Below are 72089 nucleotides of genomic sequence, written 5' to 3'. Positions count from 1 at the left end.
TTTATTTTATTTATTGCACTTTTCGCGAGTGATAATTTTAATAATTTTTAAAAAAGAAATTAAAATAATTAACAATTTATTGTTTTCTTTTGTTATTTATTTTCTTCTTCTTTCACTAAAAAAAAAAAATTCTTATTGTTGCCACATCTTGTTGTTTCATTCCGTTCGTTCCGTGTTGCCACTACGAACTAATAATTTAGAGTGGCCACTAATATAATTCAATTAGAGCTACCAGATCAACCACACATAGATTGTTCGCAATACACATAGAGAAATTATTTCCATACATATTTGTGAACAATCATTTTTTTGTGAGTTAAAATAAAAAATCAAATTTCTAAATTCTATTAGAATAGATTTTTATAAAGTCTTGGTAATAAATTATAATAAAGCAAATATAAAGAAAAAGGTAAAAAAAAAAAAATATATATATATATATATATATATATATATATATATATATATATATATATATATATATATATATATATATTTATTTATTACCAAAGTCTGGTTGCTACAAACGGATAGACATTTATGAACGAGGTTTTCTGTAATAATATCAATTGAAACAAAGTGACAACCTTTAAGTAATTTTATTCTGCTAAAATAAATTAACAAAAGAATCCGCGAATTTAGTGCGCAATCAATTTAAATTTATGCGAATTTTACTGACGAGATAATAATTTTATTGTGAATATTTGAGTCGTATTAATAATTAAATTTAACGGTGCTTAAGAATTTCTATAATCCGAACAATTTTATATTTCAATTTTAGTCCAAACGATTTCCATATTGTAGCATTTTAGACATTTAGTTTTTAAAATTATATAAAATTATATCAATTGAAACAAAGTGACAACCTTTAAGTAATTTTATTCTGCTAAAATAAATTAACAAAAGAATCCGCGAATTTAGTGCGCAATCAATTTAAATTTATGCGAATTTTACTGACGAGATAATAATTTTATTGTGAATATTTGAGTCGTATTAATAATTAAATTTAACGGTGCTTAAGAATTTCTATAATCCGAACAATTTTATATTTCAATTTTAGTCCAAACGATTTCCATATTGTAGCATTTTAGACATTTAGTTTTTAAAATTATATAAAAGAGTATTTCGAGGAAATCATTTGAGCGTATTATAATTTATTTAATCACGTTGAGAATTTTCTAAGTTTTATCCTTATTAAAGAGAAATTGTTTGAGAAAAATTTTGATTTTTTTAATTTTGTTGGGACAATTTAAGTTTTTCGATATGGCACCAAAAAAGAAACATCAAGAAGATCCTGTATCAGATGATTTAGATAAACTGATGCAGCGAAAAGCCAAAGTAGTTGAAAATATTGAAAGAATAAAGAAATCAATTTTGGAAAAAACTATTTCTTTCAATCCCTTTGAGATCGAATGTCGATTGGAAATTTTAAAAGATCATATCGATCAAGCTATGGAATTTCAGTCTCAACTGGATATTTTAGATCCAACAAATGACGACAGATCCGAGCTTGAAAATTTATGTGTAACCACGAAGTCTTTATTATTGAGTCTTCAGGCCAAGAATAGAAGACTAAGTTTTCAGGAAACTTCGTTTATGCAACCGCATAATTCTAGGCTTCCAAATATGAGACTTCCTAAATTCAGCGGAAAATATTCCGACTATAAGAATTTCATGAGCTTATTTGAGAATTTGGTACATAATGACCCAACCTTAACAGATATAGAGAAATTCAATCACCTGATATCTGATGAAGCTTTAGGGACAGTTAAGGCTTTTCAAGTAACTGAAGATAATTACCCCAAGGCATTAGCGAGTTTGAAGAAAGTTTACGACAATGACTGTCTAATCTTTCTGAAAAATATTTCAAAATTATTTGATCTTCCTGAGGTTAGTAAACCTTCAGCTCCAGCTTTGAGAAGCATGATAGACACAGTTTCCGCTATTTATGATTCATTGTTGTCAATTGGTGATGATAAAAAGATATCTAATGCAATATTGATTCATTTAGTGATGTCGAAAGTTGATCCAGTCACTAAATCCAAATGGGAAGAACAGCTTGATTTCGAAAGGCTCCCATTGTGGTCTGACTGCGAGGCTATGCTAAATAAAAGGTACCAGCATATTTCTGCTGATGAATCTTCGGGTGCAAAGCCCAAAATATACAAAAATAAAAATGAATTTCTGCCTAAGAAAACTTCAAAGACATCATTAGCTGTTACAAAACCTAAGCAATCTGTAGAAAAATGCCTATTTTGCAAATCTGCTGACCTCAATATATACAATTGCTCCTATTTCGTAACGATTCCAGTTGTTCAAAGATTTGACTTTGTAAAAGCTATACCTGCCTGCATAAATTGCCTTAAAAAAGGTCATACAGTAGCAAGGTGTAATGCTCAGAAATGCAGAGTTTGTGGTGGAGCACATAATAAACTATTGCATCGTTATAGTTCTGAATCGCAAAGTGCTAATACCGTTTCTCATGTAGATTCTGTGCCAAATGCACCAACTACTTTAAACAATGCAGTTAATCACTCATCATCCGATGATAATGTAATTCTTGCCACAGCAGTGGTAAAGGTGAAGTGCAGTTCTGGCGATTATGTACTGGCAAGAGCACTATTAGATTCCGGTTCTCAAACAAATCTGATTACCGAGGAACTTGCTCAAAAGCTAAGGATGAAACGAAAAATAGGCAGATTGAATTTAACAGGCATAGGTGAAGTAAATTCTATAGCTAAATCGAATGTAGAGATCTCCGTTATGTCGAGGGTTAATTCTACCCAATTCTTTTCAAAGTTTTGGGTACTAAGTTCAATTACGAACATCCAACCTGATCGCAGGATTTGCACAACAAACTCGAATATTCCAAAAAATATTTCCTTAGCAGATCCTGAATTTTATAAACCACAAAAAGTTGATTTGTTAATCAGTGGTGAAATGTTCTTTGAACTTTTATGTGTTGGACAAATTAAGTCTAATCCGAGTCTTCCAGTACTACAGAAAACATCTCTTGGTTGGATTGTGGCTGAAAGATATAATCAGCCAAAGGGCTCATGTTCAAAGGTATGTAATATTAGCAACATAATAGAAAATGAGGAAGCTATTGATTCAATTGTTAAAAAGTTTTGGGAACTTGAAGAAGTTTCCCACGAAAAACAACTAGTGTACAATGAGGAACAACAGAAATGTGAGGAAAATTTTAAGAATTCAGTTCGACGTTTACCGTCAGAGCGATTTCAAGTCTCACTTCCTTTCAAATCGGATACAAATCTCTTAGGTTCTTCTTACGATACGGCTAAACGTCGATTTTTAGCGCTAGAGCGCAAACTATCAAATTATCAAAACATGAGAGAAATGTATCACGATTTTATGAAAGAGTATGTTGATTTAGGACATATGTCTATTGCAAGCAATCAAATACCAATTTTCCCTCTTTATTTTATACCGCACCAATGTGTTTTAAGACCTCAAAGTACATCTACTAAACTTAGAGTAGTTTTCGATGCTTCGAGTCGTACTTCTTCACGAACTTCGCTCAATGATTTGTTGATGGTTGGGCCAACTGTGCAAGAAGAATTATATGCGATTCTAATTCGTTTTCGATTTCATAAATTTGTAATCACTGCAGATATAGAGAAAATGTATCGTCAAGTTTTGGTTGACGAAAATGACAGAAATTTTCAAATGATCCTTTGGAGACAAAGTGCTTCTGATCCACTACAAGCCTTTCGGTTGAACACCATAACATATGGAACGTCTAGCGCTCCATTTTTAGCGATCAGATGTCTCATTTATCTAAGCGATCTTTACAAAGAGACTTTGCCTATCGGGGCAAATGTTATTCGCAGTGATTTTTATGTTGATGACTTGCTAACCGGTGCCGATAGTTTTGATAAACTTATAACTATTCGAGATCAAGTGACTCAAATATTGAGTTCAGCTGGATTTAATTTAACAAAATGGTTTTCTAATCACCCCGATTTTAATATTTCTGATAGAACAGAAAAATTGTTACAAAATGATTCCGATTCAGCTAAAGCTTTAGGCATACATTGGGTTCCGAAGAATGATGCATTTAAGTTTAATTTGGAGAATGATTTTAAGAATCTTAAGGCGACAAAAAGAAACATTTTGTCGGTTTCTTCAAGATTGTTTGATCCTCTCGGACTTTTATGCCCCTTAATAACTAAATCCAAAATGTTACTTCAGGAACTTTGGATTCAAAAATTAGACTGGGATGAATCAATACCCTTGCGTCTCAATACTACGTGGGACAATTTTAAGGAAAATTTGTTGAAAATTGATTCAATCGAAATCCCAAGATTCGTCCACACCACTTCTTCAGCATCAGTTCAAATTCATGGCTTTTCAGATGCTTCAATTCGAGCTTATGGATGCTGTATTTACATAAGAAGTTCTATTTCAGATAATGTTTCTTGTCGATTACTAACAGCAAAATCGAAAATCGCACCACTCAAGACAAAATCTCTTCCGAGACTTGAGTTGTGTGCAGCACACTTATTAGCAAAATTGTGGATTCGAGTTAAAAGAATGATCAGCTTTGAAATCGAGAGTGTATATTTCTGGAAAGATTCAGAAATCACTTTACATTGGATAAAAACTCATCCATCTACTCTCGCAACATTTGTTTCGAATAGAGTTGCCGAGATACAAGAATGGTCAGAAAATGTTTCATGGCGCCATGTGCCTACACGGCACAACCCAGCTGACCTTGTATCAAGAGGATGTGATGTAGACGATTTGAAACAATCGATTTGGTTTGATGGTCCTTCATTCCTTTTAAATGATAACTCAATGTGGCCTGTTAATAATCACTTTGAGTTAACAGAGGATCAAGTGTCTTTAGAAAAGAGAAAGACTAATGTTCTTGCAGCAGTAGAGAAATCTATGAATTTGGAGAATGTTTTCTTGAAGTTGATCGAAGATCATTCATTATATAAAAAAATTTTAAGAATCACATGCTATGTGCTAAGATTCATTGATTGTTGCAGGAAATTTCCAAATCAAAACACCCTACTGCTAAGGAAATGAATTGGGCCTTTTATAGATTAGTAGAAGTTATCCAGAGGGAAAGTTTTTCTGAGGAGATTCATAAATTACAGAAATCTCTGGTGTTGCCATCAAATATTCAAAGGCTTACACCATTCATTCACAATTTTACTGAGAAAAAGAGAACATTTTCACTAATAAGGGTAGGTGGGAGGTTGCTAAACGCACCGTTGCCTTATAATACTAAATTCCCACTATTATTGCCAAAGAGAACAACTTTTGTTACTCGATATTTGAATAATCTGCACCTCGAGAATTGCCATGCTGCACAGTGGGGCAGAATGGAAAATTTTTGGAAATAAATCTGGCATTTCTAAACGGCTGATCCGATCGGGATAAAATTTGGCGTGAGCGTAGCCAAGGAGTATTCGAGTTTAAGTTTTGAAGATGAACCCTGCAGATGCCCCAGGGACGGCGCTGTGGCGGCTCAAAGTAGGGTACCTACGACATGTAAAATTTTTAAACTCGTGCCATTTTTTTGTTTTTCACCCAAATACAAAGATTTATATTTTGTGAATGCGCTCGACGAGATCTTGAAAAAACATGCTTGGACATACTACTTATCTCTTATAATATCCGAGTTATAGGCATTTAAAAATTTAGTGATACAAAATTTACCATACCTTGGTCCGCCTTTTTTTGAATACCGGGCGTAATTTTGGACCAAATGGACTCAATTTTTTCTTGTTAGTTAGACAACAAAATTTCCAATAATATACAAAAAATTTCAGATCAATATTGTTTACAGATCCAAAAATATACGTTTTTTAATTTAAAAATTCAAAAAATTTTAGATTTTTGGCGTTTTTTTGCCAAAAATGTATCTTAACTCTTTTATTAATAAAATAAAATTTTTATTAAGAACATATAACAATTTTATAGTTTTCTAAAAGGTATCTTTACGCAGAACGCTTTGGCGTAAAAAACTTGTCCTATTTTTTGAAAATGTTGCTACTGCGTCCTTCCGAATATGACCTATTTTTTATCAAAACTTCAACTTTGGGCGACATGTTCTAAAATCCCAAAGCTGGGATCAGAAAACTGAAAGCAGTTTTGGAAACCTCAATATGTTTTCTATTTACTCCAAAAGTATTTTCCCAGCCCTGAAAGAAATGTGGACCCTATGGGCAAAAAAGTAAAAAATCCCATTTTTGGGATTTTCATTCCTATTTTTGGGAATTGCGGGATGCCCTTTGACCTTTTCAATTGTTTTTTTTGCATATTCTTATTTGAAATGACAAATTTAACAAGCGTTGAAAATTTCATTGAGTTTTGTTCATAAATAAAGATTTTGTCATATATTACATATTTGTTTAATTTCTAAAACTATGATTTATATCAAAATTTTAATAGGATCGCAGATAGCTACAACAATTTAGTCCATATTTATCCCTTAATATCATTTTTTAGTTAGATATGGAAATTCTCGACCCTTTACAAAAAATTTCAAGCCAATATCTCAATTACATTCAAAAATATGTTCATTTAAACCTGTGTCCTTTAATTTCATCTTTTTCATATTTTAGTATTAAGTATGACAGAACATACATTTGGTGTTGAATAAAATATTTGGACAATTTTTAAAAATTATTTAGTTAATTATTTTATTATAATATTGTATATAAAATAAAAAAATTATAATTTTATTATGAGCCACGCACAACAACACCTAAATCACCCCACACAAATTACCTTTCCCGCCCACCGAAATATAAAACACAATTTAATACAATATCATCAGTTAGTATAATAGCTTTTTTTATTTGAACTGTTTATCTTAAACATAATACAATTAATTCTTACAACCTACTTATATAGTTAATTCCTAACACTACTTATTTTCTATAAAATAATCTGTCATATCGGTATACATATCCAGAAGGTAATATAAGTCCTTTAAATCTTCCTTGTTTTGAGATGATAGAGTTTCATAACAAATCCATCTTTTTCGCATAGTTGAAAGAACAGGATCAGAAGATAGAAGTAAACTATTAAAAATATCTTCATTCTGTGATTGCCTGGAGCATTTTCTTGAGCTGAATAGTTGAACATGCTTAAAATCTCGATTCCTCGCTTCCTGGGCTTCTTCTGTTAACTCTCCAAGTGGAAGAATATTCGATTCAATTATTATTTGACCATGACACAATACTTTGTGTACTGTTGGTGTTAGTTCCCTCCATGGATACAGAGATACAAGTAATTTAGAAATTTCAGATGTGTATTCCCCAAATCGATTTTCATTAATTTTATGTTTACTATTCAGTGCCATTAAAATAGTTGTAACTCTTCGAAGCAACTCCTTGTCGATTCCAGTTATTTTTGAAGTAATTTCAAAATCACGAAAAAACCTTCTCGACGTATTACCGTCATTTGTACTACCGCAACTTGAAAGTGGTTTGTCGATGTTTAATCCCATCTGAACTTTAAATTCTTCTTGGATTATGCTTTTTTCCGCAGCTCTCAGTTCTTTCAATTCTTCATTATTTTTTGTTGATTTAGTAGGATAGTTTGTTTTTTTTCCTGGATCGCCTTGTATGATGGTAATATATTGTGTCCTTTTTTATGCAGAGCTTTCCTTAATATTTGGTACTTATTTCGACTGAGACCCAGTTCCAACATAAGCGCTATTGCTTCCTCTTCAGTAAAATTTGATTATGATGTTGGAGTTGGTATACTTTCCACAATTCGCTTAAGTCGTTTTGGTGATGCATTAGGAAGAATAGTTGCAATATGTACGACATCCATATGTTGGTTTTCCTTTTTCAGCATTTCGTTAAATGTATCAGCAATTTCCTCATTTGAGATTGAAAAAAGTTTTTGTGTGACCCTCTTTTTTTTTACCTTGAACATAAGTCTTCGTATGACTTGCAAGGCGCTCCTGTTGATGTGTTGTAAGTTGAGATTTCCGTAGTAGTTTCCATCCAACTACAAAATTTTAATCGAAATTTCTTTTGATTTCCATCCACAGACTTACTTTTTACATCAAAAAGTTTTAAAAAGTTTTCAATTTTTGATATGCCTGTTTTGTCTACTTTTCTACTATATGTAGTTTTTATATAATTTGAAATGTCTTCAATTCTTTCTGGCCCTTTTGAAGATATACTCCATAAAACGGAACACAACTCTTCGTACTTTAATGTAATCTTCATTGTAGATTTATTAAATATGGTACTTAAAATCTGAGAAGTTTACTTATATACCAATTCTTGTCATTTCCGATACAGGTATTCCAAAGTAAAAAATTACGAATTGTCTACCTATTAACATTTAGGACTATATTACTATAACCTGTAATTCAGTCATTGATATTTCTTATTAGTGAATGAATCGAAATTATCATTACCTGTATATTTTTACCTACATGATCATAAACGAAACAGAACGAAATGATCTGTCGAAAAAATTTAGGTAAAAAATAGTTATAAATTTTTGAAAATTTAAGCATAATAGGACCTTTCAATTATAAAGATAAGCAAACAAATAGAAAATAGGTAAATATAAGATTTAAATATGTGCTGTCATACTTAATACTAAAATATGAAAAAGATGAAATTAAAGGACACAGGTTTAAATGAACATATTTTTGAATGTAATTGAGATATTGGCTTGAAATTTTTTGTAAAGGGTCGAGAATTTCCATATCTAAAATGATATTAAGGGATAAATATGGACTAAATTGTTGTAGCTATCTGCGATCCTATTAAAATTTTGATATAAATCATAGTTTTAGAAATTAAACAAATATGTAATATATGACAAAATCTTTATTTATGAACAAAACTCAATGAAATTTTCAACGCTTGTTAAATTTGTCATTTCAAATAAGAATATGCAAAAAAAACAATTGAAAAGGTCAAAGGGCATCCCGCAATTCCCAAAAATAGGAATGAAAATCCCAAAAATGGGATTTTTTACTTTTTTGCCCATAGGGTCCACATTTCTTTCAGGGCTGGGAAAATACTTTTGGAGTAAATAGAAAACATATTGAGGTTTCCAAAACTGCTTTCAGTTTTCTGATCCCAGCTTTGGGATTTTAGAACATGTCGCCCAAAGTTGAAGTTTTGATAAAAAATAGGTCATATTCGGAAGGACGCAGTAGCAACATTTTCAAAAAATAGGACAAGTTTTTTACGCCAAAGCGTTCTGCGTAAAGATACCTTTTAGAAAACTATAAAATTGTTATATGTTCTTAATAAAAATTTTATTTTATTAATAAAAGAGTTAAGATACATTTTTGGCAAAAAAACGCCAAAAATCTAAAATTTTTTGAATTTTTAAATTAAAAAACGTATATTTTTGGATCTGTAAACAATATTGATCTGAAATTTTTTGTATATTATTGGAAATTTTGTTGTCTAACTAACAAAAAATTGAGTCCATTTGGTCCAAAATTACGCCCGGTATTCAAAAAAAGGCGGACCAAGGTATGGTAAATTTTGTATCACTAAATTTTTAAATGCCTATAACTCGGATATTATAAGAGATAAGTAGTATGTCCAAGCATGTCGAGCGCTTTCACAAAATATAAAAATCTTTGTATTTGGGTGAAAAACAAAAAAATGGCACGAGTTTAAAAATTTTACATGTCGTAGGTACCCTACTTTGAGCCGCCACAGCGCCGTCCCTGGGGCATCTGCAGGGTTCATCTTCAAAACTTAAACTCGAATACTCCTTGGCTACGCTCCCGATCGGATCAGCCGTTTAGAAATGCCAGATTTATTTCCAAAAAATTTCCATTCTGCCCCACTGTGTGCTGGCACAAAAGCCTTAATAGCGCTTTCCAGGGAAAATATCTGGCTAATAAATGCCAAAGAAGAGTGTAGCAGAATAGTTCGCAAATGTGTTCATTGTTACCGCTATAAACCAAAGCTTATGACTCAGATAATGGGGAATTTACCCACCGATAGGGTGAGAGCTCTGCGTCCTTTTTTAATAGTCGGCGTAGATTTTTGTGGACCCGTGAATATTTCGTTGCGTATTCGCGGTCGACCACCAATAAAAATGTATATAGCGGTTTATGTTTGTTTCACATCAAAGGCTGTTCAAAATTAGAGGTCTTCCCAGCAAGGTGTATTGCGACAACGCCACCAACTTCGTAGGAGCCAGCCGAATCCTCAAAGATCTGGTAGAAGCGTTCGAGAGAGCCAAAGGGGACGTCGTGTCGTTCGCAGCGTCGTACAAGGTCGACTTCACCTTCAGCTTGGTCCAGAGACTACGTCCTGGGGTTGCAGGACAAAGGCAAGTGGTGTCAAGAACAACCCAGTCTACAAACGGGACAGTTAGTGGTGGTCCACGAGGACAATCTCCCGCCTCAGGAGTGGCTGACCGGGATAGTCGTCCGCGTAATCGAAGGGCAAGACGACAAGGTCAGAGTGGCGGAGGTAAAAACCAAAGCAGGCGTATATAAACGCCCAATTACTAAACTGGCACCGCTACCAATTTCTTAAGCACCTACGGTCCCTCAATGGGGCCGGAATGTTGGAGCATTTGGAGTTTTTTGGCCCAAGATGGTTTTCTCCAAATTGGTTTTTTTTAATATTTGAATTCTTTTTTTTGCCTTTTTTATTAAATACTTTTTTATTATTAAATTCATTTTTTTTAATAATAACCCAGTTATTATTTGTTTTTTTTTATGAATTTTATTGGAAACTATTATTATTATTAAAACTAAAACTTAACCCTAAAACATAAATCTAAAAAGTAAAAATTAAATTTAATGGCAACCCTGAACTCTAAATCTAAAAATGTTAAAAATAACTGTTCTTGCTGAAAACAAAAAGAAATGAGAATTAAATGAAAATAACTAATAAATAATTACAGTTTGCATTTATATATCAAACAAAACAGTAGTTTTTACTTACAAAGTTTTTCCGCATAAAAAATTTTTTAATTAGCCATTTTTTTTTTAATTCATAATTTATTTGAATTTTTTATTAAAAACCTTAAAAATTATTAAGGTTATTCAAATTGTTTATAATATTTAATAAAAAATGTATGATTAACATAAAAGAGAAATAGTGAAATTAATTGTAAAGAATTGTATAACCAAAGCAAAAACAGTATTCAAACAAGTTAGAGTGCTATATTCGACTGAGCCGAAGATTAGCTGCTGAGTGAAGTAAGTCTTACACCGTTTCAAAAAACCGAGACACTTGAATAGCAGAAGGGATGGGATGCTCAGGTCACTAGACATAGGGACATTAGGACGTAATGAAATTAAAAGATCGCAGGTATAGTAATTCATAATTTTTTACTATATTTTTTTTTTTTTTTGACACGGAGAATTTTGTTTGTGGATGTGTATGTTTTGATAGTGATAAGAATTCACGAAATTACGAGTAGCCGGAAAAAGAAAAAAAAAAAACAATGTGTCACATTTCAACTTTTCAAAATAAACCTAGTTTTGTCATAAAAAAGCAACCATGTCATATGGCGCCCAACGAACTTTTAGTTTAATGTACGTGAGATCTCTTTATTTTATTTAGTACTTGAAAAGGGGCTGGTGAAATCCTATAAGTGTGGCTTACAATGTCCTTTTTACAGTGATCATTAGCAATTAGATTTGTTTTTTTGGGACTTCTTTTGTTGTAGACTAGGATGTCCCCTACGTAATAGAGTGAATCTTGCTATAAGCTATAAAAGGGGGGGGGGGGGGTTTAAAACTAGTAGCCTTGACGATCTCTTGTATTTAAGGATCGCATGAAGTATAGGTTTTGTATATTACTTAGACAGGGGGTTTATACGTTTTCTGAACTACGCTTTAGCGAATTTAACTTACGATACAACACCTTAAAGCATCAACAACATATATACATATATATTTTTTTTAAATATATCATTTTTTTAACGATTTTTAGGGAATAGTTATATTTAGTGTATTGTATTACATGTATAGTTAATGGATAAAGACACAGGTATTCCCAGTAAGTCGTTATTTCCTGATAATAGGCGAATTACTCATAGTGTGACTCGGGCAATAGAAAGCCAAGTTGTCGGTTCTATTTTAACACATATAGATACAGGTATTGAGCGTCCAGTAGATTTTGTACCAACGGATTATTTCAATAGGTGTGCTAATCTTATTTTCGGAAGGTCTAGGGAGCTTGAAACTGTGCCGCAAGATAAGGGTAATAGTGATATTTAGCAGAAGATGCTGGCCAAAAGCCAGATCAACCTCGAAGTACTCCATCTAACGAACCACTTAGTCAACTCATGGCAATGTTATTTCAACAAATGATGAATAATTGTATGAATTAAATTAAACAAATGAGAGGAGAAGTCGCCTCCCTTAGTCATCGTGTGTCAGATTAGAGTGATCTACAAATGCGAGCTCTATAGCTGGACCAGGACTAAGTTCAACTCCGGATAAAGAAGTAGTAAATGACAAGAATCAAACAATAGAAAACAACGTGGCGGACAGACAAGGATTGGAACTTCCACAACCACCTAGTTATAGCATTCGAACTCACATTCAACACACTCAAAATCATGAAAGTGGTGGATGTAAAAGAAATGATTCCGACAATATAGATCGCAATCCACGTCCAAGTGTCTCTTACAAAAAAAAGGAAATAGAATCAAGAAAAGCAATTGACCTTGATTAGTGGCATGTAAAATTCGATGGTAGTGAACGAGATATGACAGTGGAAAGCTTTATATTTCGTATTGAAAAGATGCGAGAACAATATAATATTCCGTTCTATCAATTGTTTAGCGATTTTCATTGTTTGGTTACAGGCATTGTTGTTGGTACTGGCAAGTTTTGGAAGATAACGCAGAGGATGTTGATTTTGGATATTTTGAACTTAAAAGAGAGATTTTGAATCACTTTAAATCGGCAGACACAGATTACGAAATAATACGTGAGATAATGGACTACAAACAACAACCAGGACAGGGATTCGAGTTTTATGCTGAAATTCATAACTTAACATTCGTAAGAAAATACCCGAGCATGAACTAGTGCAAATAATTAGGGGAAATTTACGTAGTAATATTGCGAGTTTAATATTTTCTGCGTCTATAGATACCATAGCTGATCTCAAGAGAGAGTGTAAGCGAGCCGAAAAATTGATTAGGGAAGTTAGGCAAAGGCCAAGAAACATTAATGAATTAGTTAGGGTAGATAGTGACAGTTCAGTTGATTTGGAAGCATTTGGGCCAAACAGTAGGAATATGTTTCAAAAGGATATTAGCGGTAATGACCGTAGAAAAACACAAGCGATGTTGCTCCGAATGGATCACATTCAGGAAATCAAATGCATAATGATACTGTTGCTAGAAATTTTCGCATGTCTCCTTTTCATTTAAATTTATGTTTCACTTGCGGATTGCCCGTAGATTTTTATAGAAAGAACAATGAAACAATTAAATCTGAGAACATCTGTAAATCAACATTTCATCATATGAAATGTTTTGCTTATGGTAAGGATGATTCTTTATGCGTTTACAAAGAAGACTCTTTAAATGTAAAAGTGGCAGAGCTAACCGGGAGCTCTCGCTAGAACTCAGGAAACCCGGAAATGAACCAATAACAATTTTGAAAAGAGTGAAAGCTGAGTGTAATCATAGCACTCAATTACAGTTGCCATTAAAGTCGTTACACCAGAGAAAAGTTGAATATGAGATAGCAAGAGCTAGAATTTTTAGAAAGGAAATTAGATCAATAAATGTAAAGTATAAGAAGATTGTAAAGTTGACGAATAGAATTTTAAAAATAAAAAGGGCAAAGAAATTGGCAATAGAGACAGTGGTAAAGGTTCAGGAGGATAATCGTTATTTTGCTAAAACTTTAGTTGCTAGAAAGGAGGTCACGGCGTTATTGGATTTGGGAGCATTGGTAAAAATGCACATAAATTTTTGAAGGAATGTGAATATCCAGTTGTAAATTTGAAGTATGAAAGTTTGAAAGCTGCTAGTGGCGGTAAAGTCCCAGTTATGGGGATAGCAACGTTACCAGTAGTGTGGAATGGAATTACCAAGGATATAGATTTTCTTGTGGTACCAGATTTACAACAAGAGTTTTACTTTGGGATAGATTTCAGGAAAGTGTTTGGGTTGCAAGTTGCTAGAGAAGTAAGGCCTTGTATATCTGAAATGGTCACAGAAACTATAAAAAATGATGATACACAACATAAACTTAATTGTCTTCAGGAAGAACAACTTGCGAGAGTTAAGTCCATGTTTCCATCTTTTAGTGTGTTAGGACTAGGTAGAACTTCTTTAGAAGAACATGTGATCGAAGTGACCAACGAAGATATTCCGATTAAACAGAGACATTATCCGGTATCACCTGGTATTCAAGAGCTATTATATAAGGAACTGGATTGGATGCTAAGTCTCGGTGTTATTGAGGAAAGCAACAGCAGTTGGAGTTCACCGGTTACCTTGGTGAGAAAGGAGGCGAAAGTCAGGCTTTGTCTAGATGCCCGCAAGGTGAATATGTGAACAATTAAGGATGCATATCCGCTTCCTCATATTGAGGGTATTATAAGCAGATTACAGGACACCAAATATATATCTGCCATTGACTTGAAGGATGCATTCTGGCAGATTCCACTAGAAAGGAAGTCGAGGGAGAAGACAGCTTTCACAGTCCCTGGGCGGCCGTGATATCAGTTTACGGTCATGTCCTTCGGGCTGTGTAACGCCCAGAGAATGTGTCGCTTAATGGATAAGGCAATCCCAGCTGCGTTGTGAAGTGGTGTCTGTCAGTTTTGACGAACACATGGACCTTCTAGTTAATAAAGTGGCTCAAAATTTACGTAGCGCTGGACGATCAATGTTGAAAAAAGTAAGTTTTGTTATAAAGAGGTCAGGTATTTAGGCTTTGTCGTCGGTAATGGGTGTATTAGAACTGATGACTCCAAAGGAGAAGCAGTTAGAAATTTCCCTGTTCCAAAAACACTGAAGCAATTGAGACGTTTTCTAGGTATGTGTGGGTGGTACCGCAGCACAGTGGTATAGGAAAAAAAAAGAGGGAAATAATTCGGTAACTTCTAAACGGTTAATGAATTTTAATGAAATTTGGTATGTACAAAGAGGAGGTGTTGTCGAGTTTAGGTTTTGAATTTGGACCTTATAGGCCAACCAGGGGTCCGGCGGGGGGTCCTCAAATTAGGACACCTCGGCTATGTTAAATTTTTAAAACGATCCTATTTCTTCATTTGAGTTCCGATCTAAAAAAAAATTATCTCTTATAGTTTAGGAGATATTCGCATTTGAAAATTAAAATTTTAAAATTTTTACCGCCCTTACTTTAGTTTTTTGATAATAGCGGGTCCAATATTCCCGATTTTCGCCATTTTTTTTATTCGCTTAACAACAAGTTTATATATCAAGCAGTGAAAGAATTATGTAAAAATCATGACTGAGTCCAAAGTTATAGGCATTTTAATTTGAAAAATTAAAAAAAGGCGATTTTTTGCCATTTTTTTGGGAAAAACGTATATTTTTCTTTTTAAGTTATCTAAAAAGTTTCTAAGAAGATGTATATAGAATTTATACTTTTTGGAAAGCCGACTTTACATAAAATACGATAAATAAAACAAAACCTAAACCTACCGAGGGGACCAGGTCCATCCAAAAAACCCTATTTTTTATGGAAAATTCAATTTTGAGCAAAAATTCTCAAATCGCATAGTCGATATCAAATTATAGTGACCTGTTTTATATGACCCAATATGTTCTTAATCATTTTGTAACGGGTTTCGATAACCCCGCCCCTGGTATTTATATAATAGGCAAAAAATCCCATTTTTGCGTAAAAAAATCTACCTAACTGTAAAATTTCATCAAAAAATATTCATAAATAACATTTTTATTGCAATTTGAAAAATTTGTATATTCGCAAAAACTGAATAAAAAACATTTTTTAATTTTTTTTAAAAAAAGTATTCCGCGAATTTTTTAATTTTCAAAAATTATATACAGTTTTGAAAAATAGACAAATTACCTTTCCATTGATATATAACATGCCTACCTAATGTTTTTTAAGTGACAAATTAATTAGGGAAAACTCAACATCCTTTAGAAAATTTACCTAACACTATTATTTTCATCCATAAGGTTAACTCTTAAATTTGTAAATTTTAAAACATGTTCAGGTATTATTTTTTAAACTGTAATGATTTTTACCCCTATAAGTGAGGAAAAATTCATTACATAAGGAAACGTTAGAATATCATAACCCTTTAAAAAATAATTTAATTTAAGTACCTGTAATTAATATATAAGACAGGTTTATATCTGTTTGTAATTATTTGTAATTTTCTAACCATGGCGATCGTACTAAAAAAAATGATTTGTGCTCCATTTTATTTGAACCCTTCAGCTCCTTTTCAAGTGAAATATATTGAAACTGCACATAAAAAAAGAGTGGATAAAACTGATATATGTAAAATTGAAAATTTTATAAAATCAGTTGATATAAAACTGAAGAGGAAAAGGTTATCAACTTCACTAGAAACCTTATCTAACGAAGAAGTTTCGGACACTTTTAAAGCAATGTTAAGAAAAGAAAAACAGCCTTTGGATGCCATAAAAATTGCAAATATTCTTCCAACCGCATCACCAAGACGACTGAAAAGAATTGTAAAGAGTATACCCACACCATCATCTGATACAACGTTCACTGAGGAAGAAGCTATTGCGTTGCAGCTGGGATTAAGTCGTGATAACTACATAACGTTAAGAAAGGCGCTATCTGAAAAAGGAGTGGATGTTTTACCATCATATGACAAAATAAATGAAAAGAAGAAAAGCATTATACCATCTCCTATTGAAATAACTGATCGGAAGGCGCTCTACTCGAAAATACTGCTTTAAGGATTGCTTCTGACTTTTCTTCAGACCAACTAAAAAAAATAAATTCTTGTGATCTTCAACTCATTTGTAAGTGGGGATGTGATGGATTATCAGCACTCTCGGAATATACCTAAATCAACACAAGTGAATCATCTTCCGAGTATAAAAGTGTATTTATGGCATCGCTAGTTCCATTAAGAATTCGAAAGTATGCTGACAGCGATTCTCCATCAACCAGTTTCGATGATATTTGGAAGAATTCGACTCCAGGATCCAAAGCTTTTTGTAGGCCAATAAGCTTTGAGTATATAAAGGAATCCAAAACAACAACGCAAGATTTGATAAATCGTATTGAAGCAGAAATTAAAAACTTGGAACCTATAACAATCGAAATAGAAAATTATTCGTTTAACATGTCCTATGATTTAAAACTTACAATGATTGATGGGAAAGTTGGAAATGCCATTACAGGAACATCATCTACTTGGTACTGCTACATATGTGGTGATAAAAAATCAGAATTTTCGAATATTTCCAAGCAAAGGTCAATAAATGAGGAAACATTACAATTTGGAATATCCCCCCTACATGCTCGCATACGATTTCTGGAACATTTTCTACATTTAGCATATGATTAAAGTAGCATATGATTTAAAGTACAATAAGGAGTTAATGGAAATGAGAGCCAGTGAGAAAAGAAGAATTCAAGAGGAATTTAAAAAGCGGATGGGATTAAATATTGATAAACCACTCACAGGATATGGAAGCACAAACGATGGTAATACCGCTAGACGTTTTTTCAAACATTTTGAAACTACTTCCGAAATAACCGGAATTAATATGGATTTACTGCAAAAGGTCAATATTATTCTAATGGCGATAAATAGCAAGCATAAAGTGAACGCAACAAAATTTGGAGAGTATTCTACAAAAGTTTCTAAATTACTTTTGGAATTATATCCCTGGAAAGAAATGACACCTACAGTTCACAAGATATTATGTCATGGAAAGGTCGTCATAAAACGTAATATTCTCCCTTTAGGAGAGCTTACAGAAGAACCACAAGAATCGAGGAATAGAGACTTTAAGCATATTCATCAGTTTAGCGGAAGTGTTCTAGGCAGTCTCAAAAAGAAGATATTTTTAATAATCTGATTCTATCTTCTGATCCTGTTTTATCTACTATAAGGAAACGTTGGACTTGCTACAAAACGTTAGCATTTGAAAATATTCATGAATTTAAAGATTTACTTTATCTTTTAGATATGGACTACCGATTATTTTACAAAATTATATTAATTTATAAAAAAAAATAAAGACTATTTTTATATAAAATAAATACTTGTTAATTTTTTTAGGGATAAAGAATAAAAGATTAATCGTAAAAAGTGGCTGTAAAAATTCATAAAAATTTAGGTAGCAAAACATGCCTAACAAATGTATGGATGAAAATAATAGTACTAGGTAAATTCTCTAAAAGGTGTTGAGTTTTCCCTAATTAATTTGTCACTTAAAAAACAATAGGTAGGCATGTTATATATCAATGGAAAGGTAATTTTGTCTATTTTTCAAAACTGTATAAATTAGGTAGATTTTTTTTACTCAAAATCCAAAATTAAATAAAAATTTCGAGTTATATTTAGTGTATTGTATTACATGTATAGTTAATGGATAAAGACACAGGTATTCCCAGTAAGTCGTTATTTCCTGATAATAGGCGAATTACTCATAGTGTGACTCGGGCAATAGAAAGCCAAGTTGTCGGTTCTATTTTAACACATATAGATACAGGTATTGAGCGTCCAGTAGATTTTGTACCAACGGATTATTTCAATAGGTGTGCTAATCTTATTTTCGGAAGGTCTAGGGAGCTTGAAACTGTGCCGCAAGATAAGGGTAATAGTGATATTTAGCAGAAGATGCTGGCCAAAAGCCAGATCAACCTCGAAGTACTCCATCTAACGAACCACTTAGTCAACTCATGGCAATGTTATTTCAACAAATGATGAATAATTGTATGAATTAAATTAAACAAATGAGAGGAGAAGTCGCCTCCCTTAGTCATCGTGTGTCAGATTAGAGTGATCTACAAATGCGAGCTCTATAGCTGGACCAGGACTAAGTTCAACTCCGGATAAAGAAGTAGTAAATGACAAGAATCAAACAATAGAAAACAACGTGGCGGACAGACAAGGATTGGAACTTCCACAACCACCTAGTTATAGCATTCGAACTCACATTCAACACACTCAAAATCATGAAAGTGGTGGATGTAAAAGAAATGATTCCGACAATATAGATCGCAATCCACGTCCAAGTGTCTCTTACAAAAAAAAGGAAATAGAATCAAGAAAAGCAATTGACCTTGATTAGTGGCATGTAAAATTCGATGGTAGTGAACGAGATATGACAGTGGAAAGCTTTATATTTCGTATTGAAAAGATGCGAGAACAATATAATATTCCGTTCTATCAATTGTTTAGCGATTTTCATTGTTTGGTTACAGGCATTGTTGTTGGTACTGGCAAGTTTTGGAAGATAACGCAGAGGATGTTGATTTTGGATATTTTGAACTTAAAAGAGAGATTTTGAATCACTTTAAATCGGCAGACACAGATTACGAAATAATACGTGAGATAATGGACTACAAACAACAACCAGGACAGGGATTCGAGTTTTATGCTGAAATTCATAACTTAACATTCGTAAGAAAATACCCGAGCATGAACTAGTGCAAATAATTAGGGGAAATTTACGTAGTAATATTGCGAGTTTAATATTTTCTGCGTCTATAGATACCATAGCTGATCTCAAGAGAGAGTGTAAGCGAGCCGAAAAATTGATTAGGGAAGTTAGGCAAAGGCCAAGAAACATTAATGAATTAGTTAGGGTAGATAGTGACAGTTCAGTTGATTTGGAAGCATTTGGGCCAAACAGTAGGAATATGTTTCAAAAGGATATTAGCGGTAATGACCGTAGAAAAACACAAGCGATGTTGCTCCGAATGGATCACATTCAGGAAATCAAATGCATAATGATACTGTTGCTAGAAATTTTCGCATGTCTCCTTTTCATTTAAATTTATGTTTCACTTGCGGATTGCCCGTAGATTTTTATAGAAAGAACAATGAAACAATTAAATCTGAGAACATCTGTAAATCAACATTTCATCATATGAAATGTTTTGCTTATGGTAAGGATGATTCTTTATGCGTTTACAAAGAAGACTCTTTAAATGTAAAAGTGGCAGAGCTAACCGGGAGCTCTCGCTAGAACTCAGGAAACCCGGAAATGAACCAATAACAATTTTGAAAAGAGTGAAAGCTGAGTGTAATCATAGCACTCAATTACAGTTGCCATTAAAGTCGTTACACCAGAGAAAAGTTGAATATGAGATAGCAAGAGCTAGAATTTTTAGAAAGGAAATTAGATCAATAAATGTAAAGTATAAGAAGATTGTAAAGTTGAGGAATAGAATTTTAAAAATAAAAAGGGCAAAGAAATTGGCAATAGAGACAGTGGTAAAGGTTCAGGAGGATAATCGTTATTTTGCTAAAACTTTAGTTGCTAGAAAGGAGGTCACGGCGTTATTGGATTTGGGAGCATTGGTAAAAATGCACATAAATTTTTGAAGGAATGTGAATATCCAGTTGTAAATTTGAAGTATGAAAGTTTGAAAGCTGCTAGTGGCGGTAAAGTCCCAGTTATGGGGATAGCAACGTTACCAGTAGTGTGGAATGGAATTACCAAGGATATAGATTTTCTTGTGGTACCAGATTTACAACAAGAGTTTTACTTTGGGATAGATTTCAGGAAAGTGTTTGGGTTGCAAGTTGCTAGAGAAGTAAGGCCTTGTATATCTGAAATGGTCACAGAAACTATAAAAAATGATGATACACAACATAAACTTAATTGTCTTCAGGAAGAACAACTTGCGAGAGTTAAGTCCATGTTTCCATCTTTTAGTGTGTTAGGACTAGGTAGAACTTCTTTAGAAGAACATGTGATCGAAGTGACCAACGAAGATATTCCGATTAAACAGAGACATTATCCGGTATCACCTGGTATTAGGGATGCCAATCGGGACTGATTTTTAGAAATCCCGGGATTCGGGATTTTTAAATAAATCCCGGAATCCCGATATCGGGATCCCGGGATTTTCGGGATTTCTAAATCCCGAAAAATATAAAAAAAATTCAAAAAATCTTAATAATTTACCGACAAAAATAAAATGTTTTATTTCATATTGCAATATGAATACTCTTAGTAGGTGTTTACTTTCCAATAAGCATTTTGTGAAAAGAAAAACAAATTAATTCAAAGTACATACTTAGAATAAAAATCTTTCCATCCCAGGCACTGAATAGTAGAATAAAAACCTGAAATAATACCCATGATATCCAAATTTACAATGGTTTCCAAATAATATTTAAATAGTATGTGTAATGGGGATCCATACGAGGCTACATAGAGCACCTGTACTGTACCTATATCTCCTCCACCTTATATCCTGTGTTCACTAACCAAGGGAATTATCTTCTCGCCATCTTATTGACAGGTTGACTTCCATTATAGATATCCGATAGTATCAATGCCTATTTATTGCCCTTTTTATACCCTTAGTAGGGATGGTATATTGGGTTTTTCCGGAGTAGTGCTTTTGTTTTATACTCTCCTAAAATACGCTGATGAAATTTGAAATGATCGGGCTTTTGATCCGAGCCCCCATACAAAACACAGCTTTAAAAAAGAATTAGTGTCCACAATTCGCTTAAAAAGAGAACAGTCGCAATGAAATTCAGCATAAAACATTTTATGTAACCGTAAGTTCGCCCTCCAAATTTTATGAGGATCGACTCATGGCGTCCTTCCTCCAAGCATATTTCAGAAAAATAGTTTTTTAACAATAAAGTGCTAGAATATATCGGAGGCGAGGTATACTTTTATTATGAAAACTAAATTACATTTTACTCTCATAACTGGTGTATGGGGTTATATGGTCGGCCTCGCCCGCCTATAATTTCGTACTTGTTATTTTTATATATCCGATAGTATCTATGCCTATTTAGTTTAGCAATGAAATTGGTATTCGTAAATCCCTGACGAGCCAAAACCTCTCTACCAAATTTTATGTGGGTCGGTTCATAATTGACCCTACCCCCATATAAGGTCCCGTTAAAAAAATGACTTTAACGCTCATTACTGGCTTAAAAATACGAGTATAGCGATGAAATTCGATACACACATGTTTCATGCGAGTCAAAATCTCTCTACCAAGTTTTATGTGTTTCGGTCCATAATTGACCCTACCCCTACATAAGGTCCCATCCAGATAAATACTTTAACGCTCATTACTGGCTTACAAGTACGAGTGTAGAGATGAAATTTGAGATAAGTAAGTTTCTTACTCGCCAAAAGCTAAGAAACTTTGATAGGAACGTAAATCTTCCTACCGGAAAGTGTATGAACCAAAAATGGTCTAAAAAAATTATGAAAAATTTTTTAAAAACGGTCAATGATTCACCCTACCTCTCATATAAGGTCCTATCAGTAAATTTGATGAGTAATATCACCCTGATGTTTATAGAAAAGCATATTCGGCATAGCCGAATATAGCACTCTTACTTTTTTTTTGATATTTCAGCTTGTAAGTTAGTAGAGTCATCTTAAGTCCAAAAACTTTTTAAATTCTCTTATTTAGTACTTTATAATGTATAAAATAGCGGAAAAATACTTAAAAATTCGGGATTTTAAAATCCCGAAATTTCCCGGGATTTCATTTTTTAAAATCCCGAAAATCCCGGGATTTTCGGGAATCGGGAATTCCCGTTTGGCATCCCTACCTGGTATTCAAGAGCTATTATATAAGGAACTGGATTGGATGCTAAGTCTCGGTGTTATTGAGGAAAGCAACAGCAGTTGGAGTTCACCGGTTACCTTGGTGAGAAAGGAGGCGAAAGTCAGGCTTTGTCTAGATGCCCGCAAGGTGAATATGCGAACAATTAAGGATGCATATCCGCTTCCTCATATTGAGGGTATTATAAGCAGATTACAGGACACCAAATATATATCTGCCATTGACTTGAAGGATGCATTCTGGCAGATTCCACTAGAAAGGAAGTCGAGGGAGAAGACAGCTTTCACAGTCCCTGGGCGGCCGTGATATCAGTTTACGGTCATGTCCTTCGGGCTGTGTAACGCCCAGAGAATGTGTCGCTTAATGGATAAGGCAATCCCAGCTGCGTTGTGAAGTGGTGTCTGTCAGTTTTGACGAACACATGGACCTTCTAGTTAATAAAGTGGCTCAAAATTTACGTAGCGCTGGACGATCAATGTTGAAAAAAGTAAGTTTTGTTATAAAGAGGTCAGGTATTTAGGCTTTGTCGTCGGTAATGGGTGTATTAGAACTGATGACTCCAAAGGAGAAGCAGTTAGAAATTTCCCTGTTCCAAAAACACCGAAGCAATTGAGACGTTTTCTAGGTATGTGTGGGTGGTACCGCAGCACAGTGGTATAGGAAAAAAAAGAGGGAAATAATTCGGTAACTTCTAAACGGTTAATGAATTTTAATGAAATTTGGTATGTACAAAGAGGAGGTGTTGTCGAGTTTAGGTTTTGAATTTGGACCTTATAGGCCAACCAGGGGTCCGGCGGGGGGTCCTCAAATTAGGACACCTCGGCTATGTTAAATTTTTAAAACGATCCTATTTCTTCATTTGAGTTCCGATCTAAAAAAAAATTATCTCTTATAGTTTAGGAGATATTCGCATTTGAAAATTAAAATTTTAAAATTTTTACCGCCCTTACTTTAGTTTTTTGATAATAGCGGGTCCAATATTCCCGATTTTCGCCATTTTTTTTATTCGCTTAACAACAAGTTTATATATCAAGCAGTGAAAGAATTATGTAAAAATCATGACTGAGTCCAAAGTTATAGGCATTTTAATTTGAAAAATTAAAAAAAGGCGATTTTTTTGCCATTTTTTTGGGAAAAACGTATATTTTTCTTTTTAAGTTATCTAAAAAGTTTCTAAGAAGATGTATATAGAATTTATACTTTTTGGAAAGCCGACTTTACATAAAATACGATAAATAAAACAAAACCTAAACCTACCGAGGGGACCAGGTCCATCCAAAAAACCCTATTTTTTATGGAAAATTCAATTTTGAGCAAAAATTCTCAAATCGCATAGTCGATATCAAATTATAGTGACCTGTTTTATATGACCCAATATGTTCTTAATCATTTTGTAACGGGTTTCGATAACCCCGCCCCTGGTATTTATATAATAGGCAAAAAATCCCATTTTTGCGTAAAAAAATCTACCTAACTGTAAAATTTCATCAAAAAATATTCATAAATAACATTTTTATTGCAATTTGAAAAATTTGTATATTCGCAAAAACTGAATAAAAAACATTTTTTAATTTTTTTTAAAAAAAGTATTCCGCGAATTTTTTAATTTTCAAAAATTATATAGTTTTGAAAAATAGACAAATTACCTTTCCATTGATATATAACATGCCTACCTAATGTTTTTTAAGTGACAAATTAATTAGGGAAAACTCAACATCCTTTAGAAAATTTACCTAACACTATTATTTTCATCCATAAGGTTAACTCTTAAATTTGTAAATTTTAAAACATGTTCAGGTATTATTTTTTAAACTGTAATGATTTTTACCCCTATAGGTAGGTCACTTTAATAGGTAGCTTATTAAAGTGAGGAAAAATTCATTACATAAGGAAACGTTAGAATATCATAACCCTTTAAAAAATAATTTAATTTAAGTACCTGTAATTAATATATAAGACAGGTTTATATCTGTTTGTAATTATTTGTAATTTTCTAACCATGGCGATCGTACTAAAAAAAATGATTTGTGCTCCATTTTATTTGAACCCTTCAGCTCCTTTTCAAGTGAAATATATTGAAACTGCACATAAAAAAGAGTGGATAAAACTGATATATGTAAAATTGAAAATTTTATAAAATCAGTTGATATAAAACTGAAGAGGAAAAGGTTATCAACTTCACTAGAAACCTTATCTAACGAAGAAGTTTCGGACACTTTTAAAGCAATGTTAAGAAAAGAAAAACAGCCTTTGGATGCCATAAAAATTGCAAATATTCTTCCAACCGCATCACCAAGACGACTGAAAAGAATTGTAAAGAGTATACCCACACCATCATCTGATACAACGTTCACTGAGGAAGAAGCTATTGCGTTGCAGCTGGGATTAAGTCGTGATAACTACATAACGTTAAGAAAGGCGCTATCTGAAAAAGGAGTGGATGTTTTACCATCATATGACAAAATAAATGAAAAGAAGAAAAGCATTATACCATCTCCTATTGAAATAACTGATCGGAAGGCGCTCTACTCGAAAATACTGCTTTAAGGATTGCTTCTGACTTTTCTTCAGACCAACTAAAAAAAATAAATTCTTGTGATCTTCAACTCATTTGTAAGTGGGGATGTGATGGATTATCAGCACTCTCGGAATATACCTAAATCAACACAAGTGAATCATCTTCCGAGTATAAAAGTGTATTTATGGCATCGCTAGTTCCATTAAGAATTCGAAAGTATGCTGACAGCGATTCTCCATCAACCAGTTTCGATGATATTTGGAAGAATTCGACTCCAGGATCCAAAGCTTTTTGTAGGCCAATAAGCTTTGAGTATATAAAGGAATCCAAAACAACAACGCAAGATTTGATAAATCGTATTGAAGCAGAAATTAAAAACTTGGAACCTATAACAATCGAAATAGAAAATTATTCGTTTAACATGTCCTATGATTTAAAACTTACAATGATTGATGGGAAAGTTGGAAATGCCATTACAGGAACATCATCTACTTGGTACTGCTACATATGTGGTGATAAAAAATCAGAATTTTCGAATATTTCCAAGCAAAGGTCAATAAATGAGGAAACATTACAATTTGGAATATCCCCCCTACATGCTCGCATACGATTTCTGGAACATTTTCTACATTTAGCATATGATTTAAAGTACAGAAGCATTCCGGAAAATGCAAAAAAAGTGCAAATAACAATAAGGAGTTAATGGAAATGAGAGCCAGTGAGAAAAGAAGAATTCAAGAGGAATTTAAAAAGCGGATGGGATTAAATATTGATAAACCACTCACAGGATATGGAAGCACAAACGATGGTAATACCGCTAGACGTTTTTTCAAACATTTTGAAACTACTCCCGAAATAACCGGAATTAATATGGATTTACTGCAAAAGGTCAATATTATTCTAATGGCGATAAATAGCAAGCATAAAGTGAACGCAACAAAATTTGGAGAGTATTCTACAAAAGTTTCTAAATTACTTTTGGAATTATATCCCTGGAAAGAAATGACACCTACAGTTCACAAGATATTATGTCATGGAAAGGTCGTCATAAAACGTAATATTCTGCCTTTAGGAGAGTTTACAGAAGAACCACAAGAATCGAGGAATAGAGACTTTAAGCATATTCATCAGTTTAGCGGAAGTGTTCTAGGCAGTCTCAAAAAGAAGATATTTTTAATAATCTGATTCTATCTTCTGATCCTGTTTTATCTACTATAAGGAAACGTTGGACTTGCTACAAAACGTTAGCATTTGAAAATATTCATGAATTTAAAGATTTACTTTATCTTTTAGATATGGACTACCGATTATTTTACAAAATTATATTAATTTATAAAAAAAAATAAAGACTATTTTTATATAAAATAAATACTTGTTAATTTTTTTAGGGATAAAGAATAAAAGATTAATCGTAAAAAGTGGCTGTAAAAATTCATAAAAATTTAGGTAGCAAAACATGCCTAACAAATGTATGGATGAAAATAATAGTACTAGGTAAATTCTCTAAAAGGTGTTGAGTTTTCCCTAATTAATTTGTCACTTAAAAAACAATAGGTAGGCATGTTATATATCAATGGAAAGGTAATTTTGTCTATTTTTCAAAACTGTATAAATTAGGTAGATTTTTTTTACTCAAAATCCAAAATTAAATAAAAATTTCGAATTTTCTTATTAGAAATCCCGGAATTCCCAAAAAAGTTTTAAAAAATCCCAAAAATGGGATTTTTTGGTTTTTTGCCTATTATATCCATACCAGGGGCGGGGTTATCGAAACCCGTTACAAAATGATTAAGAACATATTGGGTCATATAAAACAGGTCACTATAATTTGATATCGACTATGCGATTTGAGAATTTTTGCTCAAAATTGAATTTTCCATAAAAAATAGGGCTTTTTTGGATGGACCTGGTCCCCTCGGTATCAAAAATTTTTAGGTTTTGTTTCATTTATCGTATTTTATGTAAAGTCAGCTTTCCAAAAAGTATAAATTCTATATACATCTTCTTAGAAACTTTTTAGATAACTTAAAAAGAAAAAGATACTTTTTTCCCAAAAAAATGGCAAAAAATCGCCTTTTTTAAATTAAAATGCCTATAACTTTGGACTCAGTCATGATTTTTACATAATTCTTTCACTGCTTGATATATAAACTTGTTGTTAAGCGAATAAAAAAAGGGCGAAAATCGGGAATAGTTGGACCCGCTATTATCAAAAAACTAAAGCAAGGACGGTAAAAATTTTAATTTCCAAATGCGAATATCTCCTAAACTATAAGAGATAATTTATTGCTACATTTTTTATAGTGCTCGATGAGGAGATTCTATATACGAAATTTTTTTTAAATCGGAACTCAAATGAAGAAATAGGATCGTTTTAAAAATTTAACATAGCCGAGGTGTCCTAATTTGAGGACCCCCCGCCGGGCCCCTGGTTGGCCTATAAGGTCCAAATTCAAAACCTAAACTCGACAACACCACCTCTTTGTGCATACCAAATTCCATTAAAATCGGATTAACCGTTTAGAAGTTACCGAATTATTTCCCTCTTTTTTTTCCTATACCACTGTGCGCAGATTTATCAGATATTTGGGCTTTGTCGTCGGTAATGGGTGTATTAGAACTGATGACTCAAAAGGAGAAGCAGTTAGAAATTTCCCTGTTCCAAAAACACCGAAGAAAAATTGAGACGTTTTCTAGATATGTGTGGGGGAGCCTAATTTCAGCCCCATTACTTACTAACCCAGACTTTTCCCAGAAAATTTTTATACAGTGTGATGCGTCTACTCAACGATCATCCCATCGCCTATATGTCTGCAAAGCTTAATAAGGCCCAGAAAAATTACAGCGTGACGGAGCTAGAGTGCTATGCTGCCGTCCTAAGTGTAAAAAATTCAGACCCATACATTGAAGGATTACCATTCACGAAACATTTGGCTCCACAAGAACTGCAGGGTGAATTAGTATATGCTGCACATTTCTCTCCATCATCAGGTCATGGAGGTATACATAAAACCTTATCAAGGCTAAGAGAACGTTATTATTGGCCCAGTATGGTGTCCGATGTCCAAAAATTGTAGTCATGTGATATCTGCCACGCTAATAAAACGACTAATGCCTTTAAAAGACCACTAATGTGCAAGCAAATAATTACGGAGAGACCTTTTATGGGCCCCTATCCACGATCATCAAATGGATACAATGTTATATTTGTCTGTCTTGATCATTTCAGCAAATTTGTTTTTCTCGAGCGAATGCGTGCTGCAACAGCAGTAAATGTTGTGAAATTTTTAGAAACCCGGGTCTTTCATGTGTTTGCAGTGATGGAATGTATTCATTCCGACAATGGAAGGCAATTCGTTTCGGAGTTATTCCGTGAATTCGTTAACAAATACGGTATAAAGCATGTCAGAACTGCTCTATATGCTCCGCCGTCTAATACGGCAGAATGAGTTAACAGATCTGTTCTGCAAATGATTAGATCATTTGTAGGAACTGATCAGCGTAATTGGGATCAGAAATTGAGCGATGTTGCATTTGCACTTAGGAGTACTACTCACAGTTCGATAGAGATGTCTCCTTACTATGCTGTTTTCGGAGTGAATATGGTGCAACATGCATCGACAAATGATGTTTTACGTAAAATTGCATGTGTGAAAGATGTTGATCTGACTTTGAATATAACTTCTGATAAATTACAGCTAAACAGAGATAAAGTTATTAGGAATTTGGAAAAGGAACATGAACGCTCAGCTCGAAATTACAACACAAGGGCTAGGGAGGTGAAATTCCAAGAAGGGCAATATGTATATCGGAGAAATTTTAAACTAAGCAATTAGCTCCAAAGTTACAACTCCAAACTTGCACCCACACATATCAAATGTATTGTTTCAAAAGTACTTGGAAACTCTTTTATATGAGCTGGTGGGAATGGACGGAAAAGGTAAAGGCGTCTTTCATGGACAAGATATATTTACAGTTTGAACATAATTCGCCCGGCTAAGTGGGTCGATGCCACACGTCTGAAAAGGATACCATTACATAGTATTTTAGTGACTTATATATTCGAATCTGATACGGAAATATTGTTTGATTTTTTTGTTTAAGTTTCTATTGTTTAAGTATCGACGGTTGCGAGCTTATTACGGTAACGAATATTGAATCTACCACCTCTAACCGTCCTTACTACGACCCCATTTCAACGCTGTTAATGATTGTTCATAAAAGTTTTTTTGGGGGGTTTTTTTGAGAAAACACGTTTTTTGTCTTCTTCGGGTTTTGTTTTTGGAAAAGAATTAAAGTTTTCTATAGAATATAAGAAATGAATAAGTATAACTATTGAAAAAAATTAAAATATAAGAAATAGAGAAAACAAGTAAGAGTGCTATATTCGGCTGTGCCGAATCTTATATACCCTTCACCATAGTGTATTTAAAAAATATAAATTTTATAAAATTTAAATTTATGTACCTATTTAATTTTCCCGATTATATCATTATTATAGCAATAGCAAAACAAAATGAACAACAACAACGATAACCGAATTAAACACTCAAAAAACAAAATACACAAGGCAGTAAAACCAACAGACATCCAAACATACGAAACGAAATACACAAAAAAACAAAGACGCAACCAACAAAAACAATATACACAAGGCAATGAAACACACAGCCATCCAAACATTCGAAACTGAATACACCAAGAAACAAAAACAATATACACATGCCAATGAAACACACAGGCATCCAAACATGTGAAACGAAATACTCAATGAATAAGCAGTGTTGTTGTTGTTGCTTATTAATCAAAACATGAAAAAAATTGTCTATTTTTATGAAATTTTCAGAGGTTGTCTCGGATTTTTGCTAATATCTCCGTCATTTATGGACCGATTTTGCTGATTTTAAATAGCGATCTTCTCGAAAGCATGTCTAACAGAATTATTGAAGATTCGGATCTCGCCGATATCTGGGGTCCTCTAAAAACTGATTTCAACAGACAGACAGACGGACATGGCTTAATCGACTCCGCTATCTATCCAGAATATATATACTTTATAGGGTCGGAAAATCATATTATAGAAATTACAAACGGAATGACAAACTTATATATACCCTTCTCACGAAGGTGAAGGGTATAAAAATGAAATAATTATATTATACATACAGTGTCTCACATAAGTATTCGAATTTGGTTGTACTTTGAAAAGAAACATAATTTAATAATATTTTTTGTGTGTGAAATGAATAATTAAATTTGTTATATTGTCTAGAGAGTCCTAAGGTATAATATCACACTCTTTAAAATTTGGAAAAATTACATTTACCTCAATTGATTTAACTTTTTTAAAAAAAGTCCATAAAATTGCCTCACAAAAGTATTCGAATTTTTCCTGTATTTCATATGTGACCATATTATACGAAACACAAAAATTATAATCGAGTGGTTTCTTGCTTAAAATTGTATTAAGGGGTTACTATCAACCGAAATTATATATTTTGGGTCCATTTGTTCCACAATTTTGGAGCATTTGTACCATCTTTTCATGTAATATCATTAAAATGGCGATTTTTAACCATATTTGCAATTTTTTTTTCTTTTTTTTGCAGAAATAAAACCAAACTTTAATATTGGAATTTAATAGACCCCTTGAGGTATCTAAAAATAATAATTTTTGTTATAAGGATCTGTACTTAAAAGTTCCAAGATGTATTTTTGGTATCGTTCTTCTGTTTCTAATTGAATTGTATGGATCTTAAGTCCCTTTTCGTACCACTAGAGTCGATATTTTCCGACAAAGTTGGCTAGTATACATTCATGTACATATTAGCACTAATATATTTAAAATTTTCAATACATTATATCGGTATACAATTCCAAAACATGCCTTTACAAAACGTCATCCTATACAGTAGATTTCAGTTTTTACTATTCGTAACTTTCACGCTTATGTTGCCCATTACAATAACACTGTAAGTCCAAAATTTTGGGTTTATTTTAATCATAGTAATCAATATTTAAACAGGTATCGATATTTTTGAGTTAGACCATAATTATATAGTGGCATGCAGCCTGGAGGTCATTGGTGCATAAAAATAATGGTACTACCATATTGAATGGTGTTTCTTCGAGGCATGTTTTGGAGTTGTACACTTCCACAATACATTGAAAACTTAAAATATATAAATGCTGATATCTAAAAGAATATATACAAGAAAACTTTCCCGAAAATTTTTGACCCTAGTATTATGAAAATGGACTTAAGTTCCAATATATTGAATTAGCGACAGAATAATGATATCAATAATATATCTTGGATCGTTCAAATACAGATTATTGTAACAAAAAATACTATTTTTAGATACTCCAAGGGTTCTATTAAATCCCAATATCAAATTTTGGTTTTATCTCTGGAAAAAAGAGAAAATACTACAAATATTGCAAAAAAATCGCCATTTTAATGATATTACATAAAAAGAGGATACAAATCCCCAAAAATTTTGGACCAAATGGGCCAAAAATATATCATTTCGGTTGATAGTAACCCTTTAAAACAATTTAAAGCATAAAAACCATTCGATTCTAAAATTTGTGTTTCGTATAATATGATCAAATATGAAATACAGGAAAAATTCGTATACTTTTGTGAGGCAATTTTATGGACTTTTTTAAAAAAAAAGCTAATTTAATTTATGTAAATGTAAATTTTTCAAGTTTTAAAAAGCGTGATATCGAACCTAAGGAATGTCTTGACAATATAACAAATTAATTTATTTTTTTGCACACAAAATATATTATTAAATTTGGTTTCTTTTCGTAGTTCACCTAAATTCGAATACTTATGAGAGACACTGTATGTCTATATCAGTCATGGGCAAACACATACCACCATGTGTATATTTGTGTGCGTTAAGCAGCAGAGAGATGACTGCATGTTATAACAAAATGGTGGTAGACTGAGAAAAGTTTTGAAATTTGTTTTCTATTGCAAATACTTTTTACGACGAGAAAAACTCATGAACTTTTGGGCATTTTAAACAAAAATGGAATAAAGGGAAAGAGTTTTTTTCTTTGGAGAAAAGAGCTTGTTGGTGTATGACACAATGGAATGCTGGGCAATTTATTCCATTTTTGTTTAAAATGCCCAAAAGTCCTTTATTTTTGCCTCTCATTACCTTTGCTCCATCCGAACATATTGAGGCTAATTTATTTTTGTCAGCAAATGCAAAAACATTAACATCTAATGCATCATACAGAACTTGTCCTGTTACATGACCATGAAGTGAAACCACTTCAAACATTTCTTCGAAGCACTCTAAATTTGCATTAACTGTTTTAATACAAATAATTAACTGGCAAATATTATTGATATCCGTACTCTCATCTAGAGAAATCGAAAAATATTTGCAATTAATTAATCTTTCTTTTGCTGACATTTTAATAAATTTGCTTATATCTTCCGTTCTTCTTGTTATAGTACGACGAGATAATGGTATATCCTGGCAGAGTTTCATAGTTTCATGGCATTTTTCTCCAAAACAACTCAAAATATCTGTAGTTAAATTTAAGAAAAAAATGCCATCCTCAAATGGGCGACATTGTTTTGCTAACGATAAAGCAACTACATAAGATGCCTTTTTATGAGGCAATGATTTTTTTTGGCTATTTAAAGGAAGATTGTTGCAATTATTTGCTGTTGTTTCATTAATTATAAATTTTAAGAACAACTCTGCTTTTAATTGCAACAACTTTACTTTTCTGTCATGTCCCCTAAGGTCATTTAAGGGTCCATGGCAAGTTTCATAATGCCTTTTCAAAAAAATAAAGCTTTTCTACATATAATTTTATAACATACGACGCATTGTTTTCTATATGTTTTCTATAAAAAAGAAATCATTTTCCCAATTTATATCAAACATTTTGCTAGGTGTAATAAAAGAGAAAAAATCATAAGCATAAAAAAATCCGCAACGTGATCTTGCTTCTACAAAAGCTGAACAGCAACTGATTTGATTTTGATCTCTGAGATCGTAACAAAGCAACAAACAAGTGGTCATTTTAGTAAAACACAGACACACTAATACACACAAGCTTATAGTGTAGGTGTGTCAACAAAGCGTCAGCAGAATTTCTTGGCCTATGCACGCGTGCATTAGAATTTCAGTATATATATATAGTATATATATATATATATATATATATATATATATATATATATATATATATATATATATATATATATATATATATATATATATTTATTTATATATATAAAATATATATATATATATAAATCAATGTGTGTTTGTATGTTTGTTTGTTTGGACTTTATAGACAGCTAAACGGCTGAACCGATTTTTCTGAAATTTTCCGAGTCTCTTCCTGTATGTCTCAAAGGAACTATAGGCTACTTTTTACTACAATATTTTAAGTGGGCGACGTTCGACGTGCCACGAACACATACTAAATAAGTATTAAAAGTCGCTTATCTCAGAAACTGTAAGAGCTAGAGTCCTCAAACTTTCACATCCATATGAAGTGGGCAGCCTAGCTATAGTGGGCGTGGTACCTCCCATATAAAGAAAATCTTAATTTTGTATATCTGAGAAAATATAACAACTAGAGTCCTCATTTTTTTTCGGAGAAACTTTAGTATGAATATTTATGAGAAAAATGTATAATAACAAGGATCTATATGTATAATAACAAGTAAGCGTGCTATATTCGGCTATGTCGAATCTTAAATACCCTCCACCAGCAAGCTACCAACATTTATGCATATGTCGAACTAATTTTGATTAGGTACAGAAAAATTTATATTAATAGGCCAGTTCGAAAACATTTTAATAGAATGATTTATCTATACAAAGAACATACTCATGTCGAATTTTATCCGGATATAATCATTTAATAAGGAATTACGTGGTAATAAGTGATTTGCAGAGTAAACCTTATATAGGGGCTAAGACAACTTATTGTCCGATCCGGAAAAATATTCCGTAGAATGATTTATATACACAAAATACACATTTATGTAGAATTTTATCCCGATAACTTTGATTGTCTATGTTTGTGACCAATTACGGACCGATAATGAATATCATATAATGATTTATATGAAAAAAAAAATTATGTCGAATTTTAAGTCATTTTCGGAAGTGGACTTTATATATCAGTGGACTTTATATATCATAATATTATCAAAATATCTTTATTTGATCATGAAATACAGTGAACTCTCGATAATGTGAACTAATTAATGTAGTTCATATTTTCGAATTTGTTCACATTTTCGATTGTGATTTTTTTATATATATTACTAAGTTATTCTTTCTAAAAATCATTTCTGCAAGGAATGAAAATGCAAAGATTACTAAAAAAATTTTTGTAATTTATTTGGAACATAAAAAGTTTTTAAAAATCCATTTTATAAAGAGTACATAAGTAGTATGTACATAAAAAATAAACAAAATATTACGACAAAAAATAAATAAAATTTACAATGAAAAAAGATAAGTACATACATATATAATTAAATATGGAAATAATCGGTTATTATTTTCTGTTTTTTCTTTTGTTCGACGAGCTTATTTACCGCCAACACCCTGATTTTTTTCAATACTTTAATGTCAGAGTGATCGACCGTTTGAAATTCAGCCCATTGGACAGCTTTGTTAAAAAATTCGACAGCTTCTTTGGCTTTAATGTTGTTTTCAGGCGCTTCAATAAAAAAGTCGTCATCATCGTCGGACTCTTCAATTAAATCATTTTCCTCAAATGGCGTGACGTCCTCACAAGGATTATTGATTCAATCTCTAATGTTTACAGCAGTAAATACTTCCTGAGGGCAGAATGTCTGTAGAAGATCTGCAGCAGTATTTTCTAAAGATCAAAACTCTGATTGCAACTTTTCTTTTAAAACGCTCAAAGGAACATTAAATTCAGGATCATCTTCATCATTTACCATATTCAAAATATTTTTCCAACAGTTAGATAAAGTTTCTTTACCAACTCGGTTCCAGGATGCCTCTAGAATAGAAACTCCTTCTTTAAGTGTGATTTTTTTCATCGATTCAAGCAAATCCACCTCTTTTGCAATAATTGTTGCCAGAAAACTGTTCCTATAATGAAGTTTGGTGATTCTAATTGCATTTTGATCCATAGCTTCTATGGAACCATCCTCGGATTTAACGTCGGATTCTGGTGGATGGGATGGGGCATTATCTATTAAGAGTAAAGCTTTTACTAGTAATCGTTTCTTCTTTAAAAAATTTGTCACCTTAATGAAAAATAATCCCAATTGAACTATTTTTACATGTTTACTTACCTCTGGCACAAAACAGTTGTGAAACCATTCTTAGGTTTACGAACTGAGATTGCGCAGAAAGTTTTTCATCGATTATCTGAAGGAGCCGAATTTCGTATCTCTTTTTAAATTTTTGTAGCCACCCATCGCTAGCATTGAAGTCATTTCCGTATTCACTTATGTTTCTGTGAATTTGTTTGGCTTTCTCTTTCAACATCAACCGACTTACAGGGAGGTTTTTATTCCGCATACAAATAAACCACTTATAGAGCGATTTTTCCATTTTTGGAAGCTCTGAAGATCGTAATGTTTTGCGTTTTCCGGGTCCATACGTATTGTTCACACATTTTAAAATATTGTCTTTTTTATTTTTTATTGAACATATCGTTGATTTTGCAACTTTACACTTTTTACTTAACACTGTAACACTCGATCCTTTTTTTAAATATTCCAAAATTTCGCATTTTTCATATAAGGATAAAAACTTTCGACTGTTTTTAGACATCACTAATTTTAAAAATAAATTCACGAACCTACCGCAGCAAGTTACATAAAGCTACTAGCATTAAATACCTTTAAAATAATGGCATACTATGGTATTTATTAATTCGGGGATTCCCAACATGCTTCTACAAATTAAAAAATCCCAAAAAATTAAAAAAAAATCACTATTTAGAGCCATTAAATTTTGTTCACTATTTAGAGCGCCCATATAAAAAACTGAGTGTTCACATTAGTGGATAGTTCATTATATTGGATGTTCACATTACCTCGAGTTCACTGTATTAAAAAAATATATGTACTTAAGTATAAGAGTTCTGTCAAAATTTTTATATTTTTTTACTTTTATTTTATCGATTAGTAACTCAAACGTAGTATAGTGGTGTAGGGTAAAAAATTAAGTTCCGTGGCATTAAGAAAAAACATGATAGAAAAACCTATATGGGTTTTTGGAAGGAAAAGTTTAATATTTCGAGTTTTAGTTTTTTTTATATAAAAAATTTTATTTGTCTTCCTCAAAACACTTTCAAACGTTGAAATAATCTTAAATCTCGGTGAATAGTGTCATGATTGCTTTTTTATGGCAAAACTAGGTATATTTTGAAAAGTTGAAATGTGACACGATGTTTTTTTTTTTTTTTTCCGGCTACTCGTCGTAATGTCGTGAATTCTTATCACTATCAAAATATACACAACCACAAAAAATAAAATTCTTCGTGTCAAAAAATAAAAGATAATAAAAAATTATGAATTACTATACCTGCGATCTTTTAATTTCATTACGTCCTAATGTCCCTATGTCTAATGACCTGAGCCTCCCACTAATTAAAAATTTACTCTAACATGATACTTGATTCAAGATCAGAAAGAAAACATATTTGTGTTCAAAGCAATTGTAAACAAAGTATTTTTATTTTTTTATATATATTTTCTCTTTTTACTTAATTATATATTTATTTTGTTTCTGATTTAAAAACTAAAAAAATAACAATAAAATAATATTTACTTCTTATCAAAAAAAAAAAATAATAATAAAATAAAACATTATAAATAGAAAAGTATAACTCAAAACAGAGATAAAATAAAAGTAAAAAAATATAAAAATTTTGACAGAACTCTTATACTTAAGTACATACATATATTTTTTTTTTAATACAGTGAACTCGAGGTAATGTGAACATCCAATATAATGAACTATCCACTAATGTGAACACTCAGTTTTTTATATGGGCGCTCTAAATAGTGAACAAAATTTAATGGCTCTAAATAGTGATTTTTTTTTAATTTTTTGGGATTTTTTAATTTGTAGAAGCATTTATTTTTAATGTTGGGAATCCCCGAATTAATAAATACCATAGTATGCCATTATTTTAAAGGTATTTAATGCTAGTAGCTTTATGTAACTTGCTGCGGTAGGTTCGTGAATTTATTTTTAAAATTAGTGATGTCTAAAAACAGTCGAAAGTTTTTATCCTTATATGAAAAATGCGAAATTTTGGAATATTTAAAAAAAAGGATCGAGTGTTACAGTGTTAAGTAAAAAGTGTAAAGTTGCAAAATCAACGATATGTTCAATAAAAAAATAAAAAAGACAATATTTTAAAATGTGTGAACAATACGTATGGACCCGGAAAACGCAAAACATTACGATCTTCAGAGCTTCCAAAAATGGAAAAATCGCTCTATAAGTGGTTTATTTGTATGCGGAATAAAAACCTCCCTGTAAGTCGGTTGATGTTGAAAGAGAAAGCCAAACAAATTCACAAAAACATAAGTGAATACGGAAATGACTTCAATGCTAGCGATGGGTGGCTACAAAAATTTAAAAAGAGATACGAAATTCGGCTCCTTCAGATAATCGATGAAAAACTTTCTGCGCAATCTCAGTTCGTAAACCTAAGAATGGTTTCACAACTGTTTTGTGCCAGAGGTAAGTAAACATGTAAAAATAGTTCAATTGGGATTATTTTTCATTAAGGTGACAAATTTTTTAAAGAAGAAACGATTACTAGTAAAAGCTTTACTCTTAATAGATAATGCCCCATCCACCAGAATCCGACGTTAAATCCGAGGATGGTTCCATAGAAGCTATGTTCATGCCTCCAAATGTAACGGCTCTGATCCAGCCAATGGATCAAAATGCAATTAGAATCACCAAACTTCATTATAGGAACAGTTTTCTGGCAACAATTATTGCAAAAGAGGTGGATTTGCTTGAATCGATGAAAAAAATCACACTTAAAGAAGGAGTTTCTATTCTAGAGGCATCCTGGAACCGAGTTGGTAAAGAAACTTTATCTAACTGTTGGAAAAATATTTTGAATATGGTAAATGATGAAGATGATCCTGAATTTAATGTTCCTTTGAGTGTTTTAAAAGAAAAGTTGCAATCAGAGTTTTGATCTTTAGAAAATACTGCTGCAGATCTTCTACAGACATTCTGCCCTCAGGAAGTATTTACTGCTGTAAACATTAGAGATTGAATCAATAATCCTTGTGAGGACGTCACGCCATTTGAGGAAAATGATTTAATTGAAGAGTCCGACGATGATGACGACTTTTTTATTGAAGCGCCTGAAAACAACATTAAAGCCAAAGAAGCTGTCGAATTTTTTAACAAAGCTGTCCAATGGGCTGAATTTCAAACGGTCGATCACTCTGACATTAAAGTATTGAAAAAAATCAGGGTGTTGGCGGTAAATAAGCTCGTCGAACAAAAGAAAAAACAGAAAATAATAACCGATTATTTCCATATTTAATTATATATGTATGTACTTATCTTTTTTCATTGTAAATTTTATTTATTTTTTGTCGTAATATTTTGTTTATTTTTTATGTACATACTACTTATGTACTCTTTATAAAATGGATTTTTAAAAACTTTTTATGTTCCAAATAAATTACAAAAATTTTTTTAGTAATCTTTGCATTTTCATTCCTTGCAGAAATGATTTTTAGAAAGAATAACTTAGTAATATATATAAAAAAATCACAATCGAAAATGTGAACAAATTCGAAAATATGAACTACATTAATTAGTTCACATTATCGAGAGTTCACTGTATTTCATGATCAAATAAAGATATTTTGATAATAATATGATATATAAAGTCCACTGATATATAAAGTCCACTTCCGAAAATGACTTAAAATTCGACATAATTTTTTTTTTTTCATATAAATCATTATATGATATTCATTATCGGTCCGTAATTGGTCACAAACATAGACAATCAAAGTTATCGGGATAAAATTCTACATAAATGTGTATTTTGTGTATATAAATCATTCTACGGAATATTTTTCCGGATCGGACAATAAGTTGTCTTAGCCCCTATATAAGGTTTACTCTGCAAATCACTTATTACCACGTAATTCCTTATTAAATGATTATATCCGGATAAAATTCGACATGAGTATGTTCTTTGTATAGATAAATCATTCTATTAAAATGTTTTCGAACTGGCCTATTAATATAAATTTTTCTGTACCTAATCAAAATTAGTTCGACATATGCATAAATGTTGGTAGCTTGCTGGTGGAGGGTATTTAAGATTCGACATAGCCGAATATAGCACGCTTACTTGTTATTATACATATAGATCCATATAGGAGGTACCAAAACCCCCTTATGAAAGTCCACCCATTTTTCTCATAAATATTCATACTAAAGTTTCTCCGAAAAAAAAATGAGGACTCTAGTTGTTATATTTTCTCAGATATACAAATTTAAGATTTTCTTTATATGGGAGGTACCACGCCCACTATAGCTAGGCTGCCCATATAGGTTTTTCTATCATGTTTTTTCTTAATGCCACGGAACTTAATTTTTTACCCTACACCACTATACTACGTTTGAGTTACTAATCGGCTAAGAATAATTTTCTGAATCGATTAAGCCATGTAAGTCTGACCGTCTGGTACAGGTTAAAATGTTAATAACAATTTGATGATGTTTGGCACGTATGCTTTTTTGGTCCAATGACAAAACCTTTTAAAAATATTTAAAGTCTGTCTTTTCTTTTACCTAGCCCCCATACATATGCAAATGTACAAAGCCTTTCTCAGAAGGTACAATTCAACATAAATGCTTTATAACGAAAAATAAATCACATTTTATACTCATATCTGGGGTAGTTGGTCAACCACGGCAGAATATACTTTCTTACTTGTTATAAATTACAATGAATTACACTTACAAATTAATATGAAAAGACTTAAAAATTTTAAGCATTTTTTTTGGCATTTTAAAATTAATTTAGCATTTTTTCTAGCATTATTTTGGATGGGATTTAGTCGCAATATTTTTTGAGTCATGGTCACACTGCAAACCAATATAAAAAAAATTATAACGATATAACGCTTTAACGCCGATTGTGAATTGGACAATTAAAACAGCACTCCGAGTGTTTTATTTGATATTGTGAATAAATAACGGGAGACTTTTTCATCTGTGACACAAATGATTTATTTTTTAAATTGTTTTATTTGATGTAATTTATACGTGTTGCTAAGAAACTCACACTGTTATGGAATATAAAAAATACGAAACATAATTATATTAAGGCTGATGCATACTCTGAGGGGAATTTGAACTGATGAGAATCTAATGACATCACTGTAGGTAAAACTCCGGCATTCGGGATTATATTCCATGAAAGGTAGAGTGTTACATTTTTGTTGTTCCTTAAAATAAAAAAAATATATTATTGATGGATATTTAAAGTAAATAGAAGATGAATAAAAATTAATAAATAAACTTCTTTTAAATATTTTTAAGAAATTAAAAAAATATATATAAAACATACATGGGAGTAGTTAATTATATCGACTAATTAATTGACGATTTCATTAGCATTAAATTGAAAAAAATTATAATTATTTTTTTTTTTTCATTAGCATTATTTTGTCTAATGGTAATGGTTTTTAATGAAACGATTTCATTAGTAATTATATAAGAATAAATTTTCATTACCATTATTCAATATATTTTAAAAATTTTCGAACATTAGTTCGAATTTCGAAATTAATTTCGAATATCCGAACATTATAATGTATTGTCATTGGGTGAAATTATGTATGCCAAATTTCAGCACATTCGGACTAGAAGAACTAGTTTTAACAGCTTTAAAAGTTTTTCGAACACGAGTTCGAATTTTCGAAATTTTTTTTTAGGTTTTATGACACAGAGATTAATTTAAAAACATAAAAAAATTTTCGAAAATAACTTCGAATTTTCGAACTTAATTTCGAATATTCGAACATATTATTGTATTGTCATCAGATGTACTTATGCCTGCAATTTGCCAATTTGGGCTACGGGAACTGGTTTTAAAAGCTTTCAAACCTCGAATCTTCGAAAAAATTTCCTTAATATATTTTTCGACAATTATAAATACTAATTAAATTCGTTTTTGAAAATTCATTATCAAATTCATTACCATTATCAAAAAAAGTTATAATGAAAAAAATATAATTTTCATTAAATGGTACTTAAAATATTTTTCATTACAATTTTTTCTATAAATGGTAATGAAATTTTAATGTTTAATGAAAAATTCCCATGTATGATATAAAATAAATATTTCAGTGAAATCTCAATTGTAAAACTGCAAATGTGATTTAACTAAAAAAAATATTTTATATAAAGTTTATTCGAATTTTCTGGAATTGTTTTCCGATAACTTTATAATAATTGCTATTTTTCACATTTGTTTTGGCGGTAGAAGTTCTTTTGCATTTTTCGTTATACATAATTTGTATCATGTAATTATAATTATGGTTGTAAACTAAGTTCTGGCAAAAAGAAAGTATTTTTAATTACTTAATTTTGTTTTCTTTTACAATTTCTGCTAAAAACTTGCAAAAATGAGAAAAAAAACAACATAAATAATACCAAAACACGAAATAAAATGTGGTCACTTGAATCTGCCCAGCAAAACCTTTCATTACCTAGTAAGCTAGAAAGTAATATTTGAAACTAATTACTCTTGGGGTGAATAACTAATTATTTTTGTTCGACGAGGTTCAAATAATATGTACTTACTACCTTTATCAAATTAATAAATGGTTACTAATTTGATTACAAAAACTTTGCGAATAGTTTCTATACTCTGTTACAAATTGCAAAAAAAAAATTCCTCAGTCAGGATTTGAACCCAGGCATTTAGTTGTTTTCTATGTTTCTCACTCCAGCCGCTTACTCGATGCTCCATTAACATGTTGCTTTTTGTAATTTTGAAAATGGCTTTTTATGTCTCTTGCATGTGTGCGGATTTAAACAATTACTTTAATAATTAAATTTCATTTATTAATTCTTAGATTCAATAGTACTTCAATACAAAAACGAGTTTCTTATAATAACGCGAAGTTTAAAGCTTACACTATGACCAGCGTTGCCACTCACAATTTATTTTTCTTACCAAAGTTCCGACAAAAAACTACCAAAACGTTCCAAAAACTACCAAATTTTTCCTTAGGGACAATTGCTTCTGTTTAGAGTTTCATTATTTTTAAAACTAATATGTAATATCAAACAATGAATTGTTCCAAAGAGTCAATGGTTTACTTTTACGTAATTAGACAAAATTTCCAAATACTTTTATGAAATACATAATTGCTGTTTTCGACAAAATTTGTACTAATATCATTCCCGAGAAAATAGTAATAGTATTATATTCGGTTATGACGAATCTTATATGTATATCCACAATCAGCATCTATCGTATAAATTGAGGACTTTATGGATAAATCCTTTTATTATACTACGGTTAACTAATTTGCTATTTATTGATAATAAAATTATTTTCCTGAAAAGGGGCTATATGGCTGAAATAGGATCAATTGTGGACCAATCGACATAGATTTCGATTCTTAAAAAACTGTTTCAACAGACAGACGGGCGGACATGGCTATATCGTCTTAGAATCTAATAAGAACCTAGAAAAAATATATAATATTTTTATACCCATCAAAAAAGATTGGGGTATATTAATTTTGTGATTCCGTTTGTAAAGTAGTAGACCCACCAAATTATATATTCATTCATGTATCTGGTTTCTTAGAAAAAAAAAAGAATTAGTGTGGCCTACAGTAGGTTAGTGGTTTATGTTATAGCCAGACCTGACGTCGTGCGTTTGATTCCCACCTGAGGAATTGGTTAGGAAGTTCACAACGGGACCGATGCAGGCCTAGGAGTATTCCTTCGGACTTTATGGAACATCCTCATTTCAAACTAACTAACTTACTAACATTCATGAATCAGAAATGTTGAAATACATAGAAACTTAATATTTTCTTAGAACAAACAATATAAACTTAACAAGGATAAACTTAAGATTGACGTATTTATTAAAATTCTTATTACTTTGCAATAACAAGATCAGAAATGTTTATAAATTCATATGCATGAGATCAAAATTATCTCTTCCTACCAAATTTGGACCAAAAATTAAACCTACCAACCAAACTACCAAAAGTCATTTCAGAGATTTGAAACTACCAATTTTGGTCCAATTGGACCAAAGTGGCAACGCTGACTATGACAATAATATTTAAATGGTGCCAATGTGTTTTTTTAGTTTGCGATTTTCTTCCTGCGCATCACTGTTGTTTATGGGGAATATATTAATCGTTGTTTACGGATCCTGGTTGATCTTCTAAGTGTTTGAGGAGTAGTTGATGTTGTGGGTCTACTGGGCGCATCTGGTAGTGACGGGCGTATTTGAACATGGGATTCTGTAGGCGTTATACTAATATTCGATGGCTTTGGTAGGGTCTGACGTTCTGATCGTGATGTTCTATGAGGATTAGGCGGTGATGAACTTTGAACATTACAGGAATGTTTGTTCGAGAAGAGTGTTTGGGTTGAACGAGAAATTGGATTTTAAGGGCCAATCTTTAGGTGAAAGATTAGCGATTAAATTAAAATTAATCCTCGAAAGTTGTTTTTGAGTACATACTCAATTAGTTAATTTTGTTAAAGCGCCCAATGGAGGTGGTTTAAACTTGAGCAAATTTTCATAAATTTGTTTGCTACTAAAAAATGCTAATGAAATGTCAAATAATTAAAAAAATAATTTTTGGGTTTGTGAAAATTAAAGAGTTTGATAAAGAAAATACTATATTAAAATAATTGTAAAAAAAAAATAGTAATGTGTGTTCGTGTTATAAAAATTGTGTCCAAATCGTTTTTTTTTTTTTTTTTTTTTTGTGCGAATTTTTGACTTGAATATTGAATACATAGATGACATAGATAGCCAACTCAAGCTTTACCACGAATAAAAGAGCTTTCTCTCTTCACACTTACATGTTCTGTGTGAATTCAACACAAAGCTACAACAACAAATATTCAATATTTTAATTCCAAAATTCGCACAAAAAAACGATTCGGACACAAATTTTATAACACATTTTTTATTTTTTTACAATTATTTTAATATAATATCTTCATCAAAATCTTTTTAATTTTCACAAACCAAAAAATTACATTTTTTAATTATTTGACATTTCATTAGCATTTTTTAGTAGCAAACAAATTTATGAAAATCAAAAAAATAAAAAAATTTACATTTTAGCAAATTTAAAATGCATGAAAAATATTATCATACTTTTATAAATGCAATCTAAAATTTAAAATGTAATAATATAAGAAATTTAATGCTATAAAAACATTGTACTATTATTTCGACCGATTTTATGCAACTATGTGGGCATTTTATGTGTGGTAAAAAGCTTTTATACACTAACACTTTTAAAGAAAATCTTACTAATACATATTTAGAGTTAGGTTTTTTTGACAGCTGAGTTAGATTTTTTCCGGGAGAGTTGGCCTTCTACGGTAATATTCTATGATTGAATATTTGTTGTTGTAGTTTGGTGTTGAATTTACACAGAACAGGTAAGTGTGAAGAGAGAACGCTTTTTTCGTGGTAAAGCTTGAGTTGACTATCTATATGTATTATCTATGTAGGAAACCATAGAATATTACCGTAGAAGGCCAACTCTCCCAGAAAAACCCTAACTCAGCTGTCAAAAAAAACCTAACTCTAAATATGTATTAGTAGGATTTTCTTTAGAAGTGTTAGTGTATAAACTTTTTATACACTAACATAGTTGATAGATTTTGATTGATACATTTTAAATTGTAGATTGCATTTATAAAAGCATGATAATATTTTTCATGCATTCTATATTTGTTAAAATGTAAAATTCTTTAATTTCTTGGATTATCATAAATTTGTTTACTACTAAGAAATGCTACTCTGCACCTTCAATTTGAAATTAGAAAAACAAAAAATTAAATGTCAAACAATTGAAAAAATAATTTTTTGGTTTGTGAAAATTAAAAAGATTTCGATAATGAAAATATATTATAACAATTGTAAAAAAATAAATAATGTGTGTTTGTGTTATAAAAATTGTGTCCGAATCGTTTTTTGTGCAAGTTTTGGACCTGAAATATTGAATATTTGTTGTTGTAGCTTTGTGTTGAATTCACACAGAACATGTAAGTGTGAAGAGAGAAAGCTCTTTTTTTCGTGGTAAAGCTTGAGTTGGCAATCTATGTGTATTATCTATGTAGGAAACATAGATGATATAGATAGCCAACTCAAACTTTACCACGAATAAAAGAGCTTTGTCTCTTCACACTTACATGTTCTGTGTGAATTCAACACAAAGCTACAACAACAAATATTCAATATTTTAATTCCAAAATTCGCACAAAAAAAAAACGATTCGTACACAAATTTTTTAATACAAACACACATTTTTTATTTTTTACAATTATTTTAATATAATTTGTTTATCAAAATCTTTTTAATTTTCACAAACCAAAAAATTAAATTTTTTAATTATTTGACATTTCATTTTTTGTTTTTCTAATTTCAAATTGAAGGTGCAAAGTAGCATTTTTTATAAATGCAATCTACAATTTAAAATGTATTAATATAAGAAAATTAATGCAATAAAAACATTGTAATATTATTTCGACTTATTTTATACAACCATGTGGGCATTGTATGTGTGTTAAAAAGCAGTGTTTACTTTTACTAATATATTAGTCAGCATTTGCCGCAAAATACACATTTTTATCAATCGTCATACTAAAAATATTTAAACTTTTTCAGATTTAAAGAACATTGCTACTAAATATTGCCGTTCTGTTTTTATGTTTAACTAGAAAAATTGCGACGTTACACTGCAATCTCTAGCAGCACGAATGAACAGTATTAATCTCTTGTTTGTTGTACAAGAAAAAAAATATATTTTTGTGCTATAGCAGCGCACACTAGGGTGGGTCGAAAAAAAAAGTTGAGTCAGTCACCCCCTACGATTAAAGATATGTTAATAACATTTCAAAAAATATAAAAAATATTTTTTTGCCACGCCTAGAAATACCGCCCTTTTTGTTTTTTATATATAACGTCGCCATTTTAAGTCCGATTGTAACATATAATATATCAATATTTATGGCTTGACTGTAGCTATATTTCACCCTCTGACAATTTTTTAATTCGACATCATATTCTATACTCGACTTCTGATATCTCGGATCCTTCCCCAAAATCTAAAATTGTGGCTATACTGTAATAAATTACATTTAATTACATGAGCTCTTTGCTTCTAAAATGCTCACTTTTATGCATAAACAGCTATTTTACAGGTATTTAAAACTACCTGTATAGTTCTAACTACAAACAATTAATTTGCTAGGGATATGGTCGAAAACTATTTTTTCAAATTAATTTACAATACAAAAATTTCATTCTGCCCCCTATCTTAACACAAGAAAGATAATTTTATTCAGCATTTAATTTTATTCATTAATAACAAAATCACGTAGGTACATAAAAACTAAACATTTTATTTTATAAAAATCGATGAAAAATTAAGGAGTTTATAAAAATATTTCATGTTTTTACCATACAATTACTTGCATGTTTCTCGTTTTTTTTTTTAATTTTCAAAAATGTTTATACTAATTTTTATAAAATGTAATAAATTTATTTAAAGATATATTAACTTTTCTTAAATAGTTATATATTTTTAAAGAAGTTCTTGAAATAAAAACTAATAAAAAACAAGTAGGAAAGTATAGTCGGGCATGGTCGACCATATAATATCCTACACCATGATTATATTTTTTAAATTTTTATTTTTCATAAAAAAACTTTTATATTGAATTTTACCTTAATTCCAAAGTATTTAAGCAAGTTATTGATAAAAATCAAAATTTTCTAAATGAGGCTTTATATAGGAGTATAGGTCAAATATGGGCCAATCCTTATTAAATTTGGGAAAAGGATATATTTTTAAATAACAGTTAGTTTTGTTTCATTGCGATACAAACGGTTACAAGTCAATTTTAGACGTCTAAGACATTTTTTGAAGAGGGGTTTGTATGGGGGCTAGGGTCAAATAAGGGCCGATCATTACGGAAATCTGCAGTGTCATTTATACTTATATAAAACTTATTTGTGTTAATTTTTAGAGAGATAATAGTATATTTGACGTAATTATGGCATAAAAAGCCAAAATCGGGAGGTACGGTTGTATGGGGGCTTGGTGAAATAATGGACCGAATTTGGGCTTCGTCCCTGTGCCCAAAAACATGCTTGGTCCAAGTTTCATCAAATTATCTTGAAAATTGCGGCCTGTACCTTGCGCACAAGGTTTAGATGGACAGCCAGCCAGCCGGACAGACGGACGGACATGTCTTAATCGACTCAAAAAATGATTCTGAATAGATCGGTATACTTTAAGGTGAGTGTAGGACCAATATTTTTGTACACCACTATAGTGGTGTACAAAAATATTTGTCGGGAGTTATGAGTATATCTAAAATGTGATTTCTTTTTTAATAAAGCATTTATATAGAAATTTGTCCACTACTTTTAAAGCAATTTATTGATGAAAAACTGATTTTCTGAAAGAGCCTATATATGGGAGCTAGGATCAATTATAGACCGATCCCAACAAAATTTAGTGGAGGGATTTATGTTCATATAGGAGTTAGATATGCAGAATTTTATGATAATGGTAGTGTTTAAGAGGGAAATAACGGCAAGCCACAATTAAAGGCTCCGATTTAATCCATCTTCAAACAACTTCGTCCTTTGGTAAAATGAAATATTTGAGCCTATTTTCATCAAATTATCTGGAAAATTGCGATTTGTAGTTTGACAACAAGGTTTACATGGACTGGCAGTAGGACGGACATAGCTAAACCACTATATTGCTGTAGGATATATGTAGTTAACTTTCTTTTATTTTGAAAGGAAGTTGGATCTGAAATGGTTTATAACTGAAAAAATTAAAAGGATTTCTGTTTTATATAGTTCATTAAAAAAATTTTTTAGACTGTTTTTCCTGGCAAATTAATTGTTTGTTGTGAGAACGGTTGGTAAATACTTGAACATTTTTAAATATCTATAAAATAGGTGTTTTTGCATAAAAGTGAGAATTTTAAAAGCTAATAGTTCATATAATTCAATGTACTTTATTCCAGTATAGCCACAATTTTAGATTTTGGGGAAGGATCCGAGATATCAGAAAAAATTTTCTAAGAGTGAAATATAGCTACAGTCAAGCCATAAATATTGATATATGACATGTTACGATCGGACTTAAAATGGCGGCGTAATATATAAAAAACAAAAAGGGCGGTATTTCTAGGCGTGGCAAAAAAATATTTTTTATATTTTTGGAAATGTTATTAACATATCTTTAATCCTAGGGGGTGACTGACACAACTTTTTTTTGTCCGACCCACTCTAGCGCACACTCAAATCTGTCAAACTAATATGGCTAGTATTAATGATATTTTTATTTGCGCTGAGTTTTTCCTAGCAGCAATTAAATTTTGTTTTGCAACTGCTAGCTGCAAATTTATTTATTGTTTTCTTATATTTTATTTTATGAATAAACAGTGTTACCACAATCTCTAATTAAGGATAATTATTTTTCGCAACATAAAAAATAGTTTGTAAAATATACATAGTGGCACCTCCCATATGAATTAAATACAGAAATCGTTTTTCTCGGAAACTATTAGAGTCAGAATCTTCTAATTTTGACGAAAAACTTTAACTTCATTATGAACATTGGGAAAAAAATGGGCAGACTTTTATTAGGGGGCTTGGAACCTCCATATGTATTAAATAAATATGTATATGTTATTGAAAATATGGCTACCCCATAAAACACAACTCAAATTAAAAGCGTTTAGATGTTTTTATTATTTTGTTCTAATGAATAAACATTTTTGAGCAATGTAGTTGTAAGATAATATTCTTATACTTATAACAATTTTATAACCAAATGATAGTTTTAAAAATTTTTTGTTGTAGAAATTAATAAATTTATAATCACATTGTATAAAAACAGGGTGAACACATAATTAAAATATTTTTGTTGAATTTAATGAGCTTACTTTACAATTATTCAAATCACACTGCTAAAAGGGGGAAGAGGAGGAGAGAGGGGGGGAAGAAAGGGAGGGAAGAGGAGGGGGGAAAACAGGAAGGAAAAAAAAAAAACAAAGAGCAAGGAGGAGGGGCGGGAGGGAGGAGAGCAGACAGAAACGAGGAGGAGAGGGAAACGAGAGGGGAAGAAGGAAGAGGGCAAGCAGGACAGGAGAGGAGAGGGCGAAGAGCAGCGAGAGAGGAGGAGAAGAAAGAGACAGAGACAGACAGACAGACAGACAGCAGACAGACAGACAGACAGACAGACAGGCAGACAGACAACAGACAGACACAGACATACAGACGACAGACAGACAGACAGACAGACAACAGACAGACAGACAGAAGACAGACGACAGACAGACAGACAGACAGACAGACAGACATACAGACATACATACAGACATACATACATACATACATACATACATACATACATACAGACATACATACATACATACATACAGACATACAGACATACATACATACATACATACATACATACATACATACATACATACATACATACATACATACATACATACATACATACATACATACATACATACATACATACATACATACATACATACATACATACATACATACATACATACATACATACATACATACATACATACATACATACATACATACATACATACATACATACATACATACATACATACATACATACATACATGCGTACATACATACATGCGTACAAATGTGAAGTGTAATATTGAATTTAAGCTCATGAAATGTCATAAAACTGTGAATATTGCCAAAAAAATAATAAATAAAACTACAACTGGCAGTAGCAAAACCAAAATAAAGTTACATTGCTGCTAGGAAAAACTAAACGCAAACAAAAATAACATCAATACTCGCCATATTAGTTTAACAAATTTGAGTGTGCGCTGCTAAAGCACAAAAATATATTTGTGTTGGCCTGCAATTATGTCTGCCTGCTACTAGAAATTGCAAACACGAGTTGCAATTTTTATATTAATACGAATATATATGACTGCAATTTTTAGTAGCAAAGTGATACAAAAATGATAAAGTTTCATATTTATTTTATAGTCATATACAAGAGAGGTGGTGCTAGTGCTGCATATTTAAACGCTGTTAAAAAGCTTTTATACACTAACACTTCTAAAGAAAATCTTACTAATACATATTCAGAGTTAGGTTTTTTTGACAGCTGAGTTAGGTTTTTTCCAGGAGAGTTGGCCTTCTAAGGTAATATTCTATGGTAGGGAACTTTCAAATGAAATTGAGAAAATTACAAATGATTTTGAAAAAATTTTAATTTTTAGTTTTCATTTTTAACTGAAAAGTTACTCCAGACCATGACTTAAGCTGCTCTATGTCTCTATGGACCTCTGCAATACTCAGAATTATGACTGCTCTTTACTAAATTTTTCATAGTAGAGATTTTCATGTCTGATCCTTAGATATTTAGTTCAGATTTAACGGAGAACAGAATATTTCCTCATTAGGTGGGATTGAACACAATATTAGTGGATCAGATATGAAAAACTTTACTGTGAGTAGGCTAGTGAATATCAGTCATAATCCTGAGTAATGTAGAAGTACATGGATGTATAGAGGAACTTCAATCATTGTCTGTAATAACTTTCAAGACTCTTATATTGAACTCATTTGACAAATAACAGAGAAAGTGGACCGAATGTGCAATGTAATAATATAATATTCCAAGCAATTTTGTTGGATTTACACGGAACTCCTCTGTGAACATATGTAGCTTGATGTTATTGTTGTAAAAAATTACAGCGATTCTTTTCTTGTTATTTTTTGCGTTATACTGTCTAACTTATATCGGAAAAGTACGTACATACTTTACGGCATTTAAATTATTTTCTTAAGTTATCATATTTTAAGTCACTTACCGTATATGATATGCTATAGATTAAGGGCTTAAAATTAATAGAAATTTTAAATTTTTCAAAAGCTCAATACTTTTTATAAATCCTATAATGTAATTTGGGAAGAAGCAAATCCCTGTAACGTCAAAAATTCTATTTTTTTCAGATCCAAATGAAAAAATCATTAACTAGAGCTTTTATAAATGTCTCCAAAATAAAAGAAATATTTTAACAAATATTTTCTTCTATTATTAATTAAAAATGTATTTTCCAAAAACAATGCACAACGTACATATGTATATCAAAATACAACCTCACAGTCGAAGATTTAAATGGCATTATAAATTTTAATGAATAAATTAATTACCTTAAACCATTACCATCGTCCCAGAAGTAATATTTTGTATTCATATTTTTGAAATCTAATATAGCATTCTCGCCTCTACGTATGATTTTATCCCATAAAACAACTTGATTTAGTACATTATCTTCAGTGCTATATTCCGCTGTAAGAAAGAGGAACAACTGCTTTACATTCCAATTAAAGAGACTTGTCAAGTTAGTTTCCAAATCAAATGTGATAAATCCTAAGTCGTGTTTTTCTCTCAAGGCGCCATAATCTGGAACATTTTTTCTAAAAGATAGAATACATAAATTATTTCCAATTCTGCAAATTTATTTTACATTTTGAAGATATCGTACGTTAAGTGTATTATAGATCCATTTTTTTATTTAGTACCACAAAATTTATTATGATAACAAAAATGTAATTTTTGAGATGTTAATTATACCCTTCACCTTCGTGAGAAGGGTATATATAAGTTTGTCATTCCGTTTGTAATTTCTATAATATAATTTTCCGACCCTATAAAGTATATATATTCTGGATCCTTATAGATAGCGGAGTCGATTAAGCCATGTCCGTCTGTCTGTCTGTCTGTCTGTATGTCTGTCCGTCTGTCTGTCTGTTGAAATCAGTTTTTAGAGGACCCCAGATATCGGCGAGATCCGAATCTTCAATAATTCTGTTAGACATGCTTTCGAGAAGATCGCTATTTAAAATCAGCAAAATCGGTCCATAAATGACGGAGATATAAGCAAAAATCCGAGACAACCTCTGAAAATTTCATTAAAAAAGACAATTTTTTCATGCTTTGATTAATAAGCAACAACAACAACACTGCTTATTCATTGAGTATTTCGTTTCACATGTTTGGATGCTGTGTGTTTCATTGGCATGTGTATATTGTTTTTGTTTCTTGGTGTATTCAGTTTTGTATGTTTGGATGGCTGTGTGTTTCATTGCCTTGTGTATATTGTTTTTGTTTGTTGGAGTACAGTTTCGTTTGTTGGTTTTACTGCCTTGTGTATTTTGTTTTTTGAGTGTTTATTTCGTTTAGCGTTGTTGTTGTTCATTTTGTTTTGCTATTGCTATAATAATGATATAATCGGGAAAATTAAATAGGTACATAAATTTAAATTTTATAAAATTTATATTTTTTAAATACACTATGGTGAAGGGTATATAAGATTCGGCACAGCCGAATATAGCACTCTTACTTGTTTTTTTGTAGTTTTATTATAAAACAAACTTCCAAAATAGTTGAAGGCATTTGTATTTTATGTCAGAATGTAAAATATAAATTTTTAAAAATATGTTTTTTATTGTGGGAGAATCCATGTGAAAGCGGACAGCAGTCGGATTTCTATATCCGATTTTAATTAAACTTACCACACATATAATATGTTGCAAGTATCATTGACTTTTCGAATTAAAACTCATTCCAATGTAAAAATATCGCGATTTGAAAATTGAAAAATGTGTTAAAATTTCCTCAAAGTACATACACATAATTGGCCATAACTCTGAAACTACTTAAAGTCCATCATAATTTTTGATTTCATATTAAAGCCAAAGATATTGCCTGTAAATAGAATAATTTATAAAGATCCACTTTCATAGTATATATTTCAATGTCCAATAGGTCAGACAGCCCCGCGTTAAAAATTATAAAAATACATGGTGTTCAAGTTCGATTTATGGTTTACACTTGTTTTGATAACATATGCAAATACTATTTTTTGCAACGTTAGAATCTTATTAAGCTCCGCTTTATTTACAACTTTGTTGGAAAATTCTAACGAGTAAACCGTTAACGGTACCTAAATATTGTTTGCCACCAATCTACGTTTTGTAAATTAAAAAACACTTCTTTTCTGATCGTCAACATAAGCACTACGTGCTCTTGGCGTTATTGCTTCTACGAGGTAAAATAATAATAATAAATAAATACAGAGAGATCTACGTCTCATTAAATTTGCAAATATTTTGTTTTATTTTCATAAAATCTTGGGAAATTGTGGTGGAGCTGAACATTTGGTCCTTCGAGCCGGATTTTTGTGTATCATATACGGATTTTTGGCATCTTCACTCCATCATCCCTTGGAAAACATACAGTCCACCGAAGATATATTATTTATTAATTTTTGCGAAATTTCTACGAAATAAGGTACGTAAATATATTTCAATTGTGAGCAAGTGATAAAAAATTCTATAGTTGTTTCGCGATCACACACACATATTTTTTGTGATTTTTCAATTGGTTTAACTTGTTGTATTTGTGGATATTTTGCACTAATTTTAACTTTAATTTATATCAAAAAATATTTAAATTCTTTTGATCTTACGGACAATAATTTAAAGCGATATTGTTGATCTTATTTTATTATAAATTAGTGTTTCATTACATTTTCTTTTGTGCGTTTGTTTGTTTACAGATTTACATCTGTAAATTCTACCAACAAAATACATTACGGTGTATTCTTGTTCTTCCCTTATATTGGGTACCCTACGGTCGGTCAGTTTGACTATTATCAAGTTTGTTGATATAAATTTTGTAGTCAATTCGTAGTTTAATATCGAGTTATTAATTCATCTATTTTTATTACAATTTTTAAATATTAAAAATGTCGGTCACGTCACTAAATGCGTTTATTAGAGCATCGGATGCTCTCGTTGCATACCGCGTGAGGTTTGATAATTTAGATGATGAATTGCATGACGTTTTTAAGTTGGAGATTCGGAAACGGGAGTTAGAAAGACTTTGGGACAAAGTTAATTCGACGTACGAAGTATGTCTTAACACTCTAGAGTCTAGTGAATTTAAAGTGGTAGCGGAAAAATATCAAGCCACATCTTATGAATATATTGAATGTGGAGGATCTATTTCTAAGAAAATAAGAACATTGGAATCCGCTTCAAAAACTAATGAACCTCCAACAGCGAATTTGAATTCCGATAATTCAGAGCATAATCTGACGCTCCCTCCATGCGATATCGACTCTTTCGTAGGGGATTATGTTTCATGGCCCGCTTTTAGGGATTTATTTACCGCAATTTACATTAATAGCTCGCGGCTTAGCAATATAGAACGTCTTTGCCATTTAATACGGAAAACCGAGGGTGAAGCTAAAACAATCGTTTCAAGATATCCATTAAATAATAATAGTTTTGAGTTAGCTTGGCGCGATTTAAGGAATACATATGAGAATCCTCGTATGTTGGTGCATAACCAACTAAAGCTTTTATTTAGTCTTCCTGCCTTTGACAAGGAGTCGATCACAGCACTCAAAACCTTACAGAGCGGAATCGATAGTTTTCTTACGGCACTTTCTATTTACAATGTGCCTACAGATAATTGGGACCCAATTATCGTGTTTATGTGTATTCAACGTCTACCTAGTTCAACAATTATTTTATGGGAACAGGGCATTAAGGACAAATTAAGTTTATCTTCATGGAAAGATTTAGATAATTTTCTGAAGGAAAGAATTCTGACTTTGCAATGTCTTCAAGAAATTAAAGGTACAAACTCCACTAATATGGAATCTTCATTGCAATCTCACAATTCTTCCGTTAAAATTTCTTGTATTTTATGTCCTAATCAGTCCCACTACTTGCGAAATTGTCGTCGTTTTAAAAGTCTTTCAATATCTGATAGAATTTCAACGGTGAATGAGCATAACTTTTGCACTAATTGTCTTTCGAGGACACATACCGCCAGAAGTTGCAAAATCAATAATAATTGTTATATATGCAATAATCGACATCACTCGATGCTTCATTTACAACATTTAGAAAATTCTGTGGTTGAAAGACCTACTGTTTCTACGGAACAGAACTCTGGTGCGGTTCTACGACCTACTAACTCCCACTACCAACAATCACATACGTCCAATAATGTAACGCCCAATTCACAAGTATTTCATACTAGTCAAAACCAGTCTGTTCTATTAGGCACAGCTACGGTAAATATAATTCATAATAACAATAAGCATCAGGTCCGCGCTTTAATTGATTCGGGTTCGGAATGCTCTTACATTTCTGAACGATTACGGAAAAGGTTAAAACTTCCCACGCATTCTGCACACGCTCAAGTTTCTGGCATCAATAATGTAGTTATTGGAGTTTCTAAATATTGTCCTGTGGAAATTGGTTCCGATTTAGACTCTTCAGTAAACCTTAGTACAAACGCATTTGTTTTACCAAAAATTTCAGGAAATTTGCCTTCAACTTCCGTAAATATCGATATTAAAAAGTTATTGCCAAATCTTCGTTTGGCGGATTCTAATCTTTTAGATAGCAGGCCTGTAGATATTCTTATTGGTGCGGATTTATATCATCGTATAATTTTACCGGAAGTACAGCAAAATATATTAGGGTCGTTATTGGCACAAAAAACTGTATTTGGCTGGATTCTGACAGGACCAGCCAATCCTAGGGACTTTGAATCACATATCGCAAATTTACAATACACTACGTGGTCTAACGCTTCTTAACGTTTGTTTGAATATCACTTAAAATGCTCACAAGAATATATTTACGTCTACCTTATTATACATACTAAATTTAAATACACCACTTTGTGGTTGGGTCATTTATGACCATGCCCCTCTTTAAGGGGCCCAGTTCATGGTCTGCTTAAAACCATTCTCCATTTGAGAGCAGTATGTAGTCTGCGGAAAACTACATCCCATAGGCTTTGTCCTATGGGAACCCTTTTTCTACGAACCCAGTTCATGGTCTGCTTTAAAACCATTCTCCCTTTGAGAGCAGTATGTAGTCTGCGGAAAACTACATCCCATAGGCTTTGTTCTATGGGAACCATTATTTTACCAGCCCAGTCTGGTGTGATACCTTTGATCACTTGTTTTATGAAAAAAAAAAATATTAACAAAAAAAAAAATAAATTTAAATTTATAGATATAGATCTCAATGTTAATTGCAACACTCTTTAGTGTTGCAAGGTGGCCGGCAATGTTCAAGTTCGATTTATGGTTTACACTTGTTTTGATAACATATGCAAATACTATTTTTTGCAACGTTAGAATCTTATTAAGCTCCGCTTTATTTACAACTTTGTTGGAAAATTCTAACGAGTAAACCGTTAACGGTACCTAAATATTGTTTGCCACCAATCTACGTTTTGTAAATTAAAAAACACTTCTTTTCTGATCGTCAACATAAGCACTACGTGCTCTTGGCGTTATTGCTTCTACGAGGTAAAATAATAATAATAAATAAATACAGAGAGATCTACGTCTCATTAAATTTGCAAATATTTTGTTTTATTTTCATAAAATCTTGGGAAATTGTGGTGGAGCTGAACACATGGTATGAGGATACCTAAACTCTCTTCTCCATTCTAGTGAAATTTTTTCGATGGAGACTCATGTAGTTCAGGAGTTTTTTTATACAAACTCATATGAAAAATTAAACAAACAGAAAAAATATACATTAGTATAAATTTTAATTTATATGGTAAATTACATTGTATCTCATAAAAGACAAGTTTAGCATGAAAAAGTCATAACTCTTGATTAAAATTACTTAGAAAGATCAAAATTTGTATGAATATGTGACTTGTTATGGAGCGATCTTATGCTAAAAATTGGCGGATTTGATTGGGTGAGCGTGGCAATTTTCATACAAAATTAACTGATATAATGCGAGATACTAGTGTTTAAAGTTAAATTATTGACCTTCAAAACATATTCTGAAGGGGACTTTGTATGGGGGCTAGGGTCAAATAAATCCCGATGATTACGAAAATGAGCAGTATCAACCAGACTTATATATATGTGTCAGGGATGGGGGTAGTGCACTAAATATTTAGTTAAATCAATATTTCACTAGCACTAAATATTATTTCAAAAAATATATTTTTCACTAATTTTCATCATCTTAGTGGTAGTGAAGCTTATATTTTTATCACTAATATTTTTTAGTGATAATTTTATTTTTTTAGCTATAACTCAATTTAGTGATAGTGTAGAAAAAAGCTCTACACTCAAATAGTTTAAAATTTGAACAGTCACTAACAAAAGGCTGCAATAATTTTCTTTGCACTAATTTTTTTAAATGAAAATTAATGAATTTCTAAGACAATAAATGATAAAATTCTTTAAAAGCTACATCTATTAAAATGGAAAATACAGATTTTGATAGCGATGACACTTTAATGGACCCTACAGAAGCAGTTACTCTTTTTTCATGCTTTAAAAAGAAATGAAACACCTGAATTCCAAAACTGTTCCAGTAGAACGATTATTTTCTTTGAATGGAATGGTGGACTCTCCTCGGAGAAATAAATTAACAGGTCGATTATGTATCTCGATTGCCACTTTAGCTGCGTTGATGTGGCTAAAGCATGATTTTATTAAGCAATAGCTTGGAAACTTTGTAAATAATGAAAGTTTTATTCATTGACTTGAACCATTTCTAGACTGACCTATTAACTTAAACTTTCAATTTAGTATAACATTTCTCCGTTGAAAAAAAAATAGTGCAGGAATATTTTTTGAACTAATTATTTAGTGTAGAAACAAATATTTCACTAGGCTGTAAAAACAAATGTTTTAACTATTTTTAAAATATTTTTAGTTAAAAATTTTAAATATCACTATCACTATCATGAAGTAAGGTGAGAGTGTTTCGGCAACAAACACAATATTTTTTGTTGCCTAGAGTTGGGTTTTGTCAAAATGAAATTTCTAAACATTGGAAAGAAATATTTTTTGTGTATTTCACAATATTACCTATAAAACCGTCGTTACATTTAGCTTGTATCTGCAGCAGGACAATGTTTTAATGCTTCTTCATCAGAGTTTTCTTATTTGAAAACTTTTTATGAACATTTTAATTCATAAATTTAAATTTTAATTTTTTTTGCTTTGAAAACACAAATATAATTTTTTTTTAGAATAAAAATAAATTAATTTATTTAGACACAACCCAAGCACTTTTTTAATAAACAAATAAAAATCAGCTGCCTTAACGATTTCACCTTACTTAGTGCATGCTGATCACTATTGTTGATTGAGGCTTAGGTATATTTTTCAATTCATCACTAAACCCAGCAAAAAAAATTTGAAGTTGTTAAAGAAGAAGGGATATTTTCATGATTTCTTTTGTACGTATTCTATTTAATGCGTTTTAAATACATGCCTAAATTCTAATAAGTTTTTCATCAGTGAAGGCATGAAAAATACACCCAAATTCACTCATGTAAGTCCACTATAGGAATTGTAATATTTTACTATAATTTGGTATTCTCTTAGGAGATTTAACGAAAACGTGCATTTCATACAATAAATATTAAAAATGACATTAATTTTTTATTAGATTTTTGTTTTTGTAGGTACCTACCTATCTAGTAATATTAAGTCCATTTTAACATTAATAAGAGAAGGAAAAAAACAAGACTGCTTAACGGATTTTAAAACACAATGGGTATTTTTCCTCTGCATGAATTTAAATCCAATAAAAATCAGTTAGTTATGTTTTATCTTATTTTATTTTTATCAATATCACGCAAAAAAAATATTTAAATATTGATAATTAAATCGAAATACCATTATTAATGCATTTTTAAATAAATATAGTGCACCGATGAAAATTCGCTTGAGAATCATCGAATATTCATTGGTTATAAGAACTCATTTAAATGACGAACTATTTTTCCAAATACGAACACATGCATGCCAATGACACGCTAATGTTAAAATCATGCATGTTTCTCCTAAATATGAACCAGTTCATTATCAGTTCAACCCATGCATTTACTACTTTTTTTGCACGTCTTTTTTTGCTGGGAACTTAAATAAAAGTAGTGAATAATTTTAAACTACCAGTAATTATTAGTGATAGTTAAAAATTAGTGCACTACCCCCATCTCTGATATGTATATAAAACTAAGTTGTGCTAATTTTTGTAGATATATTAAAATGTTTAACATAATTCTAAGCTCAAAAAGTTTATTCGGGGGTACGGTTATATGGGGGATAGGTGAAATAATGGACTGACTTCGTCCTTGGGTCAATATAAGAGTATGTCCCAAATTTCACAAAATTATCTTGGTAATTGCTATATGTAGCATCGCACAAGGTTTTCACTGACGCACAGACGGACGGACAAACGGTCATATTGGAGATTATGAACCGATTGGAATACTTTAAGGTGGGTGTTGGACCAATATTTTTGGAAGGTCGTCCGCACTTCGACGTTGACGATCCGTCAACATTTTTTCGTCCAAATTTTCCTTAGTAGGAAGAACAAAAGATTCATGCAATCAACTTTTAAAGAAAGTCTCGAATACTCTCCTTGTTCAATGTACATGGTACCATTTTTTCGACAATCCACAAATCCAAAAAATTGAAAATTTTCAATTACTTGCAACAGTTTGATGTGTCTGTGGGCTTGTGTGAGCAGATTTTACAATAGGTTTGTATGAATTCGTGTAGAAAGAAGCTAAAATTGGCTGCATGGAAGCATTTACGGCTGCCAATTTTCAACGACTTTCTATATTAAAAAAATCTGTATTTTAATGTTTATAGGTATCATTATTTTTATATAATTTTTTTGCACTCCGCAGGTCAATGCTCATCATTTTAAAAGTTCCAACAAAAGTTTGTACTACAGGACAGATTAAATTTATTTTATGTGCTTTTACTTACACTAAAATCTTTGCTGTATTAATATTAGATTTAACTCTGTAGTCCAGAAATACCGTTGAAACAAAACAACAAAATGTTAAGCAGGCTAATACTGATAAAGTATACGCAATTGTGGCATTTCCTCTAGTTAAAACTGTATGCATTTTATTAATCCTTGAGTTTTTTTTTAATTTTTTAATCCTTAAGTTTTTAAGTATTAATTTTTAAATGACACGTATCAGCAAGAGAGCCCTGCGCCGACAAATATTAACGGCGGCGGCGACTGACACTAAATATGTCGGCGGCGGCTTAAAATCGACTGTAAGCCGGCTAAGTTTTCAACTACGTTTAGTTTTTAAATTTTCAACGTCTTTAGATAAAAACGGAATCCGAGAGATTAAAAATTGGGATTTTGGAAGCAAATATTTTAAAAATCGGGATTGTCGACCAACGTAGGGACCAGTGTACACTAAACAGGTATATGCAATCGAACAGCTGATAATTTTTTTGTTTTCTTATTTGCATACCTTCTCTGTCAAAATATGTTTTTATTTATTTGAAACAAAATAAAATTTTAATAATAAAAAAAATTTTAAATGTTTAGTTTGTAAAAAAAATAATATTTTTTGCACAAAAAATACATTTCAACCATCTTCCTCATTGCGCCCTTTGTAAGGTCCTCTGTCTTTAGCCAAACTTCATCCGTTTAGAATAGAACTTTAATGGCACAAATCAGGTCATTCCAGATATCAATTATCCCCCGTATTGCACACGTTGCGAAGGCTGTTTTCTTTAGCCACACTTTGGTAGCCACAACACAACTTTATGGGCACAAATCAGGCCAATTTAGATATCAACAATCCTTAGTATTGCGCCCGTTACCTGGCCCACTTTCGTTTGCCAAACTTGTTTAGTGTACCTGGTAGGCACTTTTTGTATTCCTGCACACTATTTTATGTAGTTCTCTCGTTATACAACACATTTTCACGAGATTTATTTTTAAACTCCCGAGAACTATGTACTTTTATTTCAACTCTTCATTTTTATACCGTTCGTACGAAGGGTATAATAAGCTTGTCATTCCGTTTGTAATTTCTTTAATATAATTTTTCGACCCTATATAGTATATATATTCTGGATCCTTATAAATAGCGGAGCCGATTGAGCCACGTACATTGAAATCAATTTTCTGAAGACCCCAGATATCTCCGGTATCCAAATTTTCAATAATTCTGTCAGACATGCTTACATAAATGAGAATTTGTGTGCATGAAAACAACCAACAACATGCAGCTTATTATGATATACAGTGCAACTCGACAATCCGGACACATACATACATATAGTTTTAGGCACGTCTCTTCTTACCACACTTCACTACACTTGTTTATAATTTTTTATACCCTTCACCTTCGTGAGAAGTTTGTCATTCCGTTTGTAATTTCTAAAATATAATTTTCCGACCCCATAAAGTATATATAGCGGAGTCGATTAAGCCATGTCCGTCTGTCTGTCTGCCTGTCCGTCTGTTGAAATCAGTTTTCTGAAGACCCCAGATATCTTCAGGATCCAAATCTCCAATAATTCTATCAGATATGTTTTCGAGAAGTTTCCTATTTAAAATCAGCAAAATCCGTTCATAAACAACGGAGATATAAGCAAAAATTCGAGACAACCTCTGAAAATAAACAACAACACTGCTTATTCATTGCCTTTGTATTTTGTTTTTTTTTTTTTTTGAGTATTTCGTTTCGTATGTTTGGATGGCTGTGTGTTTCATTGCCTTGTGTATATTGTTTTTGTTTTCTTGGTGTATTGAATTTCGTATGTTTGGATGTTGTTGGTTTCATTGCGTTGTGTATTTTGTTTTTTTCTGTATTTCGTTTCGTATGTTTGGATGTCTGTTGGTTTTACTGCCTTGTGTATTTTGTTTTTTTTTTTGGGTGTTTATTTCGTTTAGCGTTGTTGTTGTTCATTATGTTTTGCTATTGTTATAATAATGATATAGTCGGGAAAATTAATTTTTAAATACACTATGGTGAAGTGTATATAAGATTTGGCACAGCCGAATATAGCACTCTTACTTGTTTTAATTGTATATTTTAATAAATTTAAGGCAAAATTATTTATATTTTTCAAGAACTGATGTAATATTTTTTTCTATACCGTTAAAGAAAATTAAATTGCAGGGTTACCAACTTTTATAATACAGATTCGAGTTTTTCAAGAAATTGTTATTTCTACACATGAAACATATTTGGAAACCTTAAAAAGGGAACAACTACGTCATCTAACGATAAATAATGCACAAGGCATAATCTTTATTTTATCATTCTTGATACATATGTATGTATGTACTATGATTTATTAAAAAACATTAAATTTTTATATATGCATAAAAGAATTTGACCTTTGCTTTTAAAAATTCTGATGAAATCGGGATATGATTGTTTCTTTGCTGCAAAACCCATGTGTAAAGGTGGAAGTACACAACACGCGTTTAGGCGGCAACGCGTTTTACGCTTTTCAATCTTTTCACGCTTTCAAGCTGCAATTTACACTCCACGCGTCATTCTGATCTTTCTTTTAATGTTTTTTAAGAATATTACTGTTTTAAAAAATCTAAATTTTAAGTTTTTGTTTATATTTTAATATTTTTCTTTCATTGTTGGTGAAATTTATTTCATTTTAGTTCATTCTTATTCTACACAAAAAAAGTACACCCTAATAATTACATTATTATACCCTTCACCTATAACAGAGACCGAAAATAATTATTTTTGAATTTTTAAGTAACAAAAGCAACCACAAGAAAATATCGGAGAACAACATCAAGTGTAAAATTTTGATCGTCGTGAACTAAATTAAATTTTCGCTATAGAATCGTTTATTTTCCAATAATCAAAAAATAACTTTTTAACTGCTCGAAAAAGAACTTTTATTTCTGCTCAAAGAAATAAAAGTCAAAAAGAAAATTATTTCTGCTCGAAAAATAAAAATTTAAAAGTAACTTTTATTTTTGCTCAAAATAATAAAAATCAAAAAATAACTTTTGTTTATGATCGAAAAAATAATCCTAACCTGCCCGAAAAAATAAAAGTCAAAAAACACTTTTATTTCTGCTCAAAAAAAAAAAAGTAAAAAAATAACACTTAGGGCCAATCTTTAGGTGATTAGCTAATTTTGTTTTCAAGTTTAAGCTCCCAATGGAGGTGGTTTAAACTTAAGCACGAAATGCAAAAGTGTAAACAGCTGATGCAAAAAAATTAATACAATTTTTATAAATATAAACATTAAAATGTTTTATTTATTGATTAGTATAAATTATGGAGACTTCAAAATAAATATTTTTGTTTTTAATTTAAGTTTTCATTAATTTTCATATTAAATTTACAAGTGTCTTCTTCTTTTTTATAAAATATGCATTGTTTTGATAACAAACAGTAACGTTTTCTGTTGTTTTGTATGGCAACACTGCGAAGTTTAATCTTGTACTCAAAAACATCAAAGTTTTGTCGAAAAAAGTCGAAGTCGACTATTTTGTTCGATAACTCGACTATCGTCTGTGAAAAAAGTCTAAAAGTCGACTTTGTTAATAAAAACCGAAAAGTCTGAAAGTCGACAAAAGTCGATAAGTCGAAAAGTTGAAAATAGTCGAAAAGTCGGAAAAAGTCGAAAAATTGTAGAAAAAAAGTGGAAAAAAAGTCAAAAACTCTAAAATAGTCGGAAAACCTCGAAAAAAGTCAAAAAATAGTCGAAAAAAGTCGAAAGACGTCGAAAATAGTCAAAAAGTCGAAAAAATCGAAAATTCGGAAAAAGTCGAAAAAAGTCGAAAAGTCGGAAAAAGTCGAAAAGTCGGAAAAAGTCGACTATTTATAAAATACTTATAGTCGAAAAGTCGACTTTTAATTAAATGAAAAAAGTCGAAAAGTCGAAAAATCGACTTTTCATAAAATGCAAATAGTCAAAAAGTCGACTTTTAACGAAATGAAAAAAGTCGTAAAGTCGACTTTCCGTTTCAACTATAGAACCCTAATTATTAATTGGCATTTGATTGACGCACATAAAGAAAACAACCCGACGAAAAATAAAACAATTCGTAACAGCTGTTTTATCAAAATAAACTTTTTTTTTGGTGTGGTGAGTTTTTTCTTGTTTACAAATATTTGTTTCTGCACGTGAAAAAGACGCAAAAACTCGTTTTCATTATTTACATTTTCAATATGTGTTTATGCACGTGGAAAAGATTCAAAAAAATTGATTTTCATGATTTACTTTAACAAAAATTTTTTTTGATCAAATAAAATATGTATATAAATGTGTAAAGGAACAAATCTGATAAAATATAAATATATTTGGGATTATATCGTTACAGAATGCCTTTTAATAAAAAAACATTCAAAAAATGTTACTATGGTCATATATAGAAAATGATATATAAATGCTATCGGACGATCTTGTGCACGATAAAAACCAATATAGAACTTTAAGTTGGAAGTGTAGAAATCGGATGGCATACATTTTTTTCCTGATTTCATCGTTCTAGGGTGTGTACTACAACAACAAACTTTTTTTTTACAAAAAATGTTACTATGGCCGTATATATAAAATGATATATAACTGCTATCGTACGATCTTGTGCACGATAAAAACCTATATAGAACTTTAAGTTGGAAGTGTAGAAATCGGATGGCATACATTTTTTCCTGATTTCATCGTTCTAGGGTGTGTACTACAACAACAAACTTTTTTTTTACAAAATATGTTACTATCGGACGATCTTGTGCACGATAAAAACCTATATAGAACTAGCTATAACTAGCTTAAAAAATGTGTAGCTATAAAATTCGATATAACAACTTTTATATGAAACAAAATTTATCTGTTGAATTTTGTAAGGGTCGGTCCACAGTTGACCCTACCTAAAATCGCAAACAGATTATGCCATCCGATTTCTACAATTCCAACTTAAAGTTCTACATATATTTTTATCGTGCACAAGATCGTCCGATAACAGTTATATATCATTTTATATATACTTCCATAATAACATTTTTTGTAAAAAAAAAGTTTGTTGTTGTAGAACACACCCTAGAACGATGAAATCCGGAAAAAAATGTATGCCATCCGATTTCTACACTTCCAACTTAAAGTTCTATATAGGTTTTTATCGTGCACAAGATCGTCCGATAGCAGTTATATATCATTTTATATATACGGCCATAGTAACATTTTTTGTAAAAAAAAGTTTGTTGTTGTAGTACACACCCTAGAACGATGAAATCCGGAAAAAAATTTATGCTATCCGATTTCTACACTTCCAACTTAAAGTTCTATATAGGTTTTTATCATGCACAAGATCGTCCAATAGCAGTTGTATATCAATTTATATATACTTCCATAATAAAATTTTTTGTAAAAAAAAGTTTGTTGTTGTAGAACACACCCTAGAACGATGAAATCAGGAAAAAAATGTATGCCATCCGATTTCTACACTTCCAACTTAAAGTTCTACATATATTTTTATCGTGCACAAGATCGTCCGATAACAGTTATATATCATTTTATATATACGGCCATAGTAACATTTTTTGAATGTTTTTTATTAAAAGGCATTCTGTAACGATATAATCCCAAATATATTTATATTTAATCAGATTTGTTCCTTTCCACATTTATATACATATTTTAATTGATCAAAAATAATTTTTTTAAAGTAAAGCAAATCGTGCAGAAACACATATTTGTAAACAAAAAAAACTCACCACACCAAAAAAAATGTTTATTTTGATAAAACCGCTGTTACGGTTTGTTTTATTTTTCGTCGGATTGTTTTCTTTATGTGCGTATTTGATTGCCATCTCAAAAACCCCGATTGTCATCACAAAAACCCGCGACTTTTATAATAAAAGTCATAACAGTGTTTCTTTTCTGTAACTCTCGCATCGAGAAGTTTCTCGCATAAAACAGTGAAATTGAAGAAAAAACAATGTGAATTGAAACAAAATATCATTTCTCACATGCAAGTGTTTCTGTAAGTAAATTTTGTGAGAACTATCTGTCATTTATGTTTTTTGACGTAAGTTATTGGAAATTTGTGAGTAAAAGTGTTCTGTAAGAAAATTTTGTGAGAAGCTTATCACATGAACTGTCAAAAAAACTCACATTTTAAAACGGTGCGGAAAGGAAAATTTTAAGTAAAAAAATAAAATTTAAACATGAATTCTATGAAATAATGAAAAAGTAATGTTATATTTATAATTAATTAAGATTAAAATAAATATTGTTCACTAATTTGTAGAAAATAGGAGGAATTTCGGATATACAGAAGCAAATGCTAAAAAAGTACGCGGACGTAAACTTAAGGTGGTATTAGACAACATGTATTTTACATATGTACTGTCAAAATTTCCATTTCTAAAAGTAGTACATATCGTCTGATACATATGAATCATTGCATATGTAAAATACATGTGGAAATACATATGTAATTTTTTCGATTAGAGCGTGCTCCATTTTCGTATGACAAACATAAGCAAAACAGCTGTTTTGCTTTGAAATAAAATTTTTTGAAAAAAGTTAATTTAAAAAAATGAATAAAGAACATGACAAAGTAAGTATTTTTTATTTTTAATAAACTAATTTATAATTTTAACAATTTTTACACATTAAAAAGACAGCTTTGATTACATTATAGGTTATGTCATACGGAAAAACACAGGCAGGTGTGATAGCAAAAATTATGAATGTTTATTTATTTTCGTTTATAAATTTGTTCGGCAATTTTTGTTTTCTTCTTTTAATTTTTTATGTTTCTGACAGCTGTTTTATTGGAAATTTCCAATAAAAACGTAATTCGTGTAGCCTCTTCTCACTTTAAGTTACAGAAACACTTTTTACTCACAAATCGAGAAACAATGGAATTTTTTGTTTCACACTTCTCGATGTGAGAACTTCTCACTAAAAGTTACAGAAACGGGGTACAGTTACGGTCTCTGGTACTTTTTCAATTTTCTATAATATTGAACCTAGAGACATCAAATTAAGCATGTAGAGCCCGGACTAGGTGAGAATCTATAAAAAGGGACTTTTTGTACTTTTTCGTTCTATAAAAGATACATTTTGAATTTTCTATAATATTGAACCTAGAAACATGAACTTAACTATATCATGAATTCCAGGAAAGAACACAGAAAAACTGACACTTTTTGACCTCATGTCTTCCAATTTCCTTCATATTATCAATATATGTTCTTTAAGTAGAAAATAAAACAACTCCATTGTTTATTTTGAAAATTTTCAAGAAACGCGATTTTTATGGCGATTTTAATTTGATCGAAAACTACAAAAAATCAAAAAGGTATAAAACTTTGTACCAAAGAATAAACAAGAAGTGAAACGCTGTCATTTTTTTACAACAATAACATTACGCTCTTCTCACAGACGAGTGCTGTGTAAATCCAACACATATGTAAAAATTGTATTCTCTCTCCAAACTTCAAAACTTTTTCGCGAAAATTTGAGGATAATAGCACTTTGAAATATTTTTTATCACTTAACATTATATTTTATAATTTTTTTGCACAATTTTAACACATTTAATAGCCCGAAAATAATATTTTTTTTACAAACGAAAAAAAAAAATATTTTTTGTTTATTGACATTGAATTTTTGTTGTTTGAAATTAAAACTAAAAAAACAATGTTGTAAATTTTCGTATGGTAAACGAAAAAGATATTTCAAATAAATAATTTATTTTTTCAATATTATAGATTAAAAAACAAATAGACGTGTTTATAAAATGTTTATAGATAAAATATGTGCAAAATATCTTAAGAAACCTTTCAAAGTATAAATTTATTTATTTATTTATTTCGCCAATGAAATTACAATTTCTTACTGGCTAATTACAATTGATTTAAAACATTAAATAAGATAAAGCATAATAATACTAATAATAAAACTAAAATAATAATGTTACTTTAGTAGGGAGGATATTGATTTAAAAAGTTTAGGATGCTTGTTTTGATGACTTTTGGATCGGTTGAAAAGTCGATATGATTGTATAAGTTGTTGACTTGAGCACACATTCTACGCATCGGATCAAAGTTGGCGTAATTTGAACGGAAGTATTGTAGCTTAAGTGGAATATAATTTCTTGTTGGACGAATTGGGACTATTAACTCGATTTTACGTAGTAAGATCTCAGAGTCAATTACTCCATTCATTAGATTACTTATGAATGATATGTTCATACATATTCTCCTACTTTGTAGAGAGGGAAGTTTAATGAGAGCTAAACGGCTTTCATATGATGGAAGATTAATGTTAGGATTCCAAGGAAGTTTTCGAAGACAAAATAAAAGAAATTGCTTTTGCACGGATTCAATTTTCTTAATATGGATTTCATATTGAGGATCCCATACAACTGAAGCATATTCTAAAATAGGTCTTACAAGCGACGTGAATAATTGTTTTGTGACGTAAGGATCATCGAATTCTTTTCCCCAGCGTTTGATAAAACCTAATACACCTTTTGCTTTATTAACAGTTTGGGAAATGTGGGAATTGAAACACATTTTGTTATCGAGTAGAACGCCAAGATCAAGGAACACATCAACTTTATCTAGTTGATAGTTATTTATCGAGTAGCTACAGACTACTGGACTTCGTCTGAAGAATGTCATTTGCTTACATTTTTTCAAATTCAAATCCATTAAATTCTCGTTACACCATTGGCTAAAATTGTTTAGATCTGTGACTTCTTTGAATAAGAAGAGGAAAAGAAATCAGCAAACATGTCGCAAATCTCCGAATCAATTGAAGATTCTGAATCTCCGGATTTCATCATGGAAGGATATCCAGATATCCGACGTTTCGAATTAACGAATTGATAAAAAGATTTCGGATTGTTTTTGAAATTTGTCTTTACTTTAAAAATATAATTATTGTAACACTGGATATTTGCCAAGTTGAAAGTTGATCTGGATATTGAGTATTTCGCGTAATCAGTAGATAGGCCGGATTTCTTGTATTTTTTATAGTATTTATTTTTTAAGTTTTTCAGTGTAGTGAGCTGCTTTGTATTCCATGGTGGGCCATTTGGAATTATTAGTTTTCTCATCGGAATAGATAATTTAAAACATTTAAATAGGACGTCGTAAAAGTTATTTAGAATTAGATCGATGTTATATGGACTTAAGTTTTTGTGAGAATCATAATCGAACCAATTCTCTGATGAGAGTAGGCGATTTAACTTGGAAAAATCAGCTTTCCTAAAGTCAAAGACTTTTTCTTCTTTCGGAACTAGTTTTGCCGTTATTTGCATATTAATATTTGAACTAATTTCAAGTGTAGGGTGATAAACATCTTCTGGAGTCGAAAGTGGATCTATGCGTTGTATTTTAAATTCATCTGGGCGATCAACAAATACTAAATCCAGTGTTTTACCATATAAATTTGGTATGCTATTTATTTGAAAAAGCGCCAATTCTGCAATGGAATCAATAAAGTCTAAACTTGATTCCGAGTTTATTGATGGACTTAAAAAACTTGAATCCGGAGTTTTAGACCATATTATGTTAGGAATATTAAAGTCTCCTAAGACAATAATTAAGTCATCGGGTTTGGATAAATTTACTACGAGCTTTATCGCTGTAGAGTGTCGTTCATATATTTGGATACTTGATGCAGGAGGAATGTATGAGCATGTAATAAAGATAGTCTTTAATTTAGTTTTAACACACGTTGCAATGAATTCGATATCATGGACTTCATTAAGGATTATTTCTTCGGAAGGAAAAAGAGTTGAAACTGCAATCAAAACTCCGCCACCTTCCTTTCCTACTCTATCACGTCTATAAATTTGGAATTTACTGCACATTATTTCGGAGTTGTGGATTTTCCTCTCAGGTTTGTCTCGGAGCCATGTTTCTGTAAGGACTATGATGTTTTGCTCAATGTCAAAGCTTTGTAGGAAAAAGGACTTCAATTTTGAATTCAAGCCACGAACATTCTGATAAGCGATTGCAACTAATGGAAAATCAGATTTATTCAGTTTTTTGGAGCATAGTCAGCAGCCTTAGGAAGGGTAACGTTATTATCTTCCCGATAAATAAATTGCCGAACTATTGTGTTTTTTGGCCAAAAATTTGGGTGTACCAATTGGTCAAAAATAGTCTCTGGCACAATAATTTTGAATGATGCTCTATTACGGGCATTAATCTTATAGATTTGAATATCATTATATAGCTCCAATCCGAGATTGTTTCTAATGTAGAAGTCAATATCATTAGCGGTTGTATCTAGCGCAAATCGGGTAGCAAATATAGTTTTCTTAGGAGGAATAGTTTTTAGAGGCTTGGGCGTAGCAACGGTGTCAAACGTATTTAATGATTGGTTGTTAACACTTGTACTTATTGCAACATTTGAGGAGTTGGGCGGTAAAGGGGTTTGTACCGGAAGATAATTATTGGATATTTGTTCGTTAGGATGAAGTGCATTCAATGATAAGCTTTGTGAGGGAAATACTAAAGGATTCGAACAAGAGGGAGCCGTATTTACGGTCTGATCAGAAACAACGTTCGCGTAAGTTGGGATATTCGAAGATGAAAATGCAGTAACGTTAAATGGATTTGGAGTTAGACCTAAATTAGTTTGTTTTTCATTCATTTGTTGGGTAACGGCAAACTGATTAGTAGGATTAGGATTTATGGGATTGAAATGTAATAATTTTTTTTCAATACTATTTTTTGCAACTATGTTGACTTGAGAATTCTACTAATACATTCTTAGAGTTAGGTACCGGATGACAGTAGACTTAGGTACTTTTGACAACAGTTTCATTTCTTATTTATTCTTTGCTTTGTACCATTATATCTTTGAGAGTTTATATCGGATTTTTTTGATTTGCATTAAAAAATATTATTTAGAAATGCATTTTTATGAATGTGTACATTAGTGGTAATCGAGTTTAAATATTTGCATCCCAATTCTGATCAGTAATATATTTTAAGCAGTTTTAAATTCACGCACATAAAGAAAACAACCCGACGAAAAATAAAACAAACCGTAACAGCTGTTTTATCAAAATAAACATTTTTTTTGGTGTGGTGAGTTATTTTTGTTTACAAATATGTGTTTCTGCACGTGGAAAAGACGCAAAAACTCGTTTTCATTATTTACATTTTCAATATGTGTTTATGCACGTGGAAAAAATTAAAAAAAATTGATTTTCATGATTTACATTAAAAAAAATATTTTTGATCAATTAAAATATGTGTATAAATGTGGAAAGGAACAAATCTGATAAAATATAAATATATTTGGGATTATATCGTTACATAATGCCTTTTAATAAAAAACATTCAAAAAATGTTACTATGGTCATATATATAAAATGATATATAACTGCTATCGGACGATCTTGTGCACGATAAAAACCTATATAGAACTTTAAGTTGGAAGTGTAGAAATCGGATGGCATACATTTTTTTCCGGATTTCATCGTTCTAGGGTGTGTACTACAACAACAAACCTTTTTTTTACAAAAAATGTTACTATAGCCGTATATATAAAATGATATATAAGTGCTATCGGACGATCTTGTGCACGATAAAAACCTATATAGAACTTCAAGTTGGAAGTGTAGAAATCGGATGGCATACATTTTTTTCCGGAT

The 72089-nt window shown here is 31.2% G+C and overlaps 3 protein-coding genes across 3 annotated transcripts; 2 read left to right on the top strand and 1 right to left on the bottom strand.

Moving 5' to 3' along the window:
• The first annotated feature begins 1260 nt into the window (after positions 1 to 1260).
• LOC119612057 lies at positions 1261 to 5052 on the top strand. Its single transcript, XM_037967779.1, has one exon. It carries the CDS (start codon positions 1261 to 1263, stop codon positions 5050 to 5052), a length of 3792 nt encoding a protein of 1263 aa, XP_037823707.1.
• A 32303-nt stretch (positions 5053 to 37355) lies between these two features.
• LOC119612083 (jerky protein homolog-like) lies at positions 37356 to 40096 on the top strand. The gene has a single exon (XM_037967808.1). It carries the CDS (start codon positions 38094 to 38096, stop codon positions 38457 to 38459), a length of 366 nt encoding a protein of 121 aa, XP_037823736.1. The 5' UTR covers positions 37356 to 38093; the 3' UTR covers positions 38460 to 40096.
• Positions 40097 to 40500: 404 nt separating this feature from the next.
• On the bottom strand, positions 40501 to 60718 carry LOC119612075 (signal peptidase complex subunit 3). Its single transcript, XM_037967796.1, has 3 exons — positions 60431 to 60718; positions 51783 to 52049; positions 40501 to 40743 (listed from the first exon to the last, which is right to left on the bottom strand). The coding sequence occupies exons 1-3, from the start codon at positions 60571 to 60573 to the stop codon at positions 40614 to 40616; spliced, it is 540 nt and encodes a 179-aa protein (XP_037823724.1). The 5' UTR covers positions 60574 to 60718; the 3' UTR covers positions 40501 to 40613.
• Positions 60719 to 72089: the final 11371 nt, after the last annotated feature.

This window comes from Lucilia sericata, unplaced genomic scaffold (genome assembly GCF_015586225.1).
Source record: "Lucilia sericata isolate MDLA Ls3-8-SP2 unplaced genomic scaffold, ASM1558622v1 Contig000033F_arrow, whole genome shotgun sequence".
NCBI lineage: Eukaryota > Metazoa > Arthropoda > Insecta > Diptera > Calliphoridae > Lucilia > Lucilia sericata.
Note: the sequence above shows the minus strand (reverse complement) of the source record. Positions and strands in the feature narration are given on the sequence as shown.

What these genes read in the sequence shown, in the direction of transcription:
- LOC119612057 (XM_037967779.1), top strand. Translation starts at nt 1,261, where the DNA reads ATGGCACCAAAAAAGAAACATCAAGAAGATCCTGTATCAGATGATTTA.
- LOC119612075 (XM_037967796.1), bottom strand. Translation starts at nt 60,573, where the DNA reads ATGCATACAGTTTTAACTAGAGGAAATGCCACAATTGCGTATACTTTA. An exon ending in AATACAGCAAAGATTTTAGT is followed by an intron (nt 52,050 to 60,430) that starts GTAAGTAAAAGC and finishes TCTATCTTTTAG; the next exon opens with AAAAAATGTTCCAGATTATG. An exon ending in GACGATGGTAATGGTTTAAG is followed by an intron (nt 40,744 to 51,782) that starts GTAATTAATTTA and finishes TTTTATTTTAAG; the next exon opens with GAACAACAAAAATGTAACAC.
- LOC119612083 (XM_037967808.1), top strand. Translation starts at nt 38,094, where the DNA reads ATGCCCCATCCACCAGAATCCGACGTTAAATCCGAGGATGGTTCCATA.